The following is a 72089-nucleotide window of genomic DNA, read 5'->3' as shown; positions in this document are numbered from 1 at the left end:
ACCCCATCATTGCTGTGACAGGTGACGGGAGTTGCCAAGTGCTGCATGGGCAGCAGGTATGACATCCCAAAGGCAGGAGGAGCAGTCTGTTTGGATGCAGCCTTAGAGCACACAAAGAACCATTTCTGCTCTCCTTGTTCCCTCTCTGCCAGGCCAGAGCAGCCAGGCTGTGCTGGTGCCACCTGCCCCTGCCAGGGCTCTGCCTCCCAACAGCCCTGGGGCACCAACAAGGCAATACCTGCAAGGAGCTGCTCCCTGCTAAGAGAGCGAGCTGTGGACTGTTTCTGACATACACAGAGATGAGTTCTATTTGAGTTTGTCAAGGCAGGTGCTGAGACATCAAGGGTTGCCTCCATGCCCCACCACCTGGAACTGACTTCAGATTATTCTGCATCTCTACATTTACTTCTGATATACTTCCATTAAGTATATTTTTCATAAAACAACCACAAAGAGAAAACCAACTAGAGCTTGTTTTTAGGATTAGCTGTTATTCTAAGTGATAACATAGAGTAAGAAAATGTAAAAATTCTAAAACTCTCTCAGTACATTAACAGAGATTGCTCATTGCTTTGTATCTTAGCAACAATACCTGTTTGCAAATCAAGCAATATAGACAATATAAAAAACTGCAGAAGTCCAAAATTTCCACTTGAAACAAACAAAATAAAATGAAACAATTCGTAAAAATACTTCTTCCCACATGTAATAATTAAATCCAAAGTCTGAAGAGCTTTCCTGTTCTATTTCTGAATAACTTTGCAAGCCTCAGGATCCTAAGTATGTGTCATATGGTTGGAAAAATTCAAGGTAAATCTAGGATCTTGGAAAAGTATTTCTGATGTGCCTTTTAAAGTTTCAGAAGCTCCTGTTAAAATATTCTACCTAGGAAATTATAAAAAGACAAATGGAAAAATACTGATCATTTTGGCAGGATTTATACTTTACACCTGTATAATACCATACAAATAATTAGCAACCAAAAACACCTAAAACACTGCAAAAATCATACATCAACATATAACTTTGAGTAATTGCATTCATTATGGGCCATGTGGGGAATCAGTATGACAAGTTCTTCCTCCCCACTTCAATTATAGATAGAACACAAGTAAATTAAGCCAAGCCAATATTCTCAGAAGTCAATTCTATATATGCCAATGTCTGCTCAGAAGTTTTAAATAATAATTTATGCAGAGCAAGGAACACTTGGGATTCGGTTTTGATCTGCTGCTGTTTTTGGTTTTCTTTTTTTTATATAGTGGGGGTTTTGTCACACAAATTTAAATGGATTAACATTTATTTAAAAGAATCTTAAACTCTACTATCATTCCATGTTTACCTCATTTTCAAAATCTTTCTTTCCTATTAATTTCCATACTTGTGCAACATATCTATTTCTTTCAAGCATCAAGACATCTTGCAAACTGAAGAATATAAACCACCTTGGTGCCATTAATGTTCTAAGATAGTGATTTTGGAATCTCTGTGCTACCTTATCCTCCATTACTTCTCTTATATGTAGTCACAAGACAACAAAAACTAAAGGCAATTGCCATGGCTCCATGACAAAAACAGACACTCAAGAATTTAAGTCAGATATGTGAATATAAGCAGGAAAGATGAAGGAATGATCTTCATTGCCAGCAACAATTTTAGCAGCACAAGGAGGTAAGGGCAAGATTCATGGTTAGTCTGTCTAATGTCCTTTAAGGACCTTGGGGATTTGATGTGGATTCATGTTGAAGTCCAACACGAAGAACATAGAAAAAATTCCTTCTCTAAGTTTTTTACTTCCTTATTTTGGAATTCTTGAATTTTTGATGATTTAACAAATCTGTTACCCCTCAGTAGAGATAGCAATGAAATAAAGGGACAAGGGTGTGAGTTATGAAGCAGTGCACTTATTTACTGCACACTCCAGCTCTTTCAGTTATGGTTTGATGAACATCCTCTTGCAAAAAAAAAAAATTCTTGCAGATACTTGCAGCTGTTTATCATCTGTCCAGAATAGATTTTCTTGAACTGGTCCATTATAGCACAGTTTCACAGAGTGAAATAACTGTCCTATCAAGGCCTTTCCTTGCATCCAACCCATCCTCAGAGGAGTTACCCCCATGATTTTAAGAGGGGCTGAGAATTCCCCTGGCATTGTAGCAGCAGGAAGCTCACACTGTTCCCTGCTGTCTAACCCTCCCAGACAAATCAGCAGCAACATCCAATAATTAAAGCCACATTTTAAGATTTCTGTGACTGAGAGCCCCAAGTGCAAGTACTCCACCTCATCCACCTGAATTTTACCCCCAGGAAAAAGGCCATGGGAATTTCTGTCCATTCCAGCCATGCTCTCTGTGCCACTATCACTGTGCCTTTCTGTCCCTGCAGGAGAAGCCCTCATTGCTACAGACCTCTACACTATTCCCTTTCTGAAAGAAGAATTAGTATATTAATATCTTGCAATGTCACCTCTCCTTTGATTTTTAAGTGTATACATAATCACACCAAATACTATTTCATCTTTACAGCCATATCATTCATTTTAGATGTTAATCTCAGCCAAATTCTAATAGATTGCAATCTAGAAAACAATAGTTTTCACATCTTCCCAGAAGGAATAAATTAACTGCTTGTAATTCATTAATTTGCAGCTCTCCAATGATCAAGGCTGTCAGACTAATGTGATTTTAAAACAATAAGTATTTGGTTTTTTGTTCATTCATACCAGTAACAATAACATGAGCATAGTAAGAATTTATATTAAAATATTAAGTTTCAATTGAAAGAGAAAGATGGCATATTTCACTACTTCATGTACCATTTCCCAGCAGCTGCAGAATATAAACTCTTTGTGTTTAAAATGTACTCTTTTAAGTTAAAAGAGTTCATTTTAAACACAGCTGACAAGCTGTGACTCATGCACCTGACTGGCAATGATCTGTATCTAAAAACCTATAGCAGGTTTTTAACTTATCCTCTACTCAATCTGTATCTTTAAGATTGTTTCATTTCTCTGGTGATGTCTTATTTAATATCACACACTATCTTTTGGATCAAAGTTGTCAGGCTTGTATTTTCTACATTCTAGGCTCACAGAACATCTACAGCCACATAATACAATAATGCTGAATTATAGCCACATATTTATATTTCCATTCATTTTTCTGCAGTAGTTTGTGATTCCTTAAACAGACACAGTTAAGTGCTTGGCTTTTATACAGCTGTTTTCAATATTCATCCCCTTGTGCAATTTCTTACAGACATTGTTTGAAGACCAAGTGGGCCTAAGTGATCTTCACCAACTAGACTGAGGAACTTGACAAAATAATCTAGTTTTTATTCATTTCCCTCTTCTCTTCACCTTTAAAACCTGTAGGAAACTTAGACTGCCTTGAAAATTCACCTGATTTCTTCCACTGCTGAGCCCCACCAAGTGCTGCAGCCAAGCTTAATGCTTCGTTTGTATTCAAAACCTAATGAGAAAAATTAGTTGAAAAGTAGATGTGACATTTCTTTTAAACACTATCATAAGAAGCCAGATGATACATTGCCCTGCTGCTCATGCATGGAAACAGTGAATTAGGAGAAGATACAGATTTGTTAATGAACATTTAATTGCCATGGGACTGAAGGTGCCTTGGTTTTTATGTTGCAATATTTCTAAGGCTGCACCCATTAAATGCAAATGAGTAAGAAAGCAGTCTTGATAGATAAAGCAGGAAAAATTATGCATATTTTATGTCCTTATTGAATTTCAATACTATCTGAGGTCTGACCCTTTCTCTGCCCTGAGTCCATGGTTGTGATGCTATTTGCCTGCTTAATTTTCAGCCTGTTTCTTGAGAACTGCTGTTCAGCACCTTTTCCCACTGGCTGGGGATTCCTCCAGAGCCATCCCCAGGCTCTCCACTCCACACTGTCTTTGAGCTATTTTCTCTGCATATTATTTTTTTCCAACACAGAAGAAAATAAGAAAAAAGAAGCCCAAACCAAAAATACCTTCTTGAATAACTCAGGGCACAGATATGCTCACTGGGAACACTTTTGGTAATTTAATGATAAACCTAAAGAAGAATAATTAATACCTGATCCTTACCCTACTGTTTTAGAGGGGGGAAAGCTTAGATTAAAGAGTTAAATAGTTTGACAAAAGCACCTAGCAACCTGTGTGTGCTCCAGCCTCCTGCTCCAGGGCTCCCCATGTAACCAGTCCTACCCATTTATCAGACCTGGTTATTACTCTGGGCTCTGAAGGAAGAGAAAGAAAACAAAAGCACTTTTAATCTAAACTTGCTTTCACCCTGTATTTCTGAGGAAAGGAGATATGTCTGAAAAGAGAACCCTTCTCTGACCAGTTGAGCTGTCACAATGAAGAAGGCACTCTCAAAATCTTTCTTAATTAAGGAGTATATGAATTGGGGGAAGACTTCAGGCTGGGAGTCGCCACTGAAACAATGACTGACTGACTGTAAACCAACAGGACAAGTTCCTCAGAGGCTATAAAATCACAGTAGCACCATCAGGCACTCAGTGAGTCCTTGTGGAATTGAACTGCCTGGCTGAAAAGGGGAAAACTGCACTCTCCTGTCCATTACTTATTGTTAAAACCTCAAGTTTCTCTTAATAACTTTAAAAACTGCATTATATTTTTAATCTCCCCTTCCCCAGCTATCTTGAGAGCATTTCTCTAAACTATAAATGTAGTGGTATTTCTTAGTTGGCTTACCCTTAAGAATATTTTATTTTTCTCAGAAACACAGTAAGACAATTACACTGGAGCAAACTGATAATCTAACACCAGCCAAATCATGACAGCTGGAATCATTGACAGGAAATGCTTCAGAGCATGAGGTGAAAAATTATTCATTTTCCTTTCTACATTAGACACAAACCCTTCAGTGGTAGCAAATAGGAATAAAACCTTAGAACAGCTCGCTGCCAGGCTGGAAGGATGAACAGCATTAGAATTTCTGGAGTTCATTACCAAATATTCTGACTGCTACTGCCAAAGCTTTTGTAAGGACACCCTGCTGATATCTTTTGATATTGACAGATTAAAATCATGCTCAGGCAAAGACATGGACACAAAGTCAAACACTTTGGTGTGTTAGTCACAACTGTCATTCCAGTTCCTTCTCAAATCGCCTGCACCAGAGGAAATAAAAACATATTTGTGCCCCATTTTGAACCAGAACATGGTAACAGTCTTAGAAAAGCCCTTTGATAACCTCTTTCACTTGGTTATTTTCAAACTTATTTAGTCATTAACAAAGCATGTTTACTAGATTCTACTTGACATTTCTAAAGGTGTTCTTTTTCTCCAAATTAACACCAGAATGGAGGCTGATTGCACTCTTTCTTGGGGAAACAAGCATCTGGCATGTAAGAAATAAAACTGTGCTATTTAATATGTCAATAGATAACATTTTATATCTGTGTTTCATGACTTGGCCCATGTGTTGTTCCCTACCATACAGATAAATAACATTTTATTATTCTGTGCAAATGAAAAGGTAATATAGTTTTTATTTATTGCTAATAAAGCCAACACTGTTATTATCAGGCAAGGGAAAGCTCCAGATCATAATTCCTGCTCTTAGAAAAGGTTGTGTCTATTTTAGAGAGAGAAGCACTGAATTGGAATGGGGAACACAAGCCATACTTGCAGGGTAGTCTGTAACCTGCAAAGGTGAGTGCATACACAGATACAATATATATAGCTTTTATAATATATAATGGATCTTTTAAATATATAGAATAAATGCACAGATAAATGAAGGCAGACATGCATCCTGCAGGATTCTTCAGTGAGTTCACCCCTTCTCATTACTGCAGCTGGTCAGTGCTAGATGAAGCATAGCTGGGCTTTCCTTCCAGCCAGGTGCCCTAAGATTTCCTGCTTTTTCATGAAGGCTCCATCACTCTCTAGGTTTATGTTCTTAAGCTTCCAGATCAGGTGATGTCTGAATTCACCTAAATTCAAGTGTCATCTTTCTTTCCTTTGAGTGCTACATTTTTCTAATTTTTCATGGCACAAGATCCTCACCTCATATCAACTCTCAGCTGAAAACACTTACTCGTTCTTCATTTTACCCACATACCATTCCCTAAACTCTTCTTGCCTTTAACTCAGCAACTCAGACCAGCTTCTGTTGTATATTCTGACAAAAATTCCCAGCAGTTTACAGTGCCAATATAAACTGAAGGTCTCTCTTCATTCTCAAAACAAATCCATGTTTTGCTAGTGTTATCTTAAAAGCAAAATGGGGATATTCCCCCAAAACATCTTGAGTACTACCAGCAAAGGTCAATCTGACCCCCCAAAAAAGCACTTTTGATCCCTAGGCCTTCACAGCCCTGCTAGTGGAGGTACAGAAACAAGTTCATTCTAAACTAGAACAGATCTTATTGACATAGCCTAAATTCCCATCTTAGAGTCAGCAGCTACTCTGGAAACTATTCAAGGGCCTACAAAGGAAGTTGAGGGAACAGTGATTTAGTTCAAATAAATTATAGATTGGCTTTGGTTCAGAAGCTAGCACATGAAATTTAAATATCTCATATAGAAAGGCAGACTAATTGATTCAAATTGCTTTTGGTAGCTTACCAGCTGTGAGTAAAAGTAGCACTACCCCAATTACAGAAAGGCAGAAATCTTGTTCAGACAGGCACAGCATTTATGAATGAGTGAGGTTTACACTCTATTTCTTGTGGGAAAGAAGTGTGCCTTCACATCCTCCTTCTTCAATTATTTGCTTTTGAACTGCTGCAGGACTGCTCCCTTTACATAATAATATAAATTCTTGATGAAAATTTCAAAGAACTGGGGTTATCATCTTTTGTAAAGAAGCAGATCATTTGTTAAGTTTTGTTCATGCAGTGCCTGCCAGAGCACAGCATCTGTCTCAGCTGGGAGTTCTAGGCATGGGTTCCACACGAGGACTTCAAGCTATCATACACATCTGCATCTTTGCAGGCTCTGGTGCTTTCCTTGGAAACAGAACTTTATAAATCAGAGCTCTATTTTGTGTCAAAATGTTGCTTTTGATGGCACAAAATCATTATCTTTTGGTTTCATTTTCTTCCTGTTCATTTTCATAGTGGCTCAATTACTGTGTTATTTATAACCTTTTCAGAGTCTAATTATATTGCATCAGATATCCTGAGATATTTCTGGATGGGCATTTTCTACACAAAAACTTCCTGCTTATTTTTGTTATTACCCTTGCAGCTATGCAGTTCCAGCACATCACCAAGATTAATTAAGTAGGCACAATATTGCTGAAACCTCCTCTGGTTTGCTCTGTCTATCATCACTGAGATTTCTACAACCAGCAAAAGACCTGCTAAAGAAATATGTGACTAATGCTGAAATAATCCAGTTTAATGAGACCTCCTGGGAAACCACTTCTCCCTAAGTGATCAAAAGAGGAACTTAAATCCCTCTTTGTTCAAATGGAAGGGGTAGCAGGCTGCATAAATATATACAGAAGCTATCAGTGCTGATCTGTTAAGCAGCCCAATAGCTTTATATTACTTTATTTGACTTCACACTCAAATATAAATCTTATTCATAAGGCTTACTGTAGGATCTGCATCTAGAGAGCACAATTCTGCTGTCAACTACCTAGAAGAATTTATTTCCTAATTGCCTGACTAGTAATTCACTTTTATACTGTGAATATAATAAATTCTGGTAAGCTCAACAAACCCTGTGCTACTGCAGTGTGTGTTTACCAATGTGGTGATTACCTGTGTGTTCACAAGAATATAACAGCACCAAAATTCATAGAGATGGTCAGAAAAGCAGAGCACCAACAGCTATGCTGAGGTTACAGGATCTCTCCATCCTACCCACCCAATCACAGGCTCTGAGTCTTCATGGATTCCTTATCTATGAGACAGAGAGAGAAAAAAGTTCCTGCTGTGAGTTGACTTCTGAGAAAGCATCTGTATTCATGGAACACCAGAGTTGTGTAGGCAGCTGTGCTGCTTATTTTTCCAATTGACTGCCCATGATGCCCTGTAAGGTTCCTTGTCCCCCATTCTGAGCTTTCCTTTCTTGGGAGGCAAGAGGCATCAGAGCAGTTCTCGCCCTGGGAACTCAGCACAGTTCACTCTCTGCTTTCCTTCATGTCCTGATCTGCTCAGCTCACACCATTTCCATGCCCTCCTGCTGCCCTCCTTGGCTGGAGTCCACTGTAGCTGCTGCCTTGAGGGGCCCTTGTCCATCACGTGCTGACACTTGTCTAAACTACAACCCAAAAATATTTAACCTTCAAAGGATGAGGAAAAGGGGCCACCAACAGAAATTCAAAGGGTTTTTTAAGTAAGTCAAACCTTGTATCAAAAATCATAAAAAGAAATATAATCCAAACAGCAGCACCTGCTGTCTTTTATTTTCCTCTCCTTGTTACTTTGCCTGACTGGTTTTCTTTTCCTGGAGGATGAAACATCTTCCATTTCTGCATCTTATATATTCTCCCACTCTTAATTTGTTTTTAATTAAGTTATTGTTGGGCAGAGACTCTTCAATTTCAGCCAATTTTGACCACGGTCCAATTATATTTTAATTTAAATTGTGAAAGAAAACAAACTACTTCATACAGAATGCTTTTGCGTGATAATTTGGAAAATGCATATTTTAGTTGAGGAGTCATCTTCATTAAGATATTTTTAAGGAGGTTGTATAATAAAACCTCTTCCCATTTAATATGGCATTGCAGAGAAAACTGAGAGAATCCCACTAATTTTACTAACATATTTAAGACTTTTAGCATTAATTAAATAATGTTTGATCACATAGAGAAAAATGCAGCAAATTTCACAGAAAACCAGAGCTTAAAAGGCCTAAGTTAAATACAGGTATAAAAGGAATGAGTTCCTCAGGGCCATACATTATTGTGAAGGAAATACAGCTGAACAAGTTAAACAGAGTGGGAGATTTCAAATACCAGGGTACAGCATGGAATGCAGCTCTAAAAGGGACCCAACGTAACTGAAATTGTCAAGGATTTTTGGTACAGCAATGAATCTCTTGGGTGTGGTTTTATCTCTTTTTAATCTTTCCATTTCCTTCTTTCCATCGACTGGAAATCTCTAGAACACAAACAATACAACATCTACACAGAAGAATAAAATAGAAAATATAGTCAAGGAATTGATAGGGGGATTACATCAGGTATTTGTTTTCTCTGAACCAATATTATTGTGGATTTGTTGATTATAAATATGGGCTGGGAAGAGGTGAAAAGCATCCAAGTATGGATCATTTCAGGATGTTTGCATTATTTTATTTCTCTCCCCTTTTCTTTAAAATACACACAAAGGTAAAGAGAGGTAGAACATGTTCTGCTGCTGCTATTACTATTCTCTTCTAGGGGAGGCCTGAAGCTCCAGAATTCCATTCATGCCAATGGATCCTGACAGCTCTGATATAAAAAGCTGCTCCAAGGAAATGAATGTTTATTTTTCTTTCCCTGCTGAATGACTACAACCTTCTATGGTGATATTTTTGTGAGAACTTTCTGAAATCAGGTACCAACCTGGCAAAGCTGCTAGGAAACAGTATAGGCTTAGCCTGTCCCTCTGCCCCAATATTTAGTACTGGCTCAAGTACTGAGTAAGCATGGCATAGTGAGGAGAAAGGGAGATGGTGGGGCTTGGACACCTCCTCAGGAGGAGAGTGGATGTAAGGCTATGTGCTACAGCAGGTAGGTCAGAACTAACACAGCCAGCCTGCTCTGCACCACAGCAGATGGCAGCTGCTTCCCTCTGCATCTCCAAGGCAGTGATTCTTACTCCTGAGGCATCTTGGTGGCATCCAAGATTTGCTGCTCCCCAAAGCTGAATAAGCATAAGGATTTCAGCCCCAGCAACCTCAGAAGAGCTTTTTCCATGGTTATGCAATCACTGACAATTGCAGCAAATGACCATTTCTGTTTCCCTGTCCCTCTGCCTTCCTCTTCCTGCCCTTCTGTTTCCACTCAGAGCTCTCTGAGTATGGCCTGAGAGCCTGCAGCAGTGGGGACAGCAGGGGTAGAGAAGAGCAAACACTGACAGCTCTGTGTAGCTGCCAGGGTCACTGGGGTAGCTCTCATCACTACCCATGCACTTAGTGAGAAAAGCACAGACCCTAAAGTCTTCAACCATCTCATTTACCACAAGATCAGTTGGGTTGGACAGGACCCTCTTGAAGTCATCTAGACCAATCTTCAAATCCTTTTTCACCATTTCCTGCTTAGTGCCCTGGATAATTTATTTTAGGCACTCTCACTTAAAGGGATAAAGCCACAGCTGTGCAGTTTTCTTCTGACCTTAAATATGAGTCTTAAGCATCAAAACTGGATGTCAACATTGCAGTGTATCTTGTATGTACATTGCAGAATAACATTAAAAAATTACTAACACTTTTTTTAGTGACACACACTTATGTCACCCCAATTATGCTGCCCAGTCCATGCTTGCACTAAGATCTTTTCCATCATAGAAAAGTATAAAATCAAATTTTATTTATCACTAAGCCAAACCTTTAAACATGAAAACTTGTGTCTTTGTGCCATCTTATTAACAATTTTTCTCAGTATTATGGAAATGAGAATTCAATTGTGTGTCTGTGCTACCAAGGGACACTGCTGTCCCTTTTTGAAGGTCTCAGAGTGACTCCAGCTGTAGGGCTCAGAATGGGATTGAAGCAGGAAATGTAGGAAGTGCAATGGCCCAAACATTGCTTCTGCCTCGAAGCTGAACCTCAGCTGTGCTGCCTGAGAGATTTTCAACAATCATCCCTAAGAAAGTGAGCAAAACTGAAGGGGTTCATCACTGCCATTGTTTATTTTGTCTTTTTACCTAAAAGCTCTGCTAATCTTGAGGAATTATTCCAGACTTGGAATTAATGAGATACATTATTGCTGCACCCTGCCAGCCAAGATAACTGAAGCTGCCCTAGCTCAGATTCCTGGAACAGTCAAACTGGGATATCAGGAACTCCACAGGGACCAATTTCTCACGGAGCAGCTTCTCTTAACCCAAACAAACCACCAGGAGCCAGCAGCTGGCTGGCTTCCAGTGCCCATTTCCAGCTGCTCAGACAGCATTGCTCCAGCAGCTGCAGCACAGACACAACCTAAGCTTGGTGACTCAGCCAGCATTTAAAAGGGGATTCAAACCCCTTGAAGTCTTTCACATGGACTTGGCTGGGTTTAAATACTTCTAACTGAAATGAGGGTACATGCTAGAGTTCAATGTATATACATGAATGTATTGATGCATGACTGCATCATGCACATCAACAACAGGTTAATACACAATTGATTTATAAAGCTAGAGGGTTTATAATTGTTTATAACATTTGTTGAAGATATAACTTGTAAACTGAAAGGATGTGAGATGCTTCTTCACTTACTTGGGGCATAGTGCTGATTTAAAAGAGAAAATTAAAATGTAGTTTTCAATGAGCATAGCAATCAAGGTTCATACTAATATGATATATATAAGTAAGTATGTGTGAGAAAAGGACTGACAATGATAATCATTACCACTGAAGATGATTTTCATTAAATGATTATTAAGTAATTAAACATAATTATTTAAGATCTTCCCATTTCCATCTTGGCATGTTTGATTAAAATGTCACATAAAATAACAAGGCCCTGTATTAAATAAAGCATTATTTCAATACTACAACCAAAGCTTGTCTCCAGAACAAAGAGGAAGGAGATGTTTATTTCATTACTTTCTGTTCTAGTGTGTTAGTTATAGGTGATAATTTCTTTGAAGTAACTTTGAACTGGGGAGGAGTTGCTGTTTCTTTCCCTCTCACATCATGTGCTCTGTGCTCTAGTTGTCATGGTTCATCTGAACTATTTTAGATCTCCATGTCAGGATGGGATAAATCCAGGCCTAGAAACACTGGTTTTCTTTTGTACTTTAGCACTGGAGAGGAGCCTTTAATTTGACAAATAAGAGTATTTCATCTTGAACTTAAAATTATATTAAATGAGTGTTAAATAACATATTGCATATCTATCTAAACATCTATATATATATTAGAAACTTCTGTACACATAATAACTGCCAGCCTCCAGTCACTTTCAGACACTTGCCATTGACAGGAGACAGAAAAAAATCTACTTGATATTTTTGGTCTCAATGTTTCAAAACTGAAAGAAGAAAGAAATCTTTTTAATCCTTTTCTTCCTTGGTTTTTTTTCAGGTGAGAAATTCATCAAAACCTGTTCTGTGAGGTAAATTCTTTTCCTCTAAATGATCAGCATTCTGTCTCTTCACTTTCTCTGCCTCATAGTCATCAAAAATTTCCTTACCAGGCATAAGGGACTAGGAAAGACAAAGTCTATTATTGTTTAAGTTAGTACCTTAGAATACTGAAAAAAAGACTAAAATTACAGTTGTAAGAACAAATTTATCAACCATATGGAAGGGGAAGCTGAACTCTTACTCATATATCCTAGAGAGTTTCTACTAGAGCACTGACAGAGCCGTAGCACCTCTATAAAGAGGAAAAAACAGACAGGAAGGCAGACAAATATAACTGGTCTGATGCTCACAGATGGGGACGAAAGTAGAAATTATATTTCAGACTTTTTTGTTTTAGCAAAAAACAATCTTGAAATCTGAAAACTTCATTAAGATAGCATCTCCAGTACAAAGGAGGAGTTAGAGGTAACACTAAAGGGACCAGCCCAGAGCAAAGATGACCGTGCAGAAGAACCTGAGGTCCTGCAATATTCAGGCTACAATGGAGCCATTTTTAAAGTGAGCTTCCCCATTTCCAGTTCATAACTGTGACAGGGCATAGTATTGAAAACTGAGAGGTGGTTGTGGTCACAACATTTGGAGTTCTTCCAGAGTAACCTTCAGAGGTTTGTAAATGAGCACAATCATTTCTGTAAGTGCTCATTCATTTTTCATGTGCCCAGTCTGTCTTCCATTCTGCATTTAAATGTATTACACTTGCACTTGCACTTTTAATGGATATCTAAGATTTTAATGGAATTTCAGTGAACTGCACTTTGTATTTCCCCCAAAAAGGAATGATTCATTAGGATCTGAAGCCAGGCTCCTTTTTTGTTCTGGCTAGTGAGAGGACAGCCTGGAGGTATATTGTATTAATTCCTAATAGAAATGAAGTTAGATGACTGCAGAACATAATGGTTATTTATGCTGAATAAGAAAGAAGGCATAGCAAAGAAAATGTGAAATGGAAGGGGACAGAACAGAAAACACATTTCTGCAAACCAGGGAATGAAGTAAGAGGGTAGGAAGTTACAGAAAGGTTGGATACAGAAATGCATTCAAAGTATAGGCCCTATTTTCTTTCAGATATCATAAGCAGAATGGGACTTTGTATCATACTAATAACAGTTTTATAAATGTAACAGAAAAAAACATACAGGTGACTGATCACCAGCAGCTAACAAATTAAATAAAAGTTTTGGGTGCATTGTTGAATTTGACAATTCCAGTCACATTCCCTGCAGGAGGCGTCTGATATTCCCTACTTGGAATAAATATATTTGACTTTATAAAGAAATGTACTTCAGAGTATATTTCTTCAGCTTTTTGGTAGAGCAGACTAAATAACAGATGTGTGCATGCCATGGTAGATGAGCATGCAGAACTTTAATTACAGCCATGTCAATTTTAGGCCCCAAATCTTGTTAAAAACACTATTACATTGGAAAAGCTTGGTTGCATCAACTGTATAGCTATACTTTACATTTCAGAATGCATTTGTTAAAGGTGACAACATTTATCTCAATTTTCTAGTTCACCAACATGTCCCAGAACTTTTTTTAACTAACCTCAATTGTTTAGCACTGTATCTTAAAATCCTAATTAAAGATATATTTTGTGCCAGCAAAGAAATGATAAAGCAGTAGTTTTCACGTGTAGCCATCAGGAAAGCAGGTAAAAATCTCCATTAAATGACAGCCCAGGACATGTATTCAGGAAGGGAAAAAAGCTTTTCCTTTCCTCAGCATGTCCAGCTTAGTAAGCCAACAGCACTTGCCTGTGTAAAGGACAGCAGAAATAGAGCCCAATGAGGACAGTAATTTTGCTGAGCAATTTTGCCATGTCAGCCATCCCAATAAGACTGGGGCTTCTACAATAAGCATTGACGACCTTCAAGGCAACTAAGGGATAAGAGATCAAAAAGAGATGGCAGAACTTCAAGTTACTGTACATGTAGTCTCATCTTGGAAGCTGAAAATAGAAAATATCTCAATTTTCAGTTTTGCTACAATGTAAGAAATAAGGGTGGGACAGTTTAAACCTTTTTACTGCCTGTCACCCAGCCAGATCAACAACTGGGTCAGCAAACACATGGTCTGAACTGTCCAAAGATTCCCACTCAGGGATGTGAGTTAATCATCTTTCCTAGGAACACCAGGAAATAGAACTACTGTGATGCCTAAATAGAAGCTGCTGTACAAAGAGGGCAGGATTAGCCTGAGCTACGTGGCCAACTCATACAGGTAAAGTGGGCAAAACACAAGTCACCCAAATCACTTCACCAACACAGAATTTACATGACATTTTTGTACCCCTTGATTAATACATCTTTTAGCCTGTGTCTGAGGCCAAATTTCCTTTCCATCCACAACATGTAATGTCTACAATGTCTCCTAGGAATTCTGCAGTGTGTGCTGGGGAGACTATCCATACCTGCTCTAGGGATAGGTAGTCACCTCCAGAACATCCCATCGACCCTTAAGAAAAATTGCTTGGATCCTGTGAAAAAAAGTGACCAAACTACAAGAGAGCTAATGCCATGTGCCACCAAATAAAATGGAACAGATGACTAGGTAAGGACAGGCAGCCTGAAAGGAGCAGACAGGATTCAGTGTCCTGCTCCATAGGCCTGAAATGCTGGAATTGTTTTGGTATTTCATTGTCTTATGATATTATGCTCTTTAGCAACTCATTGTCCTCCTTCTGTAGCACCCATTCTCCATTTTCTTCTCACAAATAACCCCTTTTTTTCAGAAACACTTAGTAGAGATGTACTGTGCTGTATCTAGTTCTCTGAGAGTCTCAGCCAGAGACTTCTCACTGACTTCACCAGGGGTTGGACCAAGCCATATGAATAGATCTGAGACCAGCTCTTTCAGAGGTGCTTTTGCTTCACAAGCTGCTTTTCATTCACAAAATGGAATGATTCAATCCTTAGAATCTGTCACTTCCTTCCTGAGGAATTATTACATTTGTGCTCAAAATAGTTCCAAGAAAGTAATTGTTTTATATAATGCCCATGATAATTGAACTGTGTGCTGCTGATAACTACACTGCAGAATTTCATCTTTTGTAGCAAATAGTTTGAAACCTTCTGGATTTTACATCATAACTGTGAAACTTCTGTCACTCACAAGCTTGTGAAGAAGAGTGACTCACTGAATAAACAATTCTTTTTTACTTATCAAGCACAAACATATGTTTCATAGGTATTATTTTTCCTATTGGAGACTCTCACACTACACGATATCCCTAAGCGAATTTTTGCATCTTTTACTCACTGTAAATCCTGCTTTTTACCTTACTGCATAAGTACCTTAAATAGTATATTTGTAATCAGAGAGAATCACAAAAGAAAAAAATAGATTAATCAGATAAAAAATGTAAGCATATGAATAAACCACAAAGGACATACAAATTGTTATTAAAAGAACTGTCAATTACCAGTATTTTCACTGTTAACAGAAACAAACTCCCTGCTGCAGAAGTGGTGGCTCCCATTCATCTCTCCATACATTTTCTGGAAGTTTGGTTATTGTCCTGTTGAGCTCTGCAATACTCTAAGACCACTTCTCTGGAATCTGCCATTTATTTATTCAGATGAACACATGTGTCTTCTATCAGAAGTCATAACTGTTTTTCAAAAATTCTATTACCTGTTGCTTGACTAAAGATACATTTATGGTGGTGGGTAAAAGAAGTGGATGTTGGACTGTCCCCTTTTCAGCCACCAGATCCACAGAGACCAGAGTCAGAGGGCTGGAGCCACCAGCCTCTACAGCTAATCATCCACCCCCTCCCACTGCTGCACATACTCTGCTCTCTTCCTTCTCAGCTTCAGAACAAGAATGCTATTACCAAAAAATCTCAAGTTTATGCTAAAGGTATAAGGAACCTCCCAACCTACCCACCTCAGCACAAGGAATAGCTCAGAAGCACCATTTAAACACAATGATTTGCTCACTTGATTTTAGCCACCACTGTCTTTCAGACCCTTTTCAAACAGGTTAATTCCTGTTTAACTGTTCCCATCACACCCTGCCTCAGTAACAGATGTTACACACATCTGTGACCATTGATGCTGACAGTATTGAGCCACTCAGGTTTGTCCTTTGTCCTCAACTTTGTCCAAGCTATTATTTTATCTGTGAGGTTTCTTTCAGGACCTATCATACAAACTGTAGTGATGTTCACTGTGCATTATAATATGAATTCTGCAGCACCAGAACCAAAGGCTTGTGAGAGACAAATACACAGATGTTTGGTTGCCAGCCCATCCCTGAGTGATCAGGCAAGAATTCATGGACAGAAGGACTGTATGGCAGGAGCCACAGTGAATAAAACAGGCAGGAGCAGTAGTGAATGAAATAATGCATGAATGCACTGGCAGCAGGGATGGAGAATCTTCTTCCACCTGAGAAACACAACTAATAAGCACATCTTTTCAGATCAAAAAGGCTTTAGAGCCCTGTTTCAGAGGCAGTCGTCCACTAATCTGGCAGTGCAAGAGGGAAATATTTTCACTGGCCACTGAATTGATCTGTACCTCAAATTATTCATCATATCCCAGGAAAACAGCTCTCCATTAAGGAGACATCTGCATGGGGCATAATATGGCTTGCCTGTTCACCTAGATTTGCTTTCCAGATCTCATGTTGCAAAACACCTGCCTCTATTTCTCTTCTCAGCAACCTTCCATGAAGGCTTTTATTTTCTGGTACACAGACTCCTGAGAGAATGACCTTGAGGGGATACATGCAATGAAAGAATAATCCCTTAAAAAAGCCCAAATCAAAAAAGAGAAAAAAGGTCTTCCCAGAGTAACTTTTACAGCTTTTCAAGTAGTTTGATATTCCATGATTAATAATACAAAAAACAAAACATGCCCAGGTGCACACAGGGTATTAGACTCTTTCTGAGAAGGTGCTAGTTCATGCAAGAATACATTTACTTATAAAACTAGAACTTGAAAGTCTCTTACCATGCCAAGAACTTCTCACCCCTAGCACTAACTGCTAATTAATCAAACCATCAGTTAATTGCCTATCTTTATTTTTTCCAAAATGCATACTAGCTTAAATATGACACAGGAAGACATTACTACAAAAAATAATGCCATAATGAGAATAAAGCAACCTGTCACTCGAACTCTCTTTAAATTTGTCTTGTCATACACTTCCACAAAATGAGGCATTCCAAATTTGCCAAATGAACCAGGCAGCTCTGCCAATTTCTAAGCATTAATCCTAACATTCCTCCCATGAACTGTTAATTTTATCATAGATTACTGCCCAATGGTGCTTTATCTTGTACTTCATTTTTATCAGTCAGATTCTTTGAGTGGTCTGCTCCAGAATGGAGGTTCTTGAGAAAAAAACTCTAACAGAACAGCCTCAGGCTTGTGGTTTCATTTCTTCTGCTTTTTCTTTAGATACTGCTTTAACACAGTTATTACTCCTTCTATATCACCATCTAATATACTTGGGCCAGTATGTTTTTCCATTTGCAAATGCTTCAGAGGCAGAACCTTGTTCTGCAGATGTGTTTATGGTTCTACCTGTCCCACCCAGTGACCAGCATCACCTGTGTCACCCTGGGGAGCCCAGACATCCCTTTACCAAGGCCTTATCCTGCACTTAAAGGCCAGGGCACCACCATTCTCTCCCCTGTGGATCATTTCCAGCAATACTCACTTTGGTATGCAGCTGACAGGAGCAGGCAGGCTGGACATGCCAGGCTGCAGCTGGCCTTTCTTCCTGTCAAGGCCATTGCATTCATTTTGATGGATATTCTCTGTACAGGGGTAGAGACCGTGCTGCTCTTACTGCAAAGGCAAAAGGATTCACTAATTATTCCAGTTATTCGTTATCCTGCTGAGACAAATGTCATGAAGAACAAAACACAGAATGCTAATCTGGTGTGAGTTTTGAGGACCACTCAGGGAATTTAAGCACTATGAAAAGATCTTGTGGAATCAGAAATGCTGCCTGGTAATAAAAATAGAAGAAGAGACTTGTTCTCTAATTACCAGACATGAATTTGAGAAATTTGTCTTCCAAGGCACCATGACTTTGCAGTTCATTACATTCTCAATGACTCATATAATGAATATGTCCTTTTAATTGCTCTGTGTTGTCTTGACCCTTATATTAACTGGATCATCCATTCTTTCAAAGATAGTGGCTACCCTTGTGTTCACAGAGAACTGCCTTAATCTAAGTGGACTTGCTGCATCCAAATTCTAGCAAGTAATGACAATCCACATGAAGAGCACAGCTGCAGAGGCTGGGGAATAATCCAGAGTGGGAGACAGAAGAGAGCTGACAAAAGAACAAATTAAAGGAAAACGTATATGAGCACCAGAGGGTTAGAGCTTTCAATTTTTGTATTACATTGATATCACAGATCTAGTATCACATGGTGGGGTCCTCCTCATATAGATACTCCTGTAATAAACTGCACTGACTCTGCCTCCCATGAGAAGGTATTAGAAGGTATTAGAATTTGTAAACTGAACAGTCCTTTACCCCTTGGCACTAGAGTTACACATAGAACATGCACAAGTCAACACATGAAACATCTTACAGAGGTTCCAAATCTCAGGAGGGCTTTAAGTATGTTTGGAATGTGGGATGCTGACTGAATGACTTCAAAATAGTCAGCAATAAACACTCAGTTTACACATGCGAATTCCATGCTCCCTGAGACTTTAAAAATTGCACTCCAACTAATTGTCATAGTTAGATCATTATCAGTGTGGGCTCAAGATCATTATCATCTTCTGTTCAAAAGGTGCTAAAAACCACTGATTCATACAGACACTTGGAATTCTCAGTCTAATGGAAAATCATTTATGTACATGTCAAACAGGTCAAATTTCACTGACTTGAAAGCATTAATAGTCTGTATTGACCTTGGATTAACACAGTCAATCAAAATCTGAGATAAAGCATAAGTTAGCACGTCAGCTTACTGCTCTGTGCTGGTTTCCTTTAGCACTGGCTCATCTTAGGTTAAAAGGTCAAAAAGTTCTGACTGCTAAAGAACTCTGAGGAAACTTCTTACCCTGTTAGTGAAAAAGATGTTAAAAAGTTCAAAGCAAAAGAGAACATGAACTTATGGAAGAGCAGCCACTAGCAAGCCCAAAATCTCAGAGTTAATCATAAAAGCAGAGTAAAGGTAGACTTTTTGTAGTTCTGAGAGATGTGTTAAATCTTAGCTAACTACCATCATCCAAGAATAAGAATGCAGAGTCTTTTTGCTTAGCATCACTTTCCCTAAAAAAAAGTCCTTTTTACATAGACCCTGGAGAGGTCTCAGCACATGCATTCACCCCTGCAGTTTTGTTTGGTTTTTTCTATCAAAAGGAAAAGTAGGCAGAAAACTTACTAGTATTTAATCTCTTAGCTTCTGATAACTTTCTAACTTAACACTAAACTAATGAAGTCCTGTAAAGTTTGGGCTGTGAATACAGTTTTTTCTAGGACAGAGGAGATAATAGGAGCTTTACATGTTTCACTGTCAACTCTACCCATTGCATAGAGAATGAAATAGCAAATTATGAAATGGATTGTCTTTTATTAAGAAATCTCAAGAAGTGTAATAAAAGTAATCAGTACTACACTTCAGAACTGAATTTTCTAATCTTTTACAAGTGTAGCTATCTAGAGGTAAACATGATGTGCACTTATGGTAACACCAGGGCAATGATGCAAACACAAAGTCCACCAAGAGTCAAAACAATTTGGTTTTATGCAAAAGATGATTTATATAGGATTTTTACTCCCAGGGATTAAAAGTGTTCAAGCATAGTAATTAATGCTACACTGATTCATCAGCATTGCAGTAAGAGGGCGTGCAAAGTTTTATTTATAATCTTCTCCCATATTAGCCAGCAAAGTGTTTTTCCAAAATGCAGTTTTACACAACTCCACAAACAAATGAAAGAGCAGTTTACTTGTGATGATATAATGAATTTTTTTCACTGAATGTTGGTGAATTTTAAATTGTCATCACTAATTTTACTTTCAATTACAGCACAATATGAATTTACTTGAGCTGATTAAAAATTGAGTCACCCATTTTTTAGTGAAAGGTCTAGTCCCAAATTCCTAAATGAGAATGGGCTTATTCAAAGTGCAATTTAAACTTGAAAGCAAGAAAGAATAGAGTCATTTTGTATAGTTGAAAATTTTCAAGTAGTTCTTAGTATTTTTGTATGATATATGAATACAGGTAAAAGATAATGTTCTTTCACTAAGAAACTGATTATATAACATTTTTATTTTGGTTCTGGGACTACATATTTCATGAACAAATTAGCGTGGTACTGCAAACACAATCTTTCTTCAAGTATTAGTGGTTTCAAGCTGAGCTTTCAAGAAAAACAGAAAACATCCATATGGAGTTTATTTCTGGTTATGTATGTCTCTACTGAAACAGAGTGGTCACATACAGGAAATCCTTATTACAGGAAGTACGGATCAACAGACTTGCAAAGTGTAGCTCTGGTGGGAGAAACCAAAGCATAACGTAGCAACCACTGCTGTCAAGTATTTTGAGATAGAGACAGATAGATATCTATATATATCTGTTTATTTATTTATTTAATTTTCTACTGACACTGACTTACCAACCATGGAAGCAAGGAAAAAGAATGATAGTTCTTCTGCCAATAGTCAACACTGTGGTACAAATATTAATATCACCCTATGTACAAAGTTTGAGCAAAAAAAAAATATCATCTAAAGAGAAACTTGTATTTTAACCTCACTGAAAAGAAGCACTAGCAGTTACATAAAAGAACTTAATTTAGTAATCTACAGAAATAACTTAGAAATTCCTCACTGTGGGAAGCACTACATCCTTTTATTAGGCAACCCATGCAATAAAATAGAGGAGTGAGGTACAAAGTGTAAAGACAGCATGACAGACACCAAAACCCAGCCTTGAGATAAGCCCTGAGCTGACTCACAGCCCAGTCTATGAGGTTCCTATAACTGGTTCATCCACAGCAGCTTCCCCAAGACCTCTCAGGCACTCTGGCAAGCTCTGCAAAACTCAGGGTCAGAATTTGTGCCATGGACTGGGTTCCATGTGACAGCAACTGGGTCATATTTCTGCCTTAGCACCATAAAATGCCAGGGCAGAAAGCCACCTTAAGCAGGAGTTACAAATGAACCCAGCAGTCTGTAGCTGTCTGCTTTTCCTCACAGGTTTGCCCCAGACAGTGGGAACTGTGCAGGGGTTTTTTTCAAAGCCCAAAGTTCATTCCAAATCACACTTCATACTTGTTTCTTTCACAACACACAGCTGTACCACTGGTGTCACAGTGAAGTGACATTTAGTTACACACTATTTTTTCTTCACTGAGGCCAAAACTTTGAATTACTGCTGAGCATTGTGTTTATACACAGCTTAAAGAATCTCTCCTTGGGAGTCTATCATTCCTTTGTGACTGAGCTTTCTAAAGAAAATACCTTAGATATTTTTGAGGGACTTCTCTCAAGAGATATTATTTAAGTAATTTTTTCTTGAAATTCACAGACATTACATGTCACTGCTTTCCTGCCCATGTAGAAGCCAGCCTTCAGAATATCAGATTCATGGTACCCCTTGGCAAACAGCTGACACTGACATCAGGACAGGACACTCATGCAGAAAAACCTCCAGGGAAAACAGCACAACACTTTGTGTTTGAATAATAATGCTCTATATTATTCCAAGTGGAACTTGGAAATGGGAAAGAATCAATGGGAACATGAATCTGTGGATTCACCACAGGTTTTTTATTCCTCTTATATTATTTAGAGTTTATTTGAGAAAGTTTTCAAAGACACCTATGGAATTATGTACCCATTGTACTCACTTGACATTCATTGGGGTTTAAGAGATTAAGTCCATCAAGCTCCATGGAAAAAACCCTCAGCCAGGATTCATACAAGGCTGCTCTTCTAAAGCAATCCCAGTGGAGAACTTAATAATGTCTTGGCCAAGGGGTAAATCTCTTCAAAGTTCCACAGTAGCTCATGCATACCAATGGGACTAAAGCATGATATAGGGTCTAGTTTTCAGTGAACACTAAAGTCAGCTCCAAAAATTTAAAAATATAATGAAATCAGCTTTTCATATACCTTGACATACTCTTTTTGTATAGTTAGCTAATGAAAAACAATCATGATAACAACTTGCACATTTATTAATTATACATTCCAGTGAAAAAGTTTATTTTAATACTATGCCAGTTAAAACCAAGTTAGGATTTGAAATCTTGAGATATAATGATATACTGGAACAATCTTGATTACAGAGTTAATTATAGAGAAATTCATTTATTTTTTTTATTAAAATTAATAATTCATGCAACTTAATTGTTAGATAATGACAATTTTGTCTGCTATATGTACTTAAAATTACAAAACCTTCACAATTTACAGCTATGATTTCAATTACTTATTTTACTTAAAATACATGTCAAAGGGTTGCTGTTAAAGTAGCTGTCAAAAATCTAATGCAAATGAAAATGTTGTCATCCAGAACAAAACACAACAACAATCCTAATAAGTGTGAGTTGCCAAGGCTCCTATTTCTTGCTTTGTCACAGAAAGCCACAAAGAATTTTCTGGAGTTAATAGTCAGAATAAACCAGGACCATAAGCAGTCAAGAAATTCAGACAGACCAGTGCTCTCAATGAAGTTGAAGGTTCAAGACAGGAGCTCATGAGCTTCCTTCAGATTTAATTCTATATGTTCTTTTCTTCATGCTCATGTGAATAAATGGGAAAGTTATTTCTGTTCATTAAATATCCCATTTGAGCAGAAATGCAATCTGTAATACTGGGTGCACTCACTCTAACTCAGTTTTTTCAGTACTATTTCTATGTGTTCAGTGCTCAAACCTGATAGAAGAAAAGGTTGTTTGTAATCTACAAACCATATCAACTTGCTTGGCTGTATTTTCTGATTTTAAATTCCAAAGAAAATGAATTAATTTCTCAATTTCAGTTTGTGACAAAAATCACTCCCTTTCAGAACACCCTTTCCCCTCTTCTCCCTTAATTCCCTTACACCAGCCACAGCAATTTTTACGTGGGAAGAATTTTTGACAAGGGCCTCTTTGTGCTCCATGGGTGGAACTCCATATAACTTTATATGACTTCAACACTGCCTGCTGAGTTTACAGTACATACCAAGGCAAAAGCTGTGCACTGAAATTACCAGGGAGCATCACAGTCCCTCCTGAATGACAATTAAATGTCAATAAAGCAGATATACTGACAATCAATACCCAGCAGCATCATAATCAGGATTGTGGTGTCATGTTGGACATATTACATCCCACACTGTCTGGATATGATCAGCACTAGAAACAATGCAGAATCTATCTACTGAGAAGGAGTTAATGGAATTTCCAACAGGAATCACAGGATAATTTGGGTGGGAAGGACCTTTGAAGGTCAACTAGTACAACTCCCCTGCAAAGAGGGGCTCTTCACCAGCTCAGGTTGCTCAGAGACATATCCAACCTGACCTTCAGTGTTTCCAGGGATGGGGCATTCACGACCTACCTGGTCATCCTGTTCCAGCTTTTTGCCATCTTCACTGCACAAATTTTTTCCCTATATCAGTATCCAATGATAGGGACCACAGAAAAAGCACAAAGATGGAAATGCAAAAAAATCTAGTTACTCATAAGGAAGGGTCTTACTGCAAAACTAATCAGATACCACAAATAACCATAGAAAAGGCTGCCCAGAGAGGCTCTGGCTTCTCTGCCACTGGTGATGTTCCCAACCCATCTGGACTCAGTCGTGGGCAACCTGCTTAGTTGATTCTGCTTTGAGCAGGGATTTCAACTAGATCATCTCCAGGGGCCCCTGCCAAACTTGGATTTCATGGCCCTAAGTGTTTCTCTCCTCTTTGTAACTCCAGCCAGCCTTCTGGCTCTCATACTTCCTTGGAGCATAAATATTTAGGGACATAGTTCAGATGAGGTTTATGTTGTATCTTCAAAATTACAGAATTTGCCTTGCTCTTCATACCCTATATTTTCTAAGATGCTTTATGTCTTTGTTAACAAAGTCAAGCAGTATTGCATTTGTCACACTGCCATGCACTGACTAACTATTTTAAATTGGTGATGTTCGCTGCAGAAAGTGCTAAGATGACTACTTTTTCTGGACTGGAACAGAAAAGAAAAGGACATATTTGCAAGATAAAAAACATGTTAATAGAGGCCTGTTTATGACAACACATAGCATAACTGATGATGAAATAAGCTTGCACATATGGTAAATGAAAATTATACACAAAATCAAAATTCATGTGAGTATCTGTAAAGATAAATTGAGAACTGTGTAAGCCTAGGGATGTTTTTCCTTTCCTTTGGAAAATGTCTACTTTGCTTTAAATGAAAACATCATGTAACTAAAAACAGCACTAAAAGCAGTTCTGTTCTGAAAGACCAAGGAGGCAGGAACAAACTTAATGCAGCAGTCTAAAAACCATGACTAAAAGCTTCCTCTTCCCTCCCACCACTGCCATTTAAATTCAGTTAGTACAAGGTGCAGTCTCACATCATGTAAGACTGTTGTGCATGAACAGCCTCTCCCTCTTTTTTGTTCCAATAAATACTGAACATGCTTCTGAACACTGTCCTTTGCTAGTGAGGTCAGAAGTCAGGACAGCAAATAGATTTATGACAATAGTTTTTACATTGGGATCAGAAATTTCTTGGAGAGACTTGAATCACAAGTTTTCTCAAATCATATTTGGTTACCAGTTCTAGATTGTGATAATGAAGAGAAAAACACTTATAAGCACAAAATCCAACAGCTTGGACATGCTATATGAAGGAAATGAGTCAAATGATGGCTCAAACTACCCAATGCTTGGAAACCTATACATTAATGCAAGAAGTGTGGGCAAGAAACAAGAGAAGCTGAAGAGGAATAACTTGAGTATTTAATGACTAGCAGTACAGAACTTCAGTAAATTAGGCATGTTACTGCAACAGAAAAGGCCACCATGTTCATGCACGACACTTGAGATCCAAATCTGGGGAATCACCCTTGCTGGAGGTCTGTAAAGTGCCCATTGCAGATGACTGAATCATGAAATACAGTGGAAAGAACTTTTGTGAGCAAATCCCACAACTACCAAGGCACAACACAAAGTATTAATTTACATTATCCAGAAAACCTTGAAAACCAGAATGAATACAGCACAACATGGATTAATCTGTAAATTATAGTGCTGATAAGTTTTGGAGATGCACATGCACATCCAGAAGGCAGAAAAAAAATTGGGCAAAAGACTGTTGTGTACTTAATCACCAAGAAAGGAAGACACACAGTTTAGATAGAAATTACCACAGTGTGATAAAAGCTAATGAAACTTGGGGAAGAAAGGGGGCTGGATAGCAGGATAGGAATAGACAGACTTCATGAAAAGAAAGTTCAATAGATTCAGCAAATCCTTTGGGAAAGCAAGCAATGACTGGAAAAAAAATTATGAAGAGCTGCAGTTCCACAAAAATTACCTATCCCAATATAGAAGTTGAAAATAACTACATCAGAAGCTCATCACCAGTGTCAAGGCAAAGTAGGAAGCACAAAGAAAGTGGAAATAGGTTATACTAAAAATATAGGAGGAGTATGTGAAAGAAAATTAGAAATGTCAAAGCACAAGATGGAAAGCAGCCAGCAAAGGCTTCAAATACGACAAGAAATCATTGCAGGTGTAAGGAGTAAGAGAATCATGTGGCAGTCTAGTACTGGCTGTAGAAGGAAAGCTATCAGAATGCCAGGACACCTCACATGCTGAATGGCATTCCTGCTTTAAAATGTGAACTGCAAGCAAGTGGGTAGAACAATTAACACCAGAGAAAAGAGCCTGGAATAAAGGAAAACAGATTAAAACGAGCTCCTCACACTGACTGATGAACTCACTGAGCTAGCTACAACAGATCAGACATATTAAAACTCATCAGGTATCTGTGAGGAACTGCCAAGCCAAACATGTAATTTTCAGTATCTGTCATTAAAGAGAATAAAGGAATCATAAACCACAGGTTTGGAAGCATACAGGAATTACTAAATTTCCCTTCACCCCCTGGTCACAAACAACAAGGAATCTGAAAAACATGGTTATGCCCAAGAACTGCTATGTTTTAGTCCAGGAGATATCATGTCAAACTAATTTTCTAATTTTCTTCTCCAACAAGGCACCAGGTCATTTCAATGAGGAAGAAATATTGTGTATATCAATTTTTGTAGAGCTTTTGACAAAACACATTCTATTAGTTGAACAGGGAAGTACAATCCTAAAAAAACATAGTGAAGAATAGGTACAAAAACATTTGGGATTACTGGGTTTATGGAATTATTAATAGTGGTTTACTATGAAATGGTAAAAGTTAGTCACCAGAGTTACAGAGCCTGATCCATAGGTGTGTTCTACTCAATATTTTCATTATTAACCTAAAGAAATGGAGAGTACATTTAAATATACACCTCCCACCAAAATAAGAAAAGCCCATGTACATTGGGTGAAGGGTCTAGAATTCACAGTGGTCTTGACAAACTGAAAAAAATTCTGACACTAAATTGGTAAAGATTAAAAACAGACTTATTAAGTAAAGCATGAGGCAGGAATGTCACAGCATTTGAAACATGTCCCAAAATTAATGTTATAAATGTTTGTGCCCATTTAGTAAACACATATAAGATAAAAACATACAAAGCACAGTGCACATGCATACAAACATGCATTCACCCAGTAAACTACCAGAAAATCTTTGTCACAATGGCTCTCTTGTCACCTTGGGCAAGGCTTCAGCAAGTATTGCCTCTGAAACAAATGAAGCTGTCAACTGTGCTTTAGTCAAGACATGGACAAACTGAGGTAGATAATCAGAGATTTAGGAAGCATAACAAAAGGAAGAACAAAAGAGCAGAGGATCCTTCAATTTGATAGTTACAGTAGATAAGTGAAAGATCAAAGGGCTTAAACTACACTAACGCAACAGTTTAGAGACTGAGAGAAATCTCTGGTACTAAGGGAGAAACAGTGAAATTAATTGCCTGGGGTAGCCATGGCATGGTTATCACTGGAGGATTTTATAAACCATTATACAAACATTTGTCAGCAGGTACACAGCTGTAATTTATTCTGCCTTAAGGGTCTCCCTGATTTCTTTTTCCAAGATTCTGCCATCCAGAATAGTCATTAATTTAACAGATAAGGTACTAACACAAAATAAAGGTGTTCAGGTACCAAGCTTCTGCTCCTACCTAGACAAGTAAATATTTAACAAGTGCTTAGGCCCCTGCCTTGAATGCTGATCATCTCATCTGACACAGATGCTCCAGCTCCTGAATTACCATTGCACTGGGAATCCCAGGTGTTCTCTCATTTGCTTACCTACAGGAAATTTCTGCATTTAAAAGACAACAGACTGATATGAATGTTGTGCACATTCTTTTAGTTAACAAATTTTTCCACTGTTAAAACTATGCTGTGATTCTTTCCTACTTGACTTTATGCAGTTTCCTGCATTCATCTGAATCTCTTGGGATGAGGCAAACATCTCAGTTGGTATGCCCAGAGTTCAGTCAATGTTCTTGGACTTAGCACACTAACTTTGATATAGCTACACATAGGTGGGACAAATCCCCAAGTTCAAAAACTGCTTACCTACATTACCTTGCAAAATTTGAAGAACCACAATCTGACCTTTAACATTTTTAGCTTCCATTTCAGCTCTCATCCAACAGAGATGATAGCTTGACACCTTAAAGTTATTTTATGCATATTCTGATTGTATTAACTATTTTTAGTTGTCTTTTTTAACTCAAGTGTGTGAGTAAGCACATTTTGCCAAACTGCAAAGTTCAGCAATGCTTTTAAAGGCATAAGCTCCTTTGAGGTTTAATGCAGCCTTTTCCCAAGTAATATGATTTCAATCCAGACTCCAAAATATCATTTCACATTGTGTTCTCAAGGCAACAAAGCAGATAAAATAATTTAAAAAAAAAACCCTAACCCTAAACCTCTCATTAGTTCAAACAAGCCTCCTCTTTTATGAATGTGATGTTAAATTTTCCCTGATCACCCCATTCTGAGCATACCCAGCAATGACATTCCACCCTTTAGCTCTGAACACATGGCTTTGACTGAACACCTTAGAGGCTCCCATTATTTAAAGTTCTCTGGGAATGACAGCATTGCAATGTAATGTTTGCTGTGTGCAGGCCAGGCCTTGCTGCTGTGCAGAAATGGCAGGGCTGGATCCTGCAGGTGAGCTCCTGAGCCCAAACCCTGCAATCCCCAGAGCAGGCTGCTCCTCTTCCTGGCTGCAAAGGGGATGCCATGACAGAGGGGATGCCATGAACAGAGGGGGTGCCATGAACAGAGGGGATGCCATGAACAGAGGGGATGCCATGAACAGAGGGGGTGCCATGAACAGAGGGGGATGCCATGAACAGAGGGGATGCCATGAACAGAGGGGATGCCATGACAGAGGGGATGCCATGAACAAAGGGGGTGCCATGAACAGAGGGGGTGTCATGAACAGAAAGGATGCCATGAACAGAGGGGGTGCCATGAACAGAGGGGGTGCCATGAACAGAGGGGGTGCCATGAACAGAGGGGATGCCATGACAGAGGGGATGCAATGACAGAGGGGATGCCATGAACAGAGGGGATGCCATTAACAGAGGGGATGCCATGACAGAGGGGATGCCATGAACAGAGGGGATGCCATGACAGAGGGGATGCCATGAACAGAGGGGATGCCATGAACAGAGGGGATGCCATGACAGAGGGGATGCCATGACAGAGGGGATGCCATGAACAGAGGGGATGCCATGAACAGAGGGGATGCCATGAACAGAGGGGATGCCATGAATACAGGGGGTGTCACGAACAGAAGGGGTGCCACGAACAGAGGGGGTGCCATGAACAGAGGGGTGCCATGAACAGAGGGGGTGCCATGAACAGAGGGGGTGCCATGAACAGAGGGGATGCCATGAACAGAGGGGATGCCATGAACAGAGGGGATGCCATGAACAGAGGGGATGCCATGAACAGAGGGGATGCCATGAACAGAGGGGTGCCATGAACAGAGGGGATGCCATGAACAGAGGGGTGCCATGAACAGAGGGGATGCCATGACAGAGGGGATGCCATTAACAGAGGGGATGCCAGGAACAGAGGGGATGCCAGGAACAGAGGGGGTGCCATGAACAGAGGGGATGCCATTAACAGAGGGGATGCCAGGAACAGAGGGGGTGCCATGAACAGAGGGGATGCCATGAACAGAGGGGATGCCATGAACAGAGGGGATGCCATGAACAGAGGGGATGCCATGAACAGAGGGGATGCCCTGCCTGTTGAGCATGTGGAGGCTGACAGAGGGAGGAGAATGGGCTATTCCAAAGTGATCAGGAAAGGCAAATCCAGCACACAAAGTGGCTGATGCCAATGAAACCACTGAAATGTAATCACGGCCTGGGTGGGGGGCTGAGTAAGGAATGATGAAGGGAACAATTTGTGGCAGTGCCAGATCACTGCTATTGTGGGAATACCAAACGTCAACCCACCAAATATCCTATACTATAGAATTTTTCTATTGTAATTCTGCATGAGAAAATCATTAAATGAATATAGAGAAAACTTCACTAATTCTTTAAAACTGATTTTTAAAAGGAGAATTTAGATAGATTCAAATATATAGAAAACAAAGGTAATTTTATCTTGAGGTTCTCTGTTTGGCAGTCTGTCAAAAATTAATGGCAATCTTGCAAGAAGTGGTTCTGCAGTTCAATCAGTCCAGAGATAAACCTTTAACTATAACTAAGACATAGGACAATGTTTCTTGATAATATTAAACCAAGTAAAATTCCCTTCTTCTGTAGAACTATAAACATTGTAAGATATGACAGGATGATTTTTTTCATATTTCATATTGTGATTAAAAACAATCGTAGAAACCTGAGGTAGTTTTCAAATTAACTCCTTACTAACTAATCTTACAAATCTTATATATGCTGTAAATAGCTACAGCCAGCAGAAAGAATGCTATTTTACAATATATACAACTCAAAGTAACATCTTAATTAATTTGGTATCTCTTTTCACCATGTATACAATCAGAATTTAAAATTATATGCTTTGTGTTTTTTATCTAAAATTTGATAAAGGTAAATCATATCATATAGAAAATTTATAATTTATGCAGGCATGCAACACAAAGACAATTAGAAACACTCCAGTTTGATTTCACACAGCAGCATAATTTTGCCTCCCTAGGCAGTGATTACTTTTCAGTGGTTTCATTAACTTCAGTCATAAGAGTTGATTCTGATTTTTTTAGATTATTCTTCTAAAAAATAAATTTCCCTTAAGGAGAAGTACCTTTTTATTATTCTTCACATGCCTGTGTTCTTCAACATTTCATTCTTCCTTAGTTATATTATGTTTTACCTCCAGAGGCACTTTTACTGCCCCAGCTGCCTGCTTTGCCTGACCAGTGCCATGGATATGCTGTGACCAGGACACAGTCAGGGGCTGCAGCAGCACTGTGACAGTGTGAATGCTCTCCAGGCTCTGCCCTTATGCCTGTTTACATCTTCTCCGTGGAAATAGGGAACAATGTCACCATTCCAGCCTGCCTCTGCTCAGTGCCCTCCCATCCCTGCAGGCAGAGCAGCTGTGGAGAGGCACAGCCCCAAACCAGGCTGGCAGGACCAGTCTGTGCTCACTGGGCTCCCACGGAGGCTGCACCAGACACTGACATTGCTCATGGTGCCTTCTGGTAACTGCAATGGTGTTTCCAACAGAAATGCTGCTCCAGCAGTATGTGAAGGTATAAATAAAAGAATCTGAATATATCCTACATGAGCACCAAGAGAAAGGCTTTATTTGCTGTAATGACACACCTCTGATCAGCATTTTAACATCTCATGGCTGTGAAATACATAAAAGTAAAAGGGAATCATTTCAGGCAAACGTGTGCAGAAAACTCTTCAATTTATGTTACTGTCTGCAAAAATACTGCTTTAGAAAAACTCTAAAACTCTTCCTCTTCCTGGACGTTCTTTACGACATTATTCTTTAATTATCTCAGATGTAAACATTAAGAAAGGACTAATTAATTAGAAAGTCTTTCGTGCTAGACACCTGATGTCTAGAAAAATTAGTATTTGTTCTTTAGAAGGTCTGGGAACTGATGAAAGAAGTAATTTGAATTAGCTGCAGGTAGTTCACATTAGTGGGTAATTAATTTTCTTCATATTTTGTCCTAGATTTCATTAGGTAACAGTTGTAAACATGTCTGTGCTAGTGAAAGAATGTCAGAATTCAGTTTAGATTACGACTCCTCAGGAAAAAAATAGTGCAACAGCAAGCATAATCAGCAAACAAAACCAGAAAGAAGAAACTTATTGAGAATTCAAAGCATTATTTTGTAGCTGTTTAAATAACTTCTATTGGAAGTTAAGGGAATACAATCTCATCTCTGAAGGTAATCTAAGACCTATGGGACTTGCAAAGAGCAAAGGCAATATTCTGGTAATTTAGCCTGATAGCTATGATAATGAAATAACAGGAGTAATAGTCTTAAAACACAGGATAACACATTTTCTTTATTTCTCTATTTTTACTTCTAGCGTTTAATTTAAGAACTTATATTACCAAGACATTTCTGCGCCTGTCAATATTTTTTTTACATTTTCTTATTTATGTGCAGAGAGTAAAATTTTTTCTAATAAAAATGACTTAATATTGCATAGAATATTTGTAATAAACATGTCTAATTTTAATCTTGAAAAGAGGCACTATGAGAGATATGTTCTGATTGTGACAAAAACTGAAAATGAGGTTGCCACGACATATCTTGGGATGGGAAAGATGTGATTAACGTGTATCCTATCCAAGCATTATTTCAGTGAGTGAGAGTTGGGATACAGAACTACTGATAAGTCAGATTTAATTCCAAATTATCTCGCTGCTGACAACACTAGCAACAGCACCTGCCCTCATTTAGCTGCCATCCTCAGAAATCACCTTAATGTGTAAATTGGGCAGAGGAAACCTTGCACTGTGCAAGTGTTTAAGTGATTGTTGTGTGTGGAGATGGGGAGGAAGGAAGAGTTGTACTGTTGCTGACACCAATGAGGAGGTGGAGCAAGAAGTGGGAAAGCATTTACTGATTGTATAAAACTAAGTGCTGTAAAATGTTCTCGGGATAAATGCAAAGAATTTGCCTTTTTTGCTGAAGTCACTGTGTTAGACTTAGGCTTATATTCAAAGACTTCCTGCCTCAAGGCCTCCAGATCATTTCATGGATGCTTTGGGCCCCCACATCCTGAAGAAGAGGATTTTACAATTACCCTGTCTCACACCAGCCATCCAAGCAAGCACTATTGCTCATGTCTTTAAATGCCTGTTAAGATTCAGCACAGCATTGGCTAGACTCAGCTCCAGACCTGGAATTCTGCTTCTTGTTGGTTTGAAAGAATCGTGCTCAAAAAGTCTCAGACATCTACTAGATATGAAAACATCTACAGCTGAGAAACAGAACTTGCTTAAAAGCAGCTCTTTCATTAACAATTGCATTAGAACAGCAGACTTTTTCTACCAAGAGAAAATAGACTGACCCAAAGAAAGATAAGCAAGGTGATTTACTGTGAAAGATTATTTTTACAAATCTGAAGGACAGGGGAGGTTCTGCAGATTCCTGAAGATATATGGAAAATTTTTTAAAAGAACTACAATGTCTTCTTGAAGGATAATTATGCTGACATTGGAACAGCAAGTGTGGCTTTCTGTGCCTACACAACATCTGTCTCAGGCACTGAAATAACCATATTGAAAACAACAGAATGCATCTGCCTTCAGAAATAAAATCAAAATCAAACTATTTACAATATTGTCTACTTCATCTAATCAAACTCAAATAAAAAATGTGATTTCAGCTTAATTGATCTTCATGTCACTGTGGTTTCAATAAAACTGTGCAGGCCTTATATTCTAATGAAATACACCACTTAACAGCTGTTAACACTGACACTTCTGTTTTCTCAGCACACCATATTAAAAGAAGAAAAAAGATAAAAAAGGCACTTAGGGTGATTTATTAGAAAACTGATTGTAGTGAAAATAGAGATACTTTTTAAATGCCAACATAACTTAATATGCCAAGTAAGGTTTGGAATTAGTAACATGACTCCACTTCCAATGAAATCTGGTATAGGTCTTTCACAGCCTTTCTTAAGTCAGATTTCAGCCACAGAAGGTGGACTACACCAGAAGATTAAAGCAGATATAAATGCAGCCTTACAGTTTTGCAAGGAGACACTGGGAGAAACTGGGCTACAAAGCCACACTATTGCTGTGATTTATTTTGACCTGGCCTAGGGGAAACTACATCTCTCACTCAATGAAAAACTTTTTGACACAACTCTTGGGACTTACACAAATCTCCCCCAAACTTCAGCCAGTCATTTATGCTAGCAAAAAAGGAGAAAGTTATCAGATTTGTATGCTTGGGCTAATGATGCTTCTGTGATTTAAACCTGATATAAATTGGTTTAATTTTTCTGGAGCAGAACCTTAAGAACAAGGACAGTACAAATTCTTTTGTGGGGAAGGACCAATTCTTCAGAATTAAATTAATCCTCTTATTTAAATGTCTTGCAAACGTTTAAGGAAAATACACTGCAGTCTTGTCAGGGAGGGGATAGAGAATGTGTTGATAGCAAATGTGTTTTCCACTGCTGTTCATTTTCTAATTCTTTCTGGAGACTACAGATTCTGCCTAATTGGCTTCAAGATACTTGACAACAACTTCACTAGATTTAAAGGGTAAGCCTCTAACAGATGCAGGGCCCCAACTACATACATCCATATATATATATATATATATATATATATATATATATATATATATATATATATATGTATATATATATATATATATATATACACACATATACATATATATATATACACACATATATAGACATATATATACACATATACATATACATATACACATATATATATAATGTACAAAGAATTCTATCTATCTCTATATATAACAATTTTTAGTGATTTGGATTTTAAAGAATGGAAATTTGGCCTGGAAAAACAAAACATTCAAATTGTCAATGTTCTTAATCACATTTTTCAGAAAACATAAGATTTTCACATCAAAATAAATATGTTTGGATGAAATTTATTTTGCATAATTTCCTTTAATTTTTAACCAGCTGCACATTTGTCATTGTTGATTTTATTAGCTAACTTGGCATTAGTTATCCTTTTTTAATCATACTACCTTTATTTGGCATATTTGTCATTATTACTGGAGATATTTTTTCAGCTTCCAGAATATTTTGTTTGCATCATTCCATGAAATGCAAATTATTTTTATGGCTTGGTCTTTGCATCATTATAGACTTCTGATGCATACTGACTTTCACTGATATAAGACATTTTTTTACTAAGAGATGAAGATTTTTCATTTTGATGATGCCTCAGGTTTTGACTTTTATATTTTTCAGGTTCTGAGGTGCTTTAGTGTGTGGGTCTGGGCTTCACATGATGGGATGGTGAGCTCTCTTCACAGAGTAGGGAGACAAAACAATTTCTTCTCTAGCTGGGGACCAAGGACAAATGATCCAATCTCAGCCCAAGAGCACAAACGCCGTGGGCTGAGGAGACAAAAACAAGAAGGATGGGACTGCATGGGCTCAAGCTGGAATTGGACAATTAACACCAATATGCAAATGGAGAAGAATTTATTAAAGTGAGAGACCCTGTGACTAGTCATGCATTTTGTGACTGTTTTGACTCATCTTGGGTGCAGCCCTGGCTGGGCTCTTGTGCTGCCCAAGGTGGATCTGTTGAGGCCTCCTAATAAATCCCTACTTTATTCTTTAGCTCTATCAAGTCTCTGTTCCAGGTCAGCCTTCACAAGGCATCAATGATTCCAATCCTTCAGCCATCATTCTTTGGTAGGCCATACCCATTTTGTCTTCATGATGCCATTTCATTTTTCTCTCTTTATAAGCACTGGTGTTGAGATCCAATTCAGAGTGAAAATCCTGTAGAGTTAATTCCAGTGAGTTACTTTTGATTAAAGTTTGGACTTCATCATAAGCAATGAGAAAATGAACTGCATTTCAGCTGGGACTTCCAAATGAATTCAAAGGAATTCCGTACTCAAATATTACTCAGTTTTATGACTCTCTTGTCACCACAGTGCCTGATCTCTGTATTTTGAGCCACTCCCAGATCACACTGAGATGACCTGCGAAGATTTGCAAAGATTCCACCAGCTATGAGAAGGGTCACAGCCTGTGCCTCATTGCAGGGCTCGCACGGCTCCACGGTGCTCCCACCGGAGCTGGAGCTGCCCGGCAGGACAGCTGGGGAGGCACCACAGCAGGCAAGACCTGACCTCTCAAACCACCAGCAAATCCTGCAGCCAGATAAAACTGACTGCAAACCATCCCTGGGTTTCCTCAGGCTGCTCAGTGAGCGATGTCTCCCGTGGTGGTTAAGCAGCGCATTGATTAACGAGCGCGCACCTCGCGCCGCAGAGATGTCAGAGCTGCACGGCTCTCGGAGACTGCAGCCCGGTTGCTATGGCTACAGCAAGCTCCCAAAGGATGGCTGCATTTAGCTGGCACATCCCAGACACCCAGAATACTAATGAGATGGAAGAGTCCATCTATCTGCACTGCAATGCAAAGGTGCGTTTTACAAATCTAAAATATTTGCACTTATTCAAATGCAAATACAATTATCTTATTTCTCAAATATACATATATAAAACCCAAAACAACCCTATTGTCTTTACAGAAAACTTTTCTCTCTCTTTGCCCCATAACTAGATTTCAGTTTTATGCAATTTTTTAAAAAATAGACTTTAAATATTGTGGCTTAATAAGTATCCATTTTATTAAAACTATAATTAAGCAAACAAAGGTAATAAGGATTTCACATTAGCTATATGCCAATTTCCTGTGGGGTCAGAAAATACAAAACTGGATTCAAACTGACTTTTCTTCTTTTGCCCAAAGCATCAGTGGCCTTTGCAATACAGTTTACAGAATCCAATGTTGCTGAAATTGTGACAGCCACTTAATAATTATCTAACAAAAAAAGGTCTTCCCTGTGATTTAATTCTGATCTTAGGCCATAAAGGGAGACATTGCCAGTGCAAACGCTGTCCCCACAGGTGCAAAGCAGGACTAATTGAATCCTGCTCCATTTCCATGAGATAGCCCATGAAACAATTCTCATAATAGGCACCTTCCTGTTAAAGGAGCCCTTAAGTTCACACCACATCCAGAGACAGGTGAGATTCATGAACACTGGGATGATGAAATCACCTTACCAGGAAATCAAATACCTCTGCAAGACTGACATTGAATTATGGAAGTGGTCAAGCACCCATTTCCATGTCAGATTTTTTTTTGATGCATAAAGGGGCAAACGAGACCATATGCCAGTGGCGATAGTAGGGATTTTATTTGATAGCACATATGAGAGAGAGAAAGATAGAGAGAAAGAAACAAAAACAGAAAATAGGTGAGGGGGGACAAAAAGAGAGTGACAGAGACAGAATAAAGAAAATATCACCACTCCTTGGATGTCAATGATACTCCACTGATCCTCTGCAGGACCTATAGGATTCTATCCTATAGTGTTATCTAGACAGCTGAACTTACAGCCCAAAGCTCCAGTCAGGTATGTTTAGGGAAGCTTCTTTGGTTGTAGCTTCTTCATACAGTTTTTGCTATAATGGGCAGAATTCTTTGATATCAATGTTTGAGGCATGAAGTATTTCAGTCTCTGACAACTTCTCTACAATAATCAAAGAGTGAAAAGTTTCTATACCAGCAATTTATGTTAAATTCTTGTGGAATGAAAATTCTTCTTCTTTATTGACACTGAACTAAAGCTTGCAGCTCAAAAAAAGATATTACACAGAAATCTTGTGGTGTTTAATACGTGATAAGTGCTTGAAAGATTTGCATAAATCATGCCAGATTTTTAACTTCTTCACTCTTTCAGTGTCATTTAGAGTAATTTGCAGTTGGTGATTTACAGAGCAGGAGTATTCATCGTGGCTGTGTGGTACTGAACAGTTTCCACTGTGCAATTTCCCTATAAATAATAATTTTTCATGTCTCATGTAAGCATGACAATGCAGCAAGGCATAGTGGCATACTTCTAACATTGTCTATTCTCAAAAGTAAATCAATATTATTTGGATGATGCTCCCCAGAGCCAGATAGATTGTACATTTGTTAGAGGTGTGTTTACAACAAGGAAGCTTTTCAAGGAATGGGGAAACCGATCTCAGAGAGAGCCCCAAAGAGGAGGCATGAACCTTGTCATGCAAGAAACAGCAAGGAACATCATGGAGCATGAAACACCATGAAACAGCATCTGTTTGACAATACAGGCCTGCCAGCGTGTTCCTCAGTAAAACTGGAGCTTGGCTTGAGTGCAAAACAAGAGGCAAAATAAAACTTTGTGGAGCTACTCAGTTAAACCACCCAGAAGTTGCTCTGTTTCACTAAGGGTCTTACAATATGGCTTTTCTCTGTGTGTCAGAAAACACACCAGTCTAAAATTTTTTCCATAACTTTGGCCAAGTTTGTACTCCTTTGTCCCAGGAAAGAGAACTGAAGTTCTTTGCCAGGGCATTGTTTCTCCAGGTAAGGCCTGAAGAACTCAACACACCAACAGACTGGGAACATCACCAGAACACCAGTGGCCATCTCTGAACATCTACCCCAGATTCTGCCTCTGCCAGAGCTGGAGACATCTCCTCTGGAAAAGACTGATAAGAAAATCAGAGAACGAAGATCTAATTAACTTTAGAAGTGAAGAATTCCGAGAAAGATGTCAGAGAGCAATAGGAGACCAAATGCTACACAAATTGGGACCAATGAACACTGACCCAATTTGTTTCTATGAGTTTTGACTGTATAAAAGATCTGAAAACTCTAGTAAAAGCCATGTGTCATGGAATGATTCTCTCTGCACATCTGGGCTATGTGTAAATGAGATGATTTCTGTGGTACATCCTGGCCAGAAAATTTAGCAATGCCTTGACTCTCTAACTTTAAAAATGTTGTTCGAGAGTTTTTGGTTTTCCTGCAGTTTTGATGACATAAGAGAAGAAATTGTGAAAAAAAGGCCTTAAGTAATAATGGAAAATTCAGTAGAGGAGACCTATATACTTCTCTATCCTTTTTTTCCTTTTCTTAGAGCAAATTCATCTAAGTCTATTTCTGTATTAATGGCTGTGAGGCTTCCCTCAGGATGTGAATCTGACCCAACTCACCTAAACTATCTACTGTTTTCCTCTGTTCTTAGGACCTGAGAGCGGGGAGGGAAAAGTTTATCAGGTTTTTTACATAAAGTTCTGTACACAGTATAATTAAAATGAGAAAGGAAAATAAATTAATACTTAGCATTATTCCTAAGTAATACATGTATTTGACTTAATTAAACAGAGAAAAATTATCCTTTCAGCTAACAACCAAAAGAACATTCTGTATAAAGGATTTTCTTGAACAACTCTTCGAGCATTAATTGATAGACTGTGGCTTACTTGCTGTAATTGACTGTTTCAAGAATTACATATGTGACTCCTGAGAGTGGTTTATTGGAGTGTATTCAAAACAAGCATCTGTCCCACAGCACTGGAAAAATTGGACTTCTCTATTTGTGCCAAATATTTCACCATATTTCACACAGAAAAGGGAAAACCCCATTCATATTGCCAAGAACTGCTCCATGGTATTGCCCTCAGCAAAGGAATAAAGAATTCTGCTGAGTGTTCTAAAACCCACACTCTGCCCAAAACCACCCAAACCACTGTTCCTCTGTTCAATTTCAAAATAATCATATAAAATATAAAGAATTCAGGGGCTCAGCTGATACCAACTGGAGTAGCTGTTTTATATGTCAAATTCTGAAAGCAAATAAAAGACAGCTGGAAAAGGGGAGTTTTGATGTGTTTTCCTGCAACCAGAGTTTAATTGTGCTAATCCTGAGCAAATAAACTACTTGCTGGCAAGATTATTCCCAAACATCATTCTTTTAACTGCAATTTCATTTGTTTGAGGGCTGGCTACATTGCAGAATTGAGGGGAAGTGTTTCTAGAACGTGTATAAAACCTTTAAGCAAAAAAGCCTCCTGCCAGATCCAAGGTACCAGGCCTGTTGGAAGTTTGCCAGGGTGTGGACACATCAAGGGACACCGAAGATGGTGGCTTGGGGTTTTCTACTCCCTTGTGGTCTGCTCCATGCCCAGAGGTGGTTGCTGTACTTGGAGGTGGGTCTGGGGCAGGAGGAGCCTTGGGGCTCTGGCAGGGGCTTTTTCAAACCCCTCTCCCTGCCATGGTGCCAGGCAGGCTGGGCTCTCTGTTCCTTAGCTAGCTTGGCTTTTTGTTAGCTTAGGCAAGAAGCTTTCCTCTCTTTGCCTGGCCTGGAGACTGCAGCAACAATCTTTTGAGAGCTTTTTGTTCCTGAACTGTCTGATTTGGTTTGGTCCAGGGGCAGAGAGGACTATCCACAGGAGCAGAGGGGAAGCACTGGGGAGCACTGGAAGCAGCTGCTCCATCCTGGATCCAGACCTCAGAAAAGCCAAACCAGCCAAAGAAAGAACCCTAAATCCACCAGCTTCATCTGCTGTGAAGAGGAGACCAACATCAGAGATTCACCATGTTTCCATCTGGTTTTTTTTTCCCAAGCTCATGGGCAAACCTTTATTTTTCAATTCCCTGAGACAAAAACCCTTGCCATTTTTCCCATGCCATGTGGGCACTTTGTGGGCAATAAACAGTTGGGGTTTTTTTCACTTTCATCCACTAGTACTAATTTTCTTATTAGCAGAAAGGGATTATTGGAACTTCTTCTTTTGTTAGAGGAAACACTCATTCCAGAGTGTTCCTCTCCTGAAGTTGTTTCTAAACTGAGGCAGATGGCATTAGCACAAGAAATGGTTAATTTCACCAGGTTCAGTCTTTAGAAATGCCTGATCTTCATCTTCTACCTGGAGTCCTTAGATACTCTGCTACTCTTTAAAAAAATAAAATGGTTCTGACCTTGAATATTTTATTAAAAACCAAACCAACAAACACTTGAAGCACACTCTGGTTGGCAATCACTTCCTTCCCTCTGCCACCCAGCTGTGCACTTTATTGTTGAAATTATAACCTGAAGGTCTGTTAAATATACAGCAGTGTACAAATGCCTGCTAAGTAGTGGGATGTAATATTCTGGGGAATTAAGGTAGCTACCAATAATAAGTTAAACAAACAGTGCTCAATCATTGTTGTCCCTTGGGTTCCTAAGTTATAGGGCAGATACAATTATTAGTGCAGCACAGCACAGGGAATTCTCAACTAATAAAAATTCACAAAGGCCTTAGGTGAAGTTTGTGGAAACATGACTGAATTTGCACTGCTGCCCCAGCTGAAGGTGATATAGGTAAGAGCCTGCTAATACACTGCTGACAAGCTAATTTAAATATATAGGGACTTGGTCACAGATCTCACTTTTTCAATGCCTTTATAATTTTTCTTGCCCATCAGCTGTCTCTTTTTTCCTACTACAGTTACTGTGCCTCCTAATATCCAAGAGGACCATAGGCCAAACTCATTAATATTCATCAGTTCACATTTTCTCCCATTCTTCACAAGTTCAAAGGGTACTGGAACAACCAGCAACACCCAGAGGCTAATATCTCTATCTTCATGTTTCATTGGAAGATAGACACAAAATGAATAATACTTTGTCCTCGGTCACAAACCTTCAGAAACAGTGGTAATTAAAACCTTCAAATTTCCTTTAAGTCTAGAAGATGCTCAGACTTGGTTGTCAAAGAGTCCAAGTGGCCACCTCAGTGGGAGGCTTTAGAAGCCTTCAATTCCTCCTTGGCAGCACCTCTAAGGTTCTAATGAGCCATGCACCTCACACAAATCATCAGGCAGATGACACTTCCAGGTGTGACTATGTCAGGTGTGACACTTCCCCAGTAATTCACTTTAAAGATGTTGCAGCTCTGGAGGTCCTGACTTTGTAGTTTACATCTTCAAAATGCACTTCATACATAGCTAAGAAAAGAGACAAATCAAGTGACTGAGGAGTCCTACAAAGTTGCTGCAAGCAAAATTAAGAACATTATCTAGGTCACTAAGATGACAGGGCCAACTCTTATACATTCAGCTCTCGATGTCTTTCAGCTCACCAGAGGACTGAAAAAAGGGAATTTTGCTAGAAGCTGTAAGCTCATCAATTGCAGATGTCACAAAGAAACCTGGGCATATTAGTCACCAGTCACAGGATGAGGCACCAATGGGATAAAATTGTGAAAAAATTAAATGAGCAGTTAGAGACAATCAAAACAGGCATTTCCAGGAGAGACTGAAAAACATTAATCTTTGTCATTACTCTGTTATTCATACTTTTAAAAGTTAAGTGAGACTGAAACATGCAAAAGAACAAAAAAGCTGCTGGCAGAAGAATGAAGAGACTGTTACACGAGAAGAAAGAGCAGCTCATCAGAGGATATGACTGTTCTCTATAAATGCACCCCTCAGAATAAAGATTAGGTATTTAAAAGAATGATTTAAGCTAAAGGTGAAAGTAGGTAGATGAAGAAATGCATATAAACTGAATTCTCTCTGACTGGAAACTGGAAGGTTTCTACCCTTCAGAGCAATGACATTCCTGAGGAGTTTTCAAAGTACAGCAGCTAAGACAAAAATCCTAACTAATGTAAAGTTTGATTTGAAGTTTATGAAACAGCAATACCAGCATGATTTGTTGATCCATGAAGCTTTTTCCAAACCTTGTTTCCTAATATGCTTCTCCCAGGAGAACAGATACAGAGCTAGGAGGCTTAATATCTACCATGTATCTGTTACATCACAAACACAGCATCTCACAGCCCCCAGAGAAGGCAGCCACCTCTTTCATGCAGAAATAACACTGCCAATACAAATCAAACATTGCTGCAGCTGCTGGGTTCAGACCTCTATCACCTAACCAAACTAAGAAAAAAAAAAAGATGGATAGTCCAGTTTTCCCTAACATATTCAGATTACAGTCCATATTTTGTTTAATTTACATTTCATTGAGCTCAGCAAGCCTAAAGCAGCCTTTTTAGACTAGGCTAGATTTTAGAAACTATTTCCAGAAGGTTATAGATAGAATTATTTTCTGAATTCAGAGTAAGATGGAGTTTCTGTAGACTCGAAAAAGGGCTGAGCCTCTGTTAGCAAACTAGTATTTCCAGCAGTTAGTCCTATTTTTATCCTCAGATACAGTTAAAAGAGCTGTCAAACCTTGATTCAGCTCTTGGTATTAAGACAATCCCTCTGAGTTTTTCATTTTTGTATTCAGCTGAATGGCCAGAGATGTCCCTTTCTATCAGCTTCATGGTATGCTTGGCACTAATGTTCACCCAGAACAGAAAGCTTAGGGTAGAACTTAATCCTGAGTCGCTTTATTTATAACTTCTTGATTTGCACAAGGCTTTATTTACGTGGGGAATATAAGCTACTACATGATCCCCAATATAACCAAAACCAAGATAGTTAACAGCTCTAAAACACATTAGCACTATGCAGCAAGCAAAAAGCCCTGAAGGATTTTTGTAATAAGTCTGATAGATTGTCTTGCTTAACCAATAGAACACATCTTGGAAAACTGAGAAGCCAGATAAGGGAGATTGTTATCTTTATCCCTGCCAGAGTCCTCTTTATTTTTCTCTAACCATGGACCCATTCTGCTCCCACACTTGATCTTCCAACTAAGCCACCAGATAGTCTAAATTCCAGGTTGGTGAAATAATTGTTCTCAAGCTGTTTTAAGCTCATGTTAAATCCCACCTACTTGCAAGGCTAGCAATAAGAAGAAAAAAATTCAGAGAGCTCCTAGTGCAATGACTCAGAGAGAAATTCCAGTCTCCTATCACTCTGAAATCCCCTAGCTTCCTCTCATTACTCCTTTTCATTCCTTCTATATAAAACACTAGTAATTTGCTTTATTGCAAATATCTCCTCCTTCTAGGCAGAAGATAGAAGAGTCTGTGCATGCTCAGCATGTGTAACTGTGCTGGGGTAAACTCTTCTCAGCATGCAGAGGGTTTATGATCAGTAATTCAAATGGCAATCAGTGTCCCATGAGAGGAGCCTTTGGCTCAGAAGCTTCCTGATTCTCTAACAGTTTGAAGAGGAACTTTGACAGGTTAAATAGCACAGTTCTATTCTGTCCTCACCCTTAATGTTCTTTTACTGTATGCTAAAAGACTGTGACTTAAATACCAGACCAAAACCCCATACAAACAGAAAACCTCAGGGCAAGCACTGGCAAACTCCAGTCCACAGGATATCAAGGATCTGCACAGAGTATTATGCACAAAGAGACAGGTCAATACTGAGTTCACACAGGCAGAAGCACAGGCTTGCATTAAAAGGCTGCTGCCCTCGTGTTCTATCAGCCAAGGAATGAACACAACCACTGATGGACATTTCTGTATCCAACACTGCAGAATTGTGTATCCCACTTTCCAGGTAAAGACATAAAATTTCTCTACAACTTTCTCTACACAAGGCCCTATTCTTGTACTGGTTCACAGGTTTTCTACTCAGGTGAATCAGCCTGTGAAAATTTGAAACTCAGACAAAACCAAGGTTTATCTGTCAATCCTGTCTGCTTTTCTTACACAGGAAGGCTCCAAACAGAACTACCAAGGTGGAGATTGTGAGCTAATCACATCTCCAGGGAATTGCAATTCTTGAAGGCACTTCACACTTCCTGAGCTTCAACTTCAACAGCTGTAATTAGTTTGCAATAATTAGACCTTGGCAGTGCTTATTTCTTAAACGTCTGCCATATCTAAACATGCCAAAACCAGAAGTCATTTAGCACTTGAGTTACAGGATATTAATATCTGTCCCAATACTCTTTACCTCTTCTGCAGTAAAAGCGTTGGGTTTTGATTTCACAACAGCTCAGACTGCTCAAACCACAAAGGACTGGATTTAGAACCTTCATGTGGAATAGAAGGAGCCTTTTGTTCTTTTGGGCCCCTTGAAATGCGATGGCAAGCTGAAGGTTTTTGGGGATTTTTCCTTCTTGTTAACCTCTGGACTAAAGCAGTTTTAATTGCTGCACACAGTAAAAGCCATCTTCCTGATGAAAAGAGTGTTCCCCAATACTCCTCCTTCCCTCAGAACACTTCCCTGCAGCTAGCTCTCATTAGCACACCACCACCATCAAAAAGCAAAAGCTCAACAAAGCAGAGATCTACTTAAGGAGACATTCATAAAGACTGGCTAACTGAACACCTACAACAGAGTTTTCTTTAATTATTTGTGCTTTAGCTGGTGCCTTCTGTCTGAACTAAGCATTCCACTCCCAATCTTCTTCCTTGTAGCAGAGGAAAAATATTTTTTATCTCTGCAAATGTTTGCCTTCTTGATGTTTTCTTTACAAAGCAAACTCTGCATTAAAACCTGTGGATTATAATTATTTAAATCCTTTTGAAAGAGATGTCCATACATAGTCAGAAGCAGTGAAAGATTTCTCTATTCATGGACAAAAAACCTCCAACAACACTGTCCTTTCTTAACTTAAATTCTTGCTTGCTTACACACTGCTTTCATCCATCTATGTGAATTTTAAATTATTGGTCTGTATTAAGACATCATGACAGCCTGGCAGACAAGTGAGGTAAGTTAGATGCAGATGAACAGCTTGCAAACTGGCATAAAGAATTTAGCTTCAAAATAGCCCAGAGGATGACTAATAGCTCTCAAAATCAGCCAGTTTTTTAGCTGCTGGATTAAAGCCCCAAACTTCTCATTCTCATACTTCCAGTTAGAGACCACAATCTTGGGATACCACAAGACAGGATGAAGAACCTGAGATCTCAAGCACACCATATTTTCAGTTCTCAAATACATCTAACTTTTCCAGCTTTGTAAAGACATTTATTTCATACCTTCCATGGAGATGAAAATTCCCTATATATTCATCTTAATTATTAATGTTTTATTCATCATCTAACCAAATTCTGTAGTGCTCAATGCACATGTCTTTACTGACTCCACATACTACTCTAAAGGTTACCATTTATTATGTAAGAACTATTTCCAAACACTCAGCCTCCTGCTTCTCTCTGTGAACTGCATTCCATAAGCACAAAATATCATCAAGTAAAAACTCATGGTTAGGTTTCCATCACAACATCAAATTCCTTGCCTGAGACCTCAGTTTCCTCATTTTCAAGAGAGCCTAAAAAAATAATTGCACAAATATATTGCAAACAAAGTACGAGCTAAAATGTAACAGAAGTAACTTGTCAGGTTATTCAAGAAAAGTAGGGGGAAAAAAAAGAAATAAGAATAAACACTGATCAGCTTTTCCTTAGTAGGTTGAATTTAAGCCTTTCAAGAACCTCAGACTTTCTGGACCCCTGGAAGAACAGCTCTTGTTGCAGTTACTAAGCAAGCAAGATTCTAATGGACTTTTGATGAAATCTTAATGAAGATTCAACATGAGAACAATACAGAAAGACATCTTTTCTTAGTATATTTTGTGCTCTAGTAGGTTTGGCCAAGCAGGAGCAGTCTTTGAATTAAATATGCACATTGATGTACTGCATGGTTTCTTTTTTTTGTTTTGCTTTTAAGAAACTAAACAAGGACTAAACAAGAAGAAATAATTGCTGGGTCACACTTCTGAAAGCAGAAAATAATGAAATGAACTATAAATTGATTTAAACTGAAATTCAACACAGTTACAGATAGACATTTCTCTACACAAGTAGCTCACTACTTCAGTCAACAGTCTCTCACCTTGAAGCACAAAGCAGAGTTTTTTCACATTCCAGCATTATTGAACAACATGAAATTGAAAGATGTTAGAGCATCTAGGTGGGCAAATATGAAAAATTTCTATCTCAGTTAATGTTTTTCATTGTCTGTGATGAGAAACACACTAAATTGAGTTTATCCATGCCCAATATAACAAAACCCTTTGTTTTTATTGATGCCATACGTTAAGACCGTCACAACCAGTCACAGATCACCACTCCTCAAGCCTTTCAAAGCTCCATTTCATCACCCCACTCCCTGCAGTGGTGGCAGCTCTGCCTGAGCAGGCACAGGAGCTAAACCACTGCAGCCCCTTTGTAATTCCTTCACTTGGATCATCACAGCCCTCAGCCCCTGGGCTTTGTGGAACAAGTGCCATGTCTCAGCTGTAATGTGTCTGAAAGGCAATTTTATAAACTTCCTTTGTGCCACCTGGAGCCTGGAGGAGATTTCATCTGTTTGAGCACTGGAAACAGCCTTCAGGTGGGTAAAGCCTCTTCCAGAGGCAGGGCAACATGCACACTACTGAGAGCCTGGCTCCTTCTTGCTTGGAATTGGTTCTTCCAAAAAGTACTTGTGATTTCACACTGTGAGCTGATAAACAAACGAGCTGGGTGAGGCAAAACCTGTGTTAGTGCAAGTGCAGAAGCTCAGGCTCTCCCTCCATGCAAAGGCAGGGAGAAGCCCATGGCACTGTCCATCTCCCTGCAGCTCCAGCTGCTGCAGGGCAGTGCAGGATAAAGGAACACATGTGCTGAATAATAATGCTGTGGTTTGTAACCTAGGGGGTAGAAACAAGCACTGCTACAAACCAGAGATCTCTTGGGCAGATGTTGCTGTGCACTGTTACACGAGACAAAATGGTTTAAGACTAGAGGTGATGAGTGCTGAATCCTGATCAAATTTCAGAAGGAATTCAGAAGTAATAATTTTAAACAGAATTTAGAAAAGACACTGGCACTAATGCCTCAACTTTTACAGAAGGGGAAAGGGGGGACACAGGTGTACAAGGCAAGAAAGTTGTGACTACTTTATGTCTTGTTTCTGTAATGAAAACTGTAAGAGCAGAATAGTTCTCTATTTCATTGTGCCATGTACAGACAATTTTTCTAACAGAAAAAGGATGTGAAAAGCTGCTGAATGGGAACAACTTGACCCAGACTTGGCCAAGGAACACTGCACCATACAAAAGAGAAGAAAAGCAGGGGTTTGGCAAAGACATTTAAATGATCCCAATGGTTTGCACAGTCACTCTTAAACACCATGGAGTATTCAAAAAACACGTTCCACTTGGCAGTGCTCTTCATCTCTCAATCACCACTGAATTTGATGAAAATATTTCAGTCACTTGTGGTGATTGGTGCTATTGTATTCTGTGTAGCTCGATATAACCTAATTACATGAATATTTATTATCTTAAGGGTGACCTTTATGTTGCTTATTTCAGGCAGAGTCATTCTGAATAGCTGCTGGTACTTTCCAGGTATTTCAATTTATACAGAATGTTCTTCTATCTACAACTAGCCAGGGACCAAAGCTAGAAGACAGCTAAATCTTAAAGGTTTGGGGTTTTGGTGGTGTTTGTTTGTTTGTTTGTTTTCTTAACTGAGGATGCAAACAGAGTAATTTCTTCAGGTTACTTATATGCAGGACAAAGGAACAGCTAAAAATTCAAGAACCTCAGAAGGCTACTGCATATCTCCCCATAAAAGAAAGGGGGACAACAAAGCCTAATTATTACAATTGTCCTTTTTAGGTATAAATTCTATACAGTATAACTAATAGCAGACATTTGGCTTTGAAATTCAGGAAACAAACAAAAACAGAGTCTCAAATGCTTATTCTTCATATATTCCTAACAAATGAAGCACCATTTTAGAAGTATTCCAAAATTACTTATTTAAAAACTTTTAAACTCTGCCTAAAATAATGGTAAGATATTTACCTCCAAAATAATATAATTTCTACCTATTAGAATTATAATTCTAGTGCAGTACAAAAAGGTAAAAAATAACAGAGAAAAACACATATCATTTAGTTGGCTACTGAGAATGAATAGTAACGTAAAAGAGTAAAAGATTAAAATATTAGTAGATCCTTTTCTTGTGTGTGTTTCATAAAGAGCTGCATCAGACCAGCTGGCACTGGGCAGACACTGATTCCAAAACCATCACCTGTGAATGGAAGAGCAAAAGAAAAACAAACAAGCAATCCAACCAGCAGTGATACCACTGGAGACAAACAACAGGGATTTGGGCTTACTGTGGTCAGCAAGAAATTTTCATGTGAAGAAGAACAACATATCACTTCTATCTGGAACTGAAAACAATGGCTCAAAAAGGACAAGATCACTTTAATGGTTCCATAAGATAAGCCTAGCCACACCAGTTGTATCACATAAAAGAGAAGAGTGGAAAGGAGGAAGGTGAGGTGAACAGAAGGTTTGTTTTGGCTTTGTGATGCACATAAAATAATTAAATTCCTATCTCAGGGTATTTGCATAAACATATCACAGTCAGAAAGAGAATAGTGATAAACAAGGTGAATTCTCTGCTTTTAAAAAGCACCAGTTTTGGGAGATTAGGGCCTGCAAATCACAAAACATCTGTAACTGAGACATCTCTGCACCACAGTGCACAGAAAGACAGAGTCATCTCTGTAAAAGCTGCATCCACAGCTGATGACATATGTTTCCTGTCTAAATATACAGAAAGAAAGAATCACATAATTTAGTCATTTCAAATTTGCAAATGGTCTATGCCAACTAATTATTGCAGTTGGAGCTCTGGACACAGGAGAAAAGATGGATCATATTCACAGCACAAATGAAGGCACTAACTCAATTTTTTCCTTGAGCAGAATCACTGGATACAATTACTGAAGTACACAGTGGGATGCATTAATAGGTTGTTATCTGGATGATAATAGATTGCATACTCTCCCACAGGTACAGAAGAGAACAAATTGGGCATGTCTGAAAACCTGTGAAGTCCATTTCAGGGTAAGCTCAATGAAAATCCAAAGAAAGGGGTGAGAGGAACAGCAACCTCTCCAGCCAGTCTCCTTCCACAGCTATGGCCTGTCCTGAGAATCAAAACAACTCCCTGAGCATCAGATTCTGCAGGAAAAGAGCTTTCTGAGGAAACCTACTGCAGGGCTTTTTCTCTTTCAGGCTGAGCTGACCCACAGCTGTGTCACACATTTCATGTCCTGATGCCCTTACAGGACCAGGGGATGCAAGAGGTGCAGTGTGAGAAGGATGAGGCCTGCTGTGCTGCCAAGATCACAATTGCATGAAAAAGCAGCTGAAGAGCCAACCTCTCTCCTAGCACCTATTTTTCACTGCTCTGATGCCATCCTAGTCAGACTGTGGCAAATTCTGTGAAGACAATTTATCCTGCCTCTTTAATGGGGCTAGGTGACAGATGAGAGTAGAAATTCCTGCCTGTCCTCCCTTCCCTAACCCCTGAGGGCACACAAACTCAGCACTGCATGGCATGATTCACACCGGTTAAAACAGGAAGAAGTGGGAGCTTATTAGAGGCTTCCCTTCTTTCCTTTGTACCTTGCAGACCTTTCCATGGTCTTCTCAACTTTATTCTCCCTCAGCCTTTCTATAAAGGCATGCAGCAATGGGATACAGCTTCTTCCAGATGATGAGTAGACACTCAGGACTAAAGATTTTGTCAGTCACAAGCCACATCCCAGTATGAATTGTGAATAATGTTCTTTTGGCACAGATTGAAAGGATCCTAATAACAACCCCCTGAGAAGCTGCTATCTTTACGTTTTCCCTTGTCATGACACAGACATGATGTAAATTTAGACTCCCTTTTGGTATTCTCTGTCTGCTGGGCACATTCAGACTGTCTGGGCAGTGACCCTTCAGCAAAGTGACTCACAGCTTAAAAGGTAGAATGCAATTTCATTATTCTTGGTGCTGTGAGTAAAAATGTGCAGAATTCAGCAAAAGGTATTCAGATGCACATTGCAAGTCAACAAAAGCTTTGTCCTCTGTCCAACTAACTGAGCTTTAACATTTTTGGTCTTTTAGACCCTTTGTCACAACTCATTTCCTGAGCCTTCTTATTTCCTTGTCCAGTTGAGAGTGATTTGTTTCCATGCTCTTCCTTGCAGCAGTACAAGATATTTAAACTGACTAGCACCCAATCCTCTCTATTCACAGTATCTTTATATTCTTCAGTTCTTTCAACTCATCACACTTATTTCCTTTATTTGTTGTTCCTCTTTACACAGGCAGTAGTGTTTATTTTGCTTGCTTATATAACTGATTTCCTCAGCTATGCAAACAGTACCAAGACTGTGATATTCTTCAGCAGACAGACATTTTGCCAGTTGCTATCTATAAAGACACTCTCAGTCTCTTCTCCTTGTTTTTCTATCACTCACTGATGATGGATCTGTTACTCTTTTTCCTTCTGTGACTGCAGTAGCTCTTCAATGTGATTTTTTGCCATGATTATTAATATGCTGATAAGAGACAGGGTACCACAAGCACTTTGTGTAACTATTCCTATTAGCTCAATGTCCTGATTTGCTCGAGATGGTGGCTCTCTATGGTAAATTATCTGAGATAATAGCTCCAATATCCAGAGGAAATGCAATGCTCCTATGTCAAATTCTTTGCAGTGTGGCACTGGTGTGCCATTAGTGTGGCATTAACACCTGTGGAAACTGGCATGAGCTGTCACACAGCCCCGAGGGCAGCAGGAGCAGCCAGACCCTGACCAGCAGTTGGTTACTAATTCCCTGCATGTATTACCCAGCACACACAGAGACTGGATTCCTTTGGAGCATCTGAAGAGCAGTTTATGCCTCTGTCACCCACCTGATGACACTCCAGTGACTGTAAGGAGAGAAACTGCAGTGGCATTGGAAAGACCCAAACCAAAACACCAAGTTTGCCATTCAGCCCAACCCTTGTGGGTTCAAAGGCAATGTATATTGTAAACCCCTTAAGAAGAGGTACCACAGAAAGGCTTTATAGAATACAATTTTGTAATAATTTTTTTATTCTTCCAGTCTCATTTAAAACCTTACTTCTGTAAAGCCAGGTAGGTTCTCCCATCTTAGAGTTCACCTGAAGCCTGTCTTTCCTGTGTTCCTGTATTTGTAATTGATTCTGCAGCAAATGGGGTATTTTTGCTCTGGCATAGCAAGGACTTCTCCAGGACCATGGATTGCAAATTCTGTGCTGGAGCAGAGTAAATGCACCCAGGAGAGCATCTGCCTCAGCTCAGTGGCTAACAAAACACATGGGCTCCCTGTGTGACAGAGCAGGACCAGGTGAAACAGAGGCTGCCAAAATGCAAAAATAAGAATTCAGTATTTTGCAAACTGTCAGCTTGACAGCCCTGGCACCAGAGCTACTCCACCACAGAATGAGCAGCACATCCAGCTCACTCTCGGTAGCACGTGCAGTTGTGAGCATTTCAAAGGCAGAACATGCAATTCAGCCTCCTCACAGCCCCAGTGGTTTGGCCCTCTGCCCACACCATTCTCAAGACAGTCACTAAGCATCTCTGGACAGAAATGAAATTACTAATTACAAATTGCTTATCTTAGCAAGACTGCAAAATCCTTATTGTAGATGGAAGCCTTTCCATTTGCTACAATTGCCAGCAGGGCTCTGCATTTGGGTTCTGGTGAACAATAAGGTTACTCAGAAAAGAAATACCAAACCTCTCTTTCCATTTGGTCTCAGACCTTTCTTTTGTGTGACTCTGGGCAGCAGTCTGTGTCCACCCCAGGGTTACAAAACTCTTCTTGTATTTGCCCTTGACATCTTGAGAAGTGATGGGAGAAAAACTACAGGAACAGCATCAAGCAAAACTTGTTCAGAGAGGAGAAGGAATTTGTAAAGAAAAAAGAAAGAAAAACCATGCAGTGTGTGAAGCTGACAAATCCTTTGTACAAACATTTAAATAAATTAAATAGTACTAATGGATGAGTGACAGAAAGACAATAGTTGATCAGCCTCAGTTGCATCAAGAAGTACCAATTTCACACTCTGACACCTTACATTACTGAAAAGATATAGACTTGTGCATTAATCAAAAGAAAGTTAAACATAAATGTTTGCCCCCCCCATCCTCGTCTGCAATTTGTTATTTAGAAAAATATAATGAGAACAGCAGAAACTGGCATTAAAATAGAGATAGAATGACATCTACTGGCTGCTAGGAATTGGCTGGAAATGCTAAAAATGGTTTGGATTTTTCTCCCTTTCCTAAAATATTTAAACTGAGACTCTTATTACTGGTCAAAGAGTTTAGCTATTGAACAGGGAATGGAGAACAGCTCAGTAAATTCCCCAAACAAAAGTCTTCTCTGGTCAAACTTTAACCACCTACATAGACAGCCTAATGTTTCAGATCTTTATTATTAATACTAGTGAGTAAAGAGATGCTCTGTTCCAGAATTACTAGAAACTGGGGAAAACCCCAGAAACACTGCAATTTTGCAGAAGATGAAGGTCTCCGTTGTACATTTTACAACAATACTGATAAACAGAACTCAGTCTCTTATAAAAAAATTACTTAAGCAGCTGAATTTTACAGCACAGCATCACTTTGTAAAATGATAATAATTTCCTTTTTTCCTGAATTTATTTAGTGCATTATTGTTTTTTTTTTTTTTACTTAGATTTCTCAGCACCTTCTTTTTTAGGGATTTTATAAATTTCAAATGAACAAGACAGTCTATTCTGAGGATTTCTTAACCATCCTAGAACAATCACCAGTGATACAAAAATCTCAGAATGTCTAGAGATTTTGCTAAAGGTCACAGAAACATCTCAGTCCTTGCAGAACCCTGTTCTTTGTGCTGTGCATGTCTCATGGATCTGTGAGTGAGGCCCTTTTCCCTGTTCTCAGTTCACTCTGTGGGGGATGCTGCCAGTACAAACAAATCAATCTTGCTCACTTTCTAGCTACCACAGGATATATTTTCTCCTCCTGCAGTTTCTCCACACTAGTTAATTAAACTCCTCTCTACTCTGTATTTGGTGTCTCCTCACCAAGAAATATCTATCTAGCCCTCACACCTCCAAAAAGAATCAGAAATTAGTCTGATATAGACATGAGCATTTGGTGATTCTTTCCTAATATATTCAGCTGGGAAAAAAGAAAAATTCTAAGGAGGTCACAGTGTTATCCCAAGTGATGTTTATACAGCAGATATTTATACAACATACTGCAGAGAGGCAAAAGCAAGCCTCAATTCTGGCCTGGAGCCATGGCCAAAAGAGACAAATATGAACAATGAGAGAGCATGTAAACAAAGGTGGGGAAAAAGCTGAGGGTGAACCAAAACAAGAGCTGATATTTGCAAGAGCAGACTGGGGATTTAGGAATATCTTTCATAAAACTCCAATGGCTTCTCCACTGCAGGACTGGATTTAGGCTGGGCAGGAAGAGCACAGCTGTGCAGCTGCACTGAGCAGGGCTCCCTCTTGCCCAGGCCTGGACTCCAGCAGGGGATGCTGGGCTGGGCAGGTCACTGAGGCATCCCCTGATGTCCCTTCTGCAGCAGCTGCACTTTGGAGCCTGGATCTGGCACACAGACCCCTGAACCTGGAGGAGGCTGTAGGGCTGCATCAGTCACCACTGCCAGAGCAGGACAAGACAGAATCACCTTTCATTGCTCATGTCACTTATTATTTCCTATGCCAGTGTGTCTTGAAGTTCACAAAATGTTTCCAGGTATTCCTTTAGAAATAATGTGGATATATTTACACTACCACTATTAGTCCAATCCTATTATCTTAAAAAAAAATAGATAGCAATGCACTAAACTGAAACTGATACATTGTTCTTGAGAACTTTTTACTCCATAAGCTATCATACAAAATTTACTGAAGTGAATCATTCAGAACTTATACTGAAAGCATATCTAAACACACCCAAAGATATTACCCTGGATTGTTCCAATGCATCCATAGAAATAAATGGGGTGTCACAGTATTCCATGCTGATAAATTTTAACCACCAAATACTCCAGTATTGAGTATTAATATGAGTTATTCATTAAAGCTACCACTACAGATTCCAACAGTTAGCCCACTTGGGAAGTCCTAGTTCAAACAACAGGAGAGCAGCAGGTTGCTGTAACTCAACTTGTTCATCAAACAATTCCCACAGGAAACAGCATGAAATATCTCTACTTCCCAGGGAGCAAAATCTGTCATTTCACCCAGCTCAGAATGTTACAAAAGTCACCTAATCTTTTCATTAGAAAACCCACAAAATAGTTCTGTGAACTGCTCTCTAGAAGAGCCTCCTTCTCTTCACCAAGTTCAGAAGGAATCCAGCTGAAACACAGCTATCTGTATTGCACAAGTCTGAAGCTGGAGGAGATTCAATCTCAGCCTACAGATAAGAAGCAATATTTCCCTTGCACTCCCAGCAGTCCAGGACTGAATTTTGCCCTGTTATTCACTGCTCAGAGGGGCTGGAGGATTGAAGTGCAGCCTCCTGTGCTCTGTGCTGAGCTGAGCCTTCTGCAGACCCTGGAATTCCAGCTTGGTGCTTCCAGGAGCAACTGAGGCCTCAGGTCTGCACTGCTGAATGTGTCACAGAGTGGAGCACCTCCAGTCCCAGCAAAAGGAGAGTTATTCAGTTTATATCACAACTGACTCTTTGCTCTTGGGGAGTAAAACTTGCTGAGATTCTGTATTAGAGGTTTTCCCACTTTGAAATTTTTCTTTCCTGTATCTACAAATACATCCTTTATGGCCCTGATTTGGTATCTGCATTTACAGACAACTCTCCAAGCTGTGTGTTAAACTGAAAAGGCAAAATTCTTCTCCTGTGATCTTGTTTGAGATCTTCATAAAATTCTTATTGCATAGCTGTCTTTTATTCCAACATCTTCATTCACAAGCCCATGTAAAAACATAGATCTTTTATTATGTAAATAAAGTCTACAAGAAGAAAATGAGGAGGGCTGAAATTATGTCTGACTTCATACATCACAATGATTGATTTTTGCTATCATTAAACAGCTATTTCTAATGTGTATTTTGCAATGGAGACAGAAAATAAAATGCAATAGGTTTACAGCAACATAATGTGACATAATATGGCTTTCCTTCATTTTTAATGAATTGGTGTAATTATAACTTACTTATTTCCAGTTTCAAATAGATATTTCTGATGCTCTTATGGAAACACAGTAATATCAAAGACCAGATTTATTGAAAAGTTACCTTATGCTGTATATTTCATAAAATCATCTCTTCCAGTAGCCTGCCCAGCATTTTCTCACCAAATTGCATTCTACATTCTGAGAAACACTTGATGTATTAGAATAACTCCCATGTGATCATTCACTGACTGTTACAACAAATTTTTCATGAAAGGTTTCATCTGGTTAAAGGTCAGAATATTTAAATGGTTTGGCTATTCAATGGGCCTCAGGCAGGTATCATGATTTTACATAGAACTGCTTAAAAGTCTAAAAAACAAAGCTTGTTATTCCAGGGAATCCATGCTGCCTTCTCTAAGAGTGCACTGATGGAGGTTCAAGCCCCTTTTCAGCCCTAAATAAACCAGAGATTTTCCTCTCAAGTCACAAACACAAACAAAATCCCAGGGTTAGAGCTGGGCCATTGCTTGGCTTTCCAGACCTTTGTACATTTACAAGTGTGAACTGCTGCTAGTGCAAGAAAGATCAAATTTGGGTTACACCCATTCACCATCTCTGTAAATCACCCCTGAGTGAGACTGTACCACCCTCCTCCTGTGGAGTGTCTCTGGCCTTCATCCCAACATGCTTTTATTTTCTAGCATGGGCTAAAGATAAAAAAAGGTTTAAAAGAAATAATTAAATCGGTTCTTACCTTGACTGGGCAAGATATTCTGAGTGGGTGTCCAGAGGTCATTCCAATCCATAGCACAATGGCTGCAGCCAGCACTGTCAGCTCAGTTCTCAGCTTGGTTTTTAGAAATATCTGCAAAATAAAGCACAATAAAATAACTTTATTTATTATGATGCAGGTATCAAAATAAATAACATGTTTATAATGCTTTTTTCATTAAAATTGTACATTTCAAACATAATTTTTCCTTAATTGATATCTTTGCTCATTCTTTTGCAGTTTAGAGATGACTTTCAAAGGTCCCTTCCCAACCCAAATTACTCTAAGATTGTATGACAACTGCCTTGAATGATTTGCAAAGATAAATTGCTTTACAGAAATGACATCCTGAAGTAAAAGATTCAATTCAATTATATTAGAAAGTTCAGGACATTATGAAGGAAAAATCCAGGCTTTCTCAGCAGACTCTTCATCAGCAATTTTTCATTACACTCTTTTCAATAAGGAAACAACACAAAGTCAATTCCTAATGCATGTGCTTTGTTGTACTTCAAGAAAGACAACCAGATTTTTATGGTTTTAAGAGCCAATATCAGACTAACAGCATCATATTAACCCTTGCAGTTCAGAGCACTGTGGGCTTTCCTGCACTTTTTAAGAAATAAATAAAAAAATCATACCAGTTTAGTTAACTTTGATTTCCAGTATCTAAAATGTGTGCAAGTCTCAGAATGAACTGAAGTCAAGACACCCCAAGGCTGGGGGGTATTTCTGAGATCCTTTTCTGCTGAACACAGCAAAGCTTTTTGCAGACTCCCTCAGTGTCTGCACAAATGTGAATTCTTTGCCACAACATTCACCTACCAGCCCTTCTCAAACCCTCACTCCTTTTGGAAGTTCTTTGGAGCTCTCTACACTTCAGTCACCCTTTTTAAGCCCTATTCCTCAATTAGTATGTATCTCTGAGCTCATCACATACTCCAGGGAAGCAAAGTTTCTCAAGTACAGTGAATATTTGGCATTAGCTCTCTCACAGGTGAAAAAAAAAAAAAAAACTGTGAGATTATTTCTGCTTTGAGCAAACTTTACAACTTACATATTTCTGCACTTAGTCTTATCAGTTTTAACAAATGCATTGTATCTTTCTCTTTCTACTTTAAATTAAGAAGAGCTTTCATCATTATAATTTTAGACTGAAAAAGAAAATGCTTGCAGAACAAATCATTGTTCCATAACAATGACTAACCAACCCTGTAGCAGCAAAAAGGAGATTTATCAGTACTGTTCATAAACATTGATACAGACAGAATAAAATTATCATCATTGTGGTCTTTATTGATTATTATATCACACAATGTGACTTCAAGTGTGACACAAAATACCTTGAAAAGTATTTCACCTCCAAGTGTTTATCTCAATAGCTAGGAGAAAAATTCTTGCTCTTGACCTTTCACCACAGGCAAATCTTCCACATATTACATATTGATTTTGTGTATTTCAGAACATCTTGAAAGATGAAAGCTTAAATGAGTTGTGATCAAAGGTTGCTTTCTTTTGATAAAAAAGGATTAGCTCAAAAACTTCTATTAAAAACATAAAATCAGCTAAAAAAAGGAGGCATCCTACAATAGCATACCCAATTCATACACACCACCTAAAGTGTGAATGAAGACATGGGAAAAGTTACCAGACTCATATCCCAGATGTAGAATTGCTCCTTTTACTGCTTCTGCTTCATTATTGTGGTAATAAAATGAGAGGGGAAATGTCTTTACAGCATGCAAAGGGCACTTGGTCACAAAGGGCACACTCTTTCATGCTGGATATCCAGGTTTTGTCTTACTGCATCAGTGGGTCAAACCTGCCCAAAAGCACATTCCATTTTAGTAACATCACCTCATTTTAGGTAATGGGAGTGAAGTTTAATTTGTTCTTCTTCTCCAGGAGCATTTTGTAGCTACTGAGCTACTCCTTTGTCTGGGTTGTACATACAAACTAAGAATCTATTTGGCATCAGCAGAAACATACACACAGTACACATTTAAAAGAATAAAAATCAGGAAACTCATTTCTGATAGGATTTCCAGAAAACATGAATATACTTTCATTATGAGTCCTGGTTTCACCCAGCCAGGACAACCCTCTCATCCCTCAGCTTTCAGGTCTTCATTGAACCCATGCTGATGAAAGTTTGATCTCCTCTCCTGCAGAAAACTTGATTTTTTTCTACTTAAATTATCATCCACCATGAGTCTTGTAAAAAAGATGGTTCTTGAAAACCTCTAGAGAAAGCATTGGTCTCAGTTTCTATGGTCCAGACTTCATTATGTCTGGCATTTCCTTCCTTCTGTGTTTTGGAGTTTTAAAAGTTTTTGTCAAGAATTTAGTGTTGTGCTCTTTAGATATTGTGGGAATGTACTGCAAACACCTCCTCTGTTCAGACATTCCCATTGCTCAAGGAGAAGATCCCAGCACCAGCATCTCTGGAGATCTCTCACCAGTCCTGGGTACTGGGTTTCTGCCATCTCTAATGTAACAGATGATCTATTTTTATTGTTTCATACAAACTGGCAATGAGGATGAAACAAGAAATCAGGCTTGTCCTAAGAAATAAGACTTTTGCCAGAGATCTAGGCAAGAGAAAAATCAGAAGGGAACCAGTGAAGCAACCGAGCCTTTCTTTAGCAAGATTTAGCACAAGTGCCATCCAGATTTTTATTTTTACCTAACATAAGTGCAAATTCCAAAACAGGTCAAGGTGGGAGAAAGAAGGGCATTTAAAAGTCTGAATTTTTACCATCTGGGGCATTTTTTTCCTCCTTGGACAGTAAACTTGCAACTGTCAGTTTCAGTGAGGATGCCAAGAAAACACCTGCCAGACCTCTCCTGCCTCTGAGGACCAGAAAAATGCACTTTGTTTGGTAACTCCACTGCTGAAAGTGATTTCATCCAGCCCCTGCTGCAGAGTGCTCAGTGCTGAGCTGTTGCCATTGGAAGCACAGTCTAGACAAAGATAAAATTAGAAGCAAGCACTGTCTTTTTTGGAAAGCACAAAACAGTATTTAATCTCATCTCATCTCAGCAGACTTGTTCTGTCTTGTCTGCAGTATCTCATGACATTATAAAATGGTGGACAGGACCCTCTTGGCTTGAATTGAGGAGCAATCTAGTAAGTGCAGGCCCAAAAAACAGATATGATGAAACACTCATCAGAAGAAAAAGAAAAATCTGACAAGTACAGTATCCATCACTATTCTACAAAGTCTTTTCATTTTCCCTAGCAGTGAAGAATACATGTCAGATTTGGCAACAATAATTATTAACTGAGCTGACTCCAGGGGAAAATAAAAACCATGCAATGCTACTGTACTTCAGAGACAAGCAGTAACCTGTGTATTTCACAACCCCATTTTAGTATGAAATGTATTTTAATCACTGTCTGCACGGCCTTGACCCCAACATTTTTCAGGGTCCATTTTAAAAATTTAGGATTAAATTAGATTTTTTCCCCCTGATTTTGGATAATGGCAAATTACTGACCACATCCTTAAGTAGGTTGTTCCCATAGCTAAGTTAACTGCAGACAGAGCTATGAATGTGTTTCTGGATTTCATTCCAGTATGTCTGTTGTCACATTGACTACCAGAACATTTTATGATCATTTTTTCAACTAGATTGAAAAGCCATCAACTACTAGAATATTATTCCCCTTCTATGTGTTATCCTTAACTAAAATTCATTTTCACTTGGCTATGCAAATAAATTCATTTCATTAAATCTTTCACAAGTCAGTTATTTTTTCAATTGCTTCTCCTGAATCCCTCCTAATCACTTTCTGTGCTGTTTGTAGGAAAGCAAAAACATGAGCAGCACTGCACTGCAAGGACAGAGGCTGTGACTGCCTCCTGTAGCCAAGTTTCCTTACAGCCTGCAGCAGATAACTGTGGGCACTCAGATCTGCCAGTTATGATTGCCCAGCCCCACCTTGGTGTGATTGAGATAAACTTGACAGCACACAGGTACAGTGCCAGTGACTGACAAAGCATTATAATGATGGCCAATGCTCAGAGCACGGAAAAAATAAATCACCCAATTCACTTCCAAACTTGCTCAGTGTCTCCTGATTTCAGATGAGTTCCTCCTTATTGATAGCACAGAAATATCAGAAACAACACATGTACCAAATGTTTGTCCCAGAATTCCCCACATTTACCCATTAGGAAAATTGTGGGAAACTCTAATTTCCAGCTGCACAACCCCACCACCATGCCCATGCTGTTTCTTCCAAGCATTGGTGATATGAAATTTTAGCCTCCATTTGCCATCAAAGTAAACATGCATTCATTTAAAAATAACATTCAGATTAAGCTATCATGAACTGCATTTCTTTCTCACCCACTAGATTTTGATGATATTTTCCAGCTGTCTGGAAAGAGTTTGTTGGTCTGACAGGATTTTGCTGAACTCTGAAGATCCCAGCTTAGGTAACTTTCAAAAACCCAAATTGTGTTTCACACAATGTGTGTGCTTTTACATCTTAGTTATTATATTTGGATTAAACATGCAAGAGTTGAAGATCTGCAGTATTTTCCAAGCAACTCCCATGCAGCTTTAATGTACTCAGCAGGAGAGATGCAGGCAGATTGTATTTCCAATACAAATATTGTTGTTTAAGGCATAAAACACAGCAGTAAGAGAAACCTCAACTGTTTCAGTTCTATGCTGCTCTAGAACATTGTTCTAAACTAAACTTAATGGGACTCAAAAAGTGGCCCAAAAGCAGAAATGGTAAAGATCCAAGTTAAAGCTACAAGGATTTGAATATTTCAAACCAACACCCAATTATAAGGTAATTATTTCCATTACAGTGAATCTATTTCAGAGATGACATAACAGATGAGAAAGCACCTATGTTTTAGCTTTGTTTTTTCTCATTTTCCTAAAAAAGCAAACAGTACATATCACACTCCCTGTTTGTCCATCTTCATTTGTCAGTCCTTCATTCTCCCTGCAATCACTTCTCAATTCACTGGACCATTTTAACCAAATTTGATGAGGTTAAGGTCTCACAAATTTAACTTTCAACTTTGTGAACTCTAATGACTGACTAGAGAACTGCATCCAATTAGTGCCCTGACAGAGGAGAGCAGGGAGAATTCAAATTCAAATTTCAGCTGCTCTGCTCATTTCACTCATCAGACAAAGGGCAATAATCAGATGAGCAGCCAACCATGAGTAGCTCCAAAGCCACCACCTTGTGCTGCTTGTTGACAGCCAAAAGAACAAAAAAAGGCATTTAGGGGATTAGTGAGAGAGCAGACAGATTTTAAGGGAGGTTGCAAGATATAAAACTGTAGGCAAACAGTCATTAATCCTTATGGAAGGATTTTTAACTTATTTTTAGTTGTTTTGGTTGTTTGGGGGTTTTTTAGTAAGGATCTACAATCTGGATTTTGTATGTGGAAAAACATCACAAAAAGATTCCTCATCCACATGCAGATTTTCTTCCTGTTTCTCTCCCACTTAAGGAAATCTGTGGGTCAGTTGCCACTTTTTAGGAAGAATAAATGAAGTGATTTTTAACTGCCTTGAACTCATTTGTTTGGACATACTAGTCAAGTTCACCAGGTAAAACAACAATCATACCCACAAATGTAACTCTCAGTTAACCTCTCCCTAAGATTGCCCTTTTCATACGTTCCTTGACTTTTTTAAATAAAGGTACCATAATTCTGTTTGTGACCTTTTTTTGTTCCATCTTTCATACTTCATAGAACATAAATGCTTCCTATTATAAACTTTTTTTTTCCCCTCAAGAAATACATAACAGTCACCAATCTGGATAAACAGAAGTGGTCATTATCCTTTGCAATGTGTTACATCAGAGCTGTTCTTTGCACTGGCTTTATACAAAACCCACAGAACTGCCTATTTCCAGACTCTATTCCTTCCACTCCAGATTCTTTTCCTCTGTTATAGGAAAAGTTTAAGGAAGGAAGAAAAAAAAAAAAAAAAAAAGAAAAGTCAGTGTTGCATGATGTTGCCCTTGTTTTTGTTCATATTTCAAATGAAAAAAAGGCCTTTATGATTTCCTTTCCATTCTCCTCTCCTTCCTCTCTGATAATTTTGGAATTCATTGGCATTTGATAGAGCTCCAAAACACCAAAGAAAATTGGGTTCCTCTGATAATCAATTACCAGGAATAGAGAAGAAAGCAAAACTAGTGCTGGGAAGGAAGGAAGGTTGGGAAAACTCATCAGCTGCAGTTTGACACAATCCAGACAACCACTCAGGGGGCACAAATAGAGACAGAGTCCTCTGGAGTCACAGCCACATGCTTTATGGAGTGAGAGGGAAAAACCCTATCTCACAAAACTTAAAAGTTCTTCAAAAGAATCAACAAACAGGAATGAATAAGGAAGGGAGAAGCAAGTTCCTGCAGCACAGCTCTAAGGGTGTTAAGTAGCCCTGAGATAAGACACAAGGTATTTACCCTGGAATATGTATTCACAAACTGGAAACAGAAGTAAACAGTTCTTGCAGCACAAAGAAGTCACCAGTGAAGTTTCACCCTCTCAATTAAAACCACACAGTTTCTGCACAGTGGCAAAGAGAGGGATGACTCTGGCCAGCAGCCCCTGGCCACTCATCACTGCCCCTCCTCAGCAGGACAGAGGGAGCAAAAATGAAAAAGCTTCTGGGCCAAAACAAAGGCAGGGAGGTCACTTAGCAATTGCCAAAAAGCATCCAATTCAGGGAATACTGATTTAATTCATTGGCATTTAAAAGAGATTTAAAAAAAACTCCAACAAATTTCACACAGTTAATGATCCAGACTGTCCATACTGCATGAAGAAGAGTTTTGAACTTCTGATCACAAAGACATCAGCTGACAAAAGCAGTAGCTGACTGCCCAAAAAACTCAGTGGGCAGGAAAGATTAGGAAGCAACACAAAACCAAGACATCTCATGCTATTACATAACTCCAGGGTGTGCCATGGAAAAAGGCAAAGCACAGTCAGCTCAAACAAACAGGGAGAACCAAGGAGAGATGTGTAAAGCCCTGATTATCCTGAACAAGAATCACTCTAAGATGTCACTGGCTGGGGTGAGGCCAGCACCAGGCAGATGGCACAGGACAGAAAGGTGCTGGCTGCTTTAGCCATGGGCACTGAGTGTGAGAAACCTCCTGCCACAGCCCACCAAGGGCTCACACACACCCAGGGGGAGAGAGAGTGGATTAATGAAGGCAAGAACACCAAACTTCAAACTACACAGTCACCCTCTCTGAGCTACAGAGTGCTCAGTCCCCACCCTGTACCAGAGATATTTGGGTTTGGTCATGTCATAGCCAGGTACTGGACACAATAAACCTGGGGCTGGAGCACACAGGACAAATTTTATAACTTTTATGTGTGCTCCTGTTCTCCAGACCTGGCTGAACTGAGACTATTAATTATCCTTTTTTTCCTTTGCTTTGTCCACTCCTACACACATTATCATGCCTCAACTGTCTAAATTCCCAGGAAATCTCCTATCTTATTATCTTCCACAGAGCAGAACTACATTAACAGGGAAAGCACAGAAAACGACATCTGCACTCCTGTTTCTGAGTGTGCTAGCTATAGATGTCACTTATTTCACTTTTGTTCAAAGGATGCATTTGTTCTTTGTAGGTTTTTCAGAGAAATGGGAAAAATAATCTTTCTATCCAGATGGTGATGACAGTAGAACCATTTAGCTTCATATCTTTCTGTTTCTCTAGGAGATTATGTGATTTTATACAACAACATATTTGGAAGAAGCTTAACCACAGGTAATTCTTAGCTGAAACACAATAAAAACAGATGTGTTTTCAGCCAAATACCCAGAAACACCAGAAAGTGGTCTTGGAAATCCTAAAGTTTACCAGAGGTAACTGGGGAAGGAGTAGAAATTCTGTACATTCATGCCAACTCAAACAAGGGCCACAGAAATGGACCAGAAGTAAAGAGGTAACAAACTAGGCAAGTTTTCCATGCAAACAAATAACACAGAAAGATGACTAATTTTCTGGAAAGACACAATTGCCTTAACAGCAGCTCTGCACATCGATGCATCTTTCAGTATAAGAATCACTTGAAACCTACACCATAGTACTCATGTAATGATTTAGACTGCTTATTTTTATTACCTCCTTTAGACATAACAATACATCTATTTTCAGTGATTTCATCAGAATTTTGACTGCAGCCACACAAATTCTTTATGCCATACAGATCTGAATTCATCCTAAAGAAAAAAAAACTCCTCCTGAGCCATGTTGTTCTTGATCTCAATTTGTAGTTTCTAATACATTAATACAAGGACAATAGCTAGTTTTAAAAAACTAATGTAAACATTTTGCAAATCAACTATATATTATCATCTTCAACAATTCACACAGGGAAAGAACAAGAGAAATCAGTTTTTATTCATGCCATGTACTCAGCAGAAGAAAACTACATAGCTAAGTTCAAGGAAGTTCCTGCAAGTTCACATAGTGCTTTATTGGAATATTCCACAGCATGTAGGTTCAGTGACATGTTTCAGCAGATACTTGGACCCACTGTAACCACCTAGAAAAATTATCCAAGAAGAACAGTTGAATTCTGCACAGTTGTAACATCATGCAGATGATATCCTCTTTTTTTTCTCACTAAGGTACCTCTGAAAAGCTGAGGATTCAACCTGGGCTGTCAGCTAATAAATATTTGATTCAACCTTATGCACCTTCAGATAGAAAGCCAGGAATTATGAGTGCAACTTCTTTAAACTAGCTAAGGTTTATTAAAAAAACCAAAAAACCTGACAGCCCTCATATCCTTTTCTACCTTGTCTTCTGTTTTGCTAATACTAACAAAATCAAAGATCTCAATCAGCAGAAAAACAAAACAAAACAAAAAAAAACAAAAAAAAAAGAAAAAAAAAAAAAACCCAGAACAAACCATGAGATATTAGAAGTTTCTATTTCTGTCAGAACACTGAAGAAGTGGCATCCATATTTACTGTGTCCTATTTAAGCTTTCCAGACCAGTCAGCACAGCTCCATTTTGACATGAGTGGGCTTTTTTCCATGACAAATGTCCCCACATTCAGCACCTTCCCCACGTAACCTGTCTTGCTATAAAGAATTGCTGAACTAAGCTTGTACATTCAGAACACATAAAAAAGCCAATTGCAAAAAGAAAACCACAAATGAGAAGTGTGAGAAAAAAGATCATAAATAATGAAGCAGATTTCTCTACTTAGGAAGTCATTCTCCTTCATAATATTCCACTCATAAAAAACAGGATTTAAAACGCTACTAGTGACATTGTTAATGGATAAGGATAAAAATGTTATATCCAAAGCATTCCTTTTACTGTGACTCAGGTTTATTGAGAAATAAAAAGTCTAATAATCTTTCATTAACTCTATTCTGTATCACATTTTTAAGTACTGTTGAGAATGAAAACTGTGGATCACATTTTTAAAGACTGTTGAAAATGAAAACTGTAACTCTCATGACCAAAGTGACATTGTGCTGCATTCAGCAGCTGAAGACAGACACTGAGCAGGATTCTGAATGCTGCAGAGTACTGTGGCAAAGAGAAGCACGAGCTTGCTGCGTGCACTGCTGGGGGAGACTGCCTGAAAACAAGAGATCTGTGGTTATCTGAGCATCAGGACAGCGGGCAGCAGTAACAAGGTACAAGATGTTATCCTGAAGGGAGGGATCAAAACATCACTGTTCAGGGGCAGTGTAATTCCTTGTGACATCTGTGCTAAAATTACATTTCCATGCTACAATATACACCAGATCTGATTTAATACTTTCAAATGCATTTCACATGAGAGTGGCTCAAAGCCTCAGAGAGACAGTTTTGCCTGGCGCTACCAAGGTCCCTCTTTGAGGAGCCAGAGCAACTGGGAGAATGATTCCCTTCATTAAGTTCTGCTCTATTTCCTTAGAAAAGCTAAATGCCAACTACAAAAACAGTGGCATATGGTAACAACATTTTAATCTGCATATTTTTGTTCTCTGCTCTTGGTCTCTTGCTTTTAATTTTATTATCTACATACTCCCAGTGTAGAGTGATTCATCAGCACTGTTCTAAAATGGTGAAGTGACACTAAGAGTTACCTAAAAGGAAATCAGAACAGCTCCTCATCCATTTCTTTGTTACCTTCTTGTCTTGCCAGCAGTGCAGCTAGACAGACATAAAGATGTATATGGAAATCAAAATAAAAATCACTTCTCAAAATATTAAACCACAGGATGTCAGCAGACAAGAGAAACCATGAAATCCCACCCATGCCGCATTATTCATCAATTTTCAAAAGCATGTAGCCAGCCACCATTCAAATACTTGTACAGCAAATCCTGCAATTCTTTCTCCAACACAAATCCAGGAGACAACATCACAGCTCGTGTCACAGTTGATGGTCACCATACACAGAGAGTCACCACACAGTCTCAGAAATCTCCAACCCACACAGAGAAACACCAGACCACTTCCAAAGGCTTCAAACATCTGCCCTTGTCCCCCAGCCCACCCTTTTATCCCCCATGCTGATGCACTGCCCCTGTGTGCCCTCTGCTCCCTTAGGTGGGTGCTCAGTGCCCTGGGCACTCCCTGGCTCATTGCTGTCAGTGCTGTCACCTGCTGTCACAGCTGTGCCCACTGGGGATGGGGCTGGGCCAGCCCCACTCCATCACCACACACTCTGTGTCTCCAGGACAAGGCCACTCCTCACTGGGAACAGAAGGCAAACACTGGCTTCACTCACAGGCTGGGGGCTGCTCCAGGCTCTGCACTGTGCCCCAGTGTCCCCTCTCCCCGAGCACAGGGTCACTGCCTGGGCACTTGGGAGAAGCCACCAGCAATGACTTTCAGATTTAAGAATGCTTCAAGTACCATCCACACTTAAACAGAGAAATGCTGTAAAACCAGTCAGCTCTCAGACTGGTTCACACTTCTGTTGAGAGCACAAAAATTATGTTCATTGTATTTGCTAAGGCTTTATTTGAACTTTTAAAAAATCAGGAAGTTGTCCACAAACATTTTTTTTTCCTAAAGGAAATATATTTTTCTATTAAATAGTTTTATTTTTTTTCAAGTCCAATTCAACAATAGATGCATCAGCTGATGAGGACAATACAAAAGAAAATTCCCATTTTGGGACCTGCTAAGGACACCATGCTGGCAGAACACAAGGAAAGCAGAGTCAGTGACTCAGAGGGGACATTCTCAGTCAGTAAATGAAAGGTGTCAGAGTACTGAGAGTGGCTCCAAGTGGTGCAAACCCCCCAGCTCCCTTGGTGCTAACCCTAAACACACCCTTCTGAGGCACCTGGCATCCAGCACTCCCTGTGCCCTCATCAGTACAGAAACAGCAACAGCAGCCACTGCTAGAGGTGCTTAAACAAGCAGCTTTTTGCAGTCCTCCTGGTCCATCTTTACAGCTGCTAAAACAGAGCAGTAAATAAAATTATTAGCTCATAAAACATGCATATGACACGAAGTGAAGCACATGAAAAGTACACACATGAGCAAGAAAAGTAACAATACCAAAGATACTGAAAAATGTAACCTTTCATGTATTTCCAATAAGCCTAGCTGGTAGTTTATTGCATTTCCTCTCTCAGTAATTAGTGTCTTATAGGGATCTCTTTCACTGCAAAAAATTTGAATAAACCATGAAAAGATTAAATGTAATTATCATTATTTCTATTTCTGGGGCAAGGCCTTTTCATAAATAATTATGTCACAGTGTAAAACTGGAGGCTTTATACAGTTGCCCTATCATTCATAATGAGTGGGATAATAAACCACAAGCCAAATCTTCACGTTCTCATTAGATAGAGAAGATTAATTAGGACTTTAACCAGAAATGCCACTAACCATGATGCTTACTTAGGTAATTAAAGCACTGAGGATATTGAGGCTTATGTTGTCTTCCAAATCTGCAAATAGCACGATGCTGACAAATTTACATTGTATAAAACCATATGGTCTCCAAATAAAGTTAGAAGAGTTTACTTGTGGGCATGAGGCCTTCATAATAAAACCTCTTTAGTGTCAAACAACCAGACTTCTTCTGACTCTCTTCCCAACTAATGTTGTGGAATTCAATGTTGTACCTTCAGTGTAAACCTACTGTGACCAAGAGCTCTGCCAACGTGACAAAGACTCGTTTCTACACCAAAGGCACAAAGACCTCTGCCCTCAGCTGGATGAGGTTACTGAATTGACTCACTGCCAAGATGCTGGCTCAGAGCAGCCAATGACATCAACTCCCATCTCCTATTCATTAAATTTTCAGAAGGACTAATTTTGGATGGAATAGTCTTTTCCTGTATTTTATCCTCGAAGGAGTTACCTGCAAATATCTGACAGCCTGTTTTTGCCATATCTTCCTTTGGAAAGCTCCTTTTTGTTCTCAATACACACTCCAGGCTGCACAGCTGGTGTCTTGAAAACACCATTTACCAGACTGACAAAATGATACCAGCCTCCCATTTCTTCATCTCCCTTGTCCACCTGCTGACTCCCCTCATCTTTTTCATCCTACAGGCTCCATGAAATGTCTCCTGTTCTAGTTCTAATTCTAATTCTAGGCCATGCCTAAAGCTCATGGGTACCACTCATATGCAAATAAAGTACATTAGTAATAATAAAGTCATGGCTGAGGTCAGATCTCTTTGGGTATCCTAAGAATATTTCACTGATGTGGGAAGATCAATATTTATGACCATGCTGAACAAAAAGAGAAGGAACTGTTCTGTCATCTATTGGTTCTCAAGAACAAGTAAAAGTTTAGGAATCTATATTCAAGAACCCCTACTAAAACACTGCTAGTTTCAGCTTAATGACTGTTTAAGAACTGAAAAGTTTATCAATAAATATCTACCCAAAACAAGTATTTTTAAGATGGACTGTTTATTCTCAAAACATGTTCTTTCCTCAGATGAAGTCACTTGTGAAAAGCACAATAAACATCCCCCCAAACAATTAAACATCCATTTTGGTAGGCAAATTCCCCATTATCACAACATTCTCAACAGGCATTAGTGAGCACATTCTGAGCTCTATACAGAACAAGGATCAACATGAAAAAAGGCTATCCTAGAAGACTCTTTAAGCACATTAAGCTTCAGTTTTACTTTGCATTCTGGATGATTTGGCCAATTTTGCTGAAATGAAAGCAGCACTCAAAGAGGCACTGGCTTTTGTTTGTTTTATATTTATTGACAAAACACTACATCAACCAAAGTATACAGACAAAAAAATGGAAAAAAAAAACTGAAAAGAAACCCAAATCTCTCCCTGGTTGAGAATATGGAAGGTTCTCAACCATGAGACACAGAACCAGAAATAAACTGCAATTGCCTCGTTCTAAACAGCCCATGAAATTATATTTCCTGAGATGTAACAAGAATGTTCTAGAACTATTCCACATTTGTGCTCAAGGTAAGATTCCCCAAGAGTGAAAATGATCTTGTGTGGTTTACTCTAGCAGAGGAGAATATTGTTAACATTCTTTTTCAAGCTGTGTCTGGGAACTTCTTTTCTTTTAAAAGATAACCTTTTTTGACAACCACATGCTCTGCAAGAGCAGTGGAGGTGAAGAGGCTCTGTCTCTGAGAAGAGAGGAACTCTCAGATTCTGTCCTTCCTTTCACAACTGAGTTAAGGTTTCCAAGAGAGATAATGATTTAAATAAACTGATTTCTGGGTACAGAAGTTCCATGCAGTCTGAAGCAAAGACCTCTGCAGCTGTGGCAGCAATGTTCTCTGTGGAAACTCGTCCACCTGTAGGTCCACACTAAGGATTGGAGCAAAGAAAGATCATAAGTAAATGTGAGCAGAGCAAGAAGAGACACCTGACAAAAACTAAAACAAATTGATCTATATTTGTCACAAGAGTAGCTGACATTCTCTTCCTGAGAAGAGAATTCTCTCCCTCAAATCTGAGCTTGGCAAGACTTCAATAAGGGTGCTGGACTGAGAAAAAACACTAGACTAGATTAGAACCCCCAGTTTTTCATGGAATTGAATCCCTTTGTAGGATCCACCTGGGATCCTCACAACATGGGTCATTCCTGATTGATCACCTGACCTAATCCCTTTACACCTGTTTCAATCTCTAGTCCTTATTTGAAGAGAATTATCCAGGTGGGTTCTCTCTCTCTCCTTAGGTTATTAGCTTTTAGCAGGATATAATTTCCACTTTAAAATGTGTAATAACAGTGGGCATTCCAGACAGGCATGGGAAAGGAATAAACCCCATTGTCAGGCAGAAAAGATTACGGAGAAGACAATTAAAGATCAGTTACTGTCTTGTAAATTCTATTTCCTGGATAAGAGTCAACAGGAACTGGATATTCTTGTGACTTCCAAATGCAATTCAGGGTGGCACCCTCCAGCTCAGGGCACAGGGATCAATAGTTCTGCCTTTGTCACTGTGCTGTTCACACAGCCTTAGTCAGCAGCAGCTCAACAAGTTCTCTGACAGCAAAAAGATGATTTTAAAAATATGAAATCTGCAGTCCCAATTACCTCAAAGCAACAAATGCAATTTTGGGGTTTTTTTTAAAAAGATTGCTAGATTAAATAATGTCCACTACTGTTGCCTTGTTCACTCTGCTATGCTTTGTAATTCAGTAATCTGGCACCAATGTCATACCTTAAGTGCATTTCACATGCTGTTAGGCATAATAATGCATATGGTATGCTTCATTTAAACAATCAGATACACCTATTACCAGTCATTTATTTTGCTTTTTGTTATTGATTGCTTTTTATTTCACTGGATGAGATAAATTAATCCTGCTGACAACTTTGTTGCAAGATCATCAATTAGAAATTTTCAGTCAAGCAGCACGTGTTAGATGTTTTTTACTGGAAGAACACTTTCAATAAAATGATTTTTTATTCTCTAAAAAGTCCACCCAGTACCATAGGTTCTCAGAGTTGTGCTAAGCTCAGAGAAGTTTGAGCTGAATGTCCTAAAGCAGTAAGAGAACTCTTCCTGTTCTCTGGTTCATTTTGCATGCTTCCTTGGCATTTATATCAGCTCTAGGCTCTTTACCTATTTCCTTTTTTTCTTGCCTTTCTTCTTAGTCCAGTCACCATTATGGAATTTTAGAAGAGGAGGATGTTAAGACCTTATGCTTGCATTAATGCATGGGCATTAATTAGCCTCACACTACAAAACACTAACTGCACTGCCATCACATTCTTGAACAACAAAAAATGGTCCTTGTCTGCAGTCCCATCATGTGTAAAGCTTTCTAAATTCCTATTTCATTTAAAACAGAGCTTGGTTCCAATCACTGCATTGGAGAGACACTACTGAAATGTGACCAAACATGTGACTCCAACTCTGGTCACATGAGAACAGCCTGAACTTGCTGTCTACCTCCTGTGGGTTAATAACTCCTCCAGACAGCCCAAGACAGCAAGCTCCAACTTAAAACTGAGTAACAGGGGCAGAATTCAAATCCAGCACTGTGTCATCCTGCTGATGCTGGAGGCCTGAAGTCAGAGTGCCAGTGAATAGCTACTTCCTCATCAAAGGAGAAGGAAAGTACCCACACTTTCTTAAATCTGCAAGAAGATGACTGTGGGAGTTCTGCCTGAAACAGAAAATATTCTTTCTACCTCTCAATAAATAACAAAGATAAATTATTTCAGAAAAATGCTTAGCTCTGTCAATAGCCCACGTCATAAGTCTATAAAATCTTTCATCTGCTATAAACTTGTTTAGTAATCTTGTCATCTACTTCACTGCTTATTAATTGAACAGAAACATCTCTGAGCCACAAGGCACATGAGATATCAGATTTCTGTATGCATTATGCATATGCAGAAGCAGATGAGAGCTGTAAATTTTCCTATTAGGAGACTCTAATGGGCTATTTAAAGAGGAGCAGTTAGGGCTGACTCTAGTAAAATGGAATTACAGCTACTTTAAAGAGGGTTCCATGTGCTATAGTATGCTATGGTAAAATGGAATTACAGCTACCTTAAAGAGGGTTCCATGTGCTATGCTATGGCAGCCCAGCTTCCA

Source organism: Serinus canaria, chromosome 13, assembly GCF_022539315.1.
Source record: "Serinus canaria isolate serCan28SL12 chromosome 13, serCan2020, whole genome shotgun sequence".
NCBI classification, from domain to species: Eukaryota; Metazoa; Chordata; class Aves; order Passeriformes; family Fringillidae; genus Serinus; species Serinus canaria.
Note: the sequence above shows the minus strand (reverse complement) of the source record.